Source organism: Chenopodium quinoa, unplaced genomic scaffold (assembly GCF_001683475.1).
Source record: "Chenopodium quinoa cultivar QQ74 unplaced genomic scaffold, ASM168347v1, whole genome shotgun sequence".
Lineage (NCBI taxonomy): Eukaryota > Viridiplantae > Streptophyta > Magnoliopsida > Caryophyllales > Amaranthaceae > Chenopodium > Chenopodium quinoa.
Window position 1 is genome coordinate 406,586 of NW_018744693.1, and position 60,948 is coordinate 467,533.

The following is a 60,948-nucleotide window of genomic DNA, read 5'->3' on the forward strand; positions in this document are numbered from 1 at the left end:
ACCGGTGATTAAGGGCTCGGTATATGTGATACCGGGGCATTTGGACCGAGTATTCAAGACCCAAAGAGGAAACCCAAATTGGCCCGAAGAATTAGAGCCCATTCGTAGTCCAAATAGTGGCCCAAGAGAGCCGCCTGGCCGGGCGAGGGAAGCAAAGGCTTGCGCCCGAAGTCGCGCCCGGCCGGGCGCGAGAAATGTACCTGACGGAAAAAGGCGCGCCCGATCGGGCGCGTGTTATTATTAGATGTTAATTATTCGACGTTTAAGTTTGTTTTAGTTTAGGATTCTTACGGAGTATAAATACTTCTCCGTAAAACGAGTTTAGTACCTTCTTTGACCTTCTTTTTACTCTTTCTTAATTATTTCTTAAATTTTCTCTCTCTACTTAGCTTTTAGATTATTTTCTCTCTCTTATACTTTGTTCTTAACTCTATTCTTAATTTCAGATTTTCTTTGGTAACGATTTCTCTTCTCTTAATCTTAGTTATTTATTTTATTCCTTTGATCATGTTTTGTTTTATTACTTTGATTTGTTTAGTTTTAATTATGTGTGAGTAGTTTTATTTTTAGGGTTTGTGGGGATCCATAAATAATATGAAGGGGTAATTTATTGTTGTTAATTGTCAATGCTAGATTAATTTCCTATTGATTGATTTAATGCTCTGTGACTAGATTTGCGCAGATCTTTTATGCATGAGTTTAACAATATTGAATCGAGATTCGACAGATGAGAATTGATGTTTAGGTCTAGTTTCAATAGACAGGTTAATTTATAAATGGTTAAGTCGAGATTCGAGAGATGCGATTTAATATCGGTAAATCAATTGTGTGATTGTAATACGTAGCGAAAGCCCTTTATGATCTGATTAATGTATGCATTGATGATTGATTATTGTGTTTTACCCTGGAATATTATTTATTGGTGAACCTATGCCCTAGATCCTTTTATTCATTGTTTTCTCCTTATTCTTAATCTTCGTAGTTTAGTTTCATATCCAAATTTACATATTGGTTACTTTATAATTTAGATTACTTTAAATAATTAGGAATAGAAAGACTCGTTTCTCTGTGGATTTGACCCTACTTCCCTATCTACATTAGTTAGAGGATTTAGGAATTACTTTTGATTAGGGGATATGACTTTACCCTGTCACTTACCTTACTGATCTTGATTCGGTGTTGTGTGATGCTATGGCTCACAGTGCTCAATACAACAACTTACAGTGGAGTCATGTGAAGCATGAGGGCAATGAAGTAGCACACAATCTTGGGAAGTTTCTTCCTTCTAATATTGAGCAAATATGGGATCATTGCGTTTCACCTACTGTAATTCCATATGTAATTATGGACGCACTTGCTATTTAATGGAATTTTTGCTCCCCGTCTAAAAACAAAGGCCTAAAAGAAAGACAATAATGGAAATAGAGTGAAGTTTTTTGAGATCTGTTGTCATTCATATTTCCTACAATGTTATAATGGTTACCAATGACACTCTAAAGTTGTTAATTAAATTTTAGATTAGACTTTTTGGCGTAAATGCCAAATTTTTAAGACATACTCTTTTTTAATAATAATAATAAAAAAAAAAATAGATACACATACTCATTAATGGGATCATGGGATACTCATTGATGGGATCATAGGAGTATCATACTTCGTCCATTTATTAATATTGCAACAATTGGACTTTAACACTATTCATCATGCTTATTTGACCATATATTATGATTTATACGTATAATAAAATAGTCATGTGTGGTCAGTGGTGGAGGCACTATAGGTCCTGGTAGGGCACTACCAAAAGAAAGAAAGAAAAAAAAAAGTGAAAATTAGTTAAACATTACATAAATACAATAAAAAGCTAAATGCTAGCTCCGATGTTATTTAGTTGCAATTTTGGAATATTTTATGTCTCACAAATAAAACCCCAAAGTTGCAACTAAAAAAAATTGGAGGTAGTATGAAGTTAAAACTTTGCAGTAGCCTAGTGGTTAAAACCATATCTTTTCTTAAAAAGGTCATGGGTTCAAATTTCTTGCCCAACATCCAATTTTTTATTTTATTTTATTTTATTTTATTTTTTTTTAATAATTTGTAACTCATTTTAAAAAAAATTACTTTTCTAGTTAAGATAATTAATAGACCATTTTCAAGAGACAAAGACTCTAGACTCATCTACTTTAATTGTTAATTATTTGTTTATAATATTTCTTGCCTATTTCTTTTAACATGCACATGCCTAAATTGTTAGTTATAATTGGCATTTTTGTTACGAAAAATCTATTTAGCTTAGTGATTCCAAACTCATAAAAAAATTCTAAATAAATTTTAAATGGGTCCTTGCTTATGGTCTTGAATTGGGGTCTCATTTGATGGGTTGTGGAATAGTAAAGGTTTGTAAATACAATTGTCAAGTAGATTATTTAATGATATCAATAACATTTTCATGATTGTTATGTACTAAGTAGATGTGTCTTGATTAATTTTTTTTTGTTTTTTCAATGGTTTTAGGCTGGGCCGGATTTTCTAATGGTACGGTGCCCTATCATTATAAAAATCCTTGCTCCGCCACTGTCTGTGGTTTTGTTAGATCCTTCTCGTAAAATACTTTCACAATATCAACTTTTTATAATTTTTACTCTTATATAATGATAGATATTTATCATATAAAATATGTTTGGATGCGTAATTTCATCCTTGTTGTAATATTTGTAGAACGGATGAAGTACTTTATAAGAATCATATGATTCTTTGCAGCTTTTAAAATTACTAAATGAAACACAACTTTTACACTAAGGTGGGTGTAAAATAAATATCTATTCCGTTCTTTATTACTTGACCCGCTTTAACTTTTACACTATTTGTCACCCCTCCTTTGATCGTCTTTTCGTGAATAATTTGTAAGAAAAAAACATATTCAGGAGTGATCTTTTTCAATTCCTTTTAATAAATATTATCATAATATACTACATCTGCTTTCTATTACTCGCAACAAACATGAGTTTTGCGAACTCTTAAGCAATAGATCTTAAGCATGATTATTGAAAAATAAGGACATGTACTTAAGTATTAATCTAACCCAAAAAAAAAAACAAATTTAACAAAAATTAAACTAAATAACCCCCACCAGCAGCACCACCAAAACACCCACCAGCAGCACCGAAACCACTCACCACCACCACCACCACAAAACACCGAACCTGTCACCACCACCCACCACCTAGCATAAAACACCGAACCAATCACCACCAAACCGCACAAAATACCGAACCAACCACCAGCAGCCATAGAAAACACCGAACAAACCCACGAACCAACCAACCCACATATCTAGAAAACCCTTGAACACACTAACCTACAAAAACCCAGCAAAACCACAAACCCGCAAACCCTCTATCATCAATTAAAGCTTTAAATAGTCAAATTTAACCATCAAAACACTAGATCTAGAGTTTTTATTGTTAAATTTGACTATAAATCCTTCAAATTTGAGCTTTAGTGGCAATGAGGAAACAACAAAAAAAAAAAAAAAAAAAGGGGAAGAAAACGGAGGCGGCGGCAAGAAGGAACAGCGGTGGACAGTGGTATTGGTTGCCATTGAAGGTGATAGTTGAATGTAGATGTTTAATTACGAAGAAAGAGAGAAAAAATTATGAAGGAAGATGTTGGATGTAGAGGGAAGGGAATGAATTTGGTGGTAAGGGTGAAATTAATTAACCTTGGGGTTTAATGTAATATTGTAATGAGATTAGATATGTAGTTTAATTAGTTTTTTTTTTTTTTTCCTTTAAAAAGTAAGGGTATTTCTGTCATTTCACACAAAAAATTGCTAAAAAAGGAAAAACATCAATTTATTATGAGTGATGCGAAACACTCATTTAAGGCAAATGTTGCGAGTAATATGAAGCAGATGTAGTATAACTTTTATAATTTTTACTTATAGAGAATTAAAGTTATTTATCGTTAAAGTTTTGCATTGAATTGGCAAGCTTGATAAAAGAATTAGGTCAAATAAAAAAACAAAGGAAGTATTGTGTATTAGACGTAAAGTTAGCTTGATATAGTGAGCATATATTCTTATACCACGTAGATCAACCAAAAAAAGTGAACAATTTATAAAATTTATCCTTAATGTCATAACAAGTTATGTTTATGTGAAAATCAGTAAAATTTACTCAAAATTGGTTAAAATTAACCTACAACTAGCCAATCTACAACAAAATTACATCTCAATGTACCCAACCTTTTTGTGAAAAACAATCTTCTAAAAATTTATTTGACAACTTAAAATCTTACAAGGCATTTAGTACGTGGGAAAAGAAATTTGGAAAATAGGGCCAATAATGTTTAATCAAGGTTGAACAATATCCCAAGCAACATTCACCAAAATTCACCACCTAATTCAACAAGGAACCTCGTTGAATAATACGAAGTATCCACCTATGATTTACTCAGGGGTCTTTATAATTAGTGAATTATCATTTTGCACTGATTACTCAGTCTACCACTTCAATTCTTCAAACTCTAGAAATATTTTTTTTGACCCAATTGAATTTAGTAGTTAAAAAGAAGACTTCGATAGTAGAGAGGTTTCTAGAAATTCAGTGAAAACCGGGAAATTGGAGATGGGAGGAAGAACAAACGAGAAGAAAAAGAAAAAGAAAATGAGAGTGAAGGCGACAAAGACATGAAGTCAGAGAAGCAGAGGAGAGATTGATGACCAGGATTTCAAGAGAGAAAAACGTCATGATGACGGCTGTGTACAATGATGATTATTTATTGGCCAGCTGAAGCTTTTACAATGGCTTCAACGGGAATTCAGAGTATGCTGTCAGTGGAGAGTGAGAGTACTAACTTTTAAAAGAAAAAAAAGAAAATAGTAAACAGGAAAAGAAGGGAACTAAACTTCACCATGAGATTGTAATAAGTTGTTCATTATTTCCAAAGTGCATATTATTTTAGAACACTATTCAGTAATCAGTAGTATGCCAAAACTTTGACAACTAAAGGCCTCTTCCTCTTATGTTTTATGAATGTCATCTATAACAGAAATCATATGTGTATATAATACAGAGTACTATCTAACCTGCTGCAGACAGAACTACTGAAGCGATACGCCTTTGAAGTCTTTGTCAGTGAGATTTCGTACTTTCTGATTGACATAGTCATAGAACTTGCGTACAATGAAACCAGGGCATTCTTTACGGTCAGGCACTGGCTTGTGAAGAGGCACAAGATGTATCACACACTCATGCATCACGGAGATAGCAGGGACTTCATCAAGGTGACAACTGTAGAAAAGCTCCCTTGCATCATTCGATTCCCATGTTCCACCTCCCGTTTTCTGGATCTCTTCAGGGCGAAAAAATCGTTGTGCTCTAACCATTAAATCCTCTCCATCAATTTGGAAAATGTCCTAGAGATTAAAAAATAAAAATAAAAATAAAAATAATAAAATTCAATTCTAAAGCATGCAGGCATGCAGCTACTAATTCTACAGTGAACCAAACTGCCAGAGGGGACATGGTCAACATTAACATCTAGCTAACCATATACTCCTTGATATACTAGATATAGAGATAATCCATCAATCAAACAAATACAACATGCAAAGCAATATTGTAGAAATACTAACTTTTTTCCACCAAAACATGGGGAAAATCACTTAGCATTGCAAGGTTATACACTTATACTAGTTAGTTTACACTGAGGCCTTGTTTGGTTACACTTTACTAATGGTGGAAATAGAAATTCATGGGAAGTGAGTATATGGATAGTTGTTTGGTTGACATCTATCATCTATGTGGGAAGTTGAATTTCCTTGGTAAATGGAAATTCCTCCAAAACATGGGAAGTTAATTCCCCCACTTCACCTTGGTCAATCAAAATTCCCTCATGTATTTTTGTATAAAATTACAATTTTACCCTTGCAAAATTGGAAAAGGCGGGATACTTTTTTCACTTTCCCTCCTCTTCTGCTAAAAAGTGGCCCTATTATCTTTTTTCCAATTAACCATAGCAATTTCCCTTCAATTGTAGAAAGAGAAAGAGCTCAACCCTTTGGTTCATCTCCTTCACTCCTTGTAATCAACAGGTAACAACAATTATATTTTTTAAAATTTTTAATTTTTAAATTCCTCTCCTCCTTTTCCTTGTCATAAATACATGCAATTTTATTACTTAAAATGGTGTCTTTTTTTTTTTTTTTTTTAGGTTAAAATGTTACTCACTTGTTAATAATTTGTGATTAATTGGTTTTGCATAGTTATCTCTCCTCTTGTGATATTACCATACAGATGGCCTTGAAATATCAGAATATATAAAGCATAAAGGTAAAAAAAAGAAGGATCTACACATACACATCTACACTTAATTGAATGAAAGTATACCAATAGGCAATAGTCCAACAATAGTGAAACCTCATTGCTAGCAAGGCTTAGAAGCTATAAATGTAATCATGTATTTGGTTTCCCTAGACCCGGCATTCTTTACATTGGTAAGGAGAACACTCAAAGAATGTAAAATACTACCACTACCCCCTTTTGTTTGCCCCAATTTCCTTTATGTTTGTCTCTATGAGTTTGAGACTTTGCCCCGTGCTATAAATGGTACAGGGACCACCAGTTTCCTCTCACATTCACACTACATTGGTCCCACCAAACTTTTTACTCCTCTAATTTCACCCAACCAAGATTTTGAAAAGTAACAAAACCCAATGAGTCTAACAAAAGAGGGATGGAGCGAGAATGCTCCAGTAACTTAATAACAGCCCAAACCCACCTGACATTGCTGCTTGATGATGTGTTAACTGATTTGTCTAAAGTTGAAAAGATAATCCAGCGCATTTTACTTAGAGAAAATGAGATAACATGGATGAGCATAAATAGGGGCACTTTCTCAGAAACATCACACGGCAAAGAACCTACACAAGGTCATTAAGAAACTGCTAGAGTAATTGGCCACTTGAATAAACTTCCAGCAAATATAGTCCAAATCCGTATGACCTTGAAAAACAAATATTTATAGGAAATCCAATGAATTGAAGGCAACCACAAGTCCTACTAGGCTACTACTGAAGTAGAAAACAATAATGGTATTTTACAGCCTTAAAGGTCTCTTATTCATTAACACTTTCTATACCAAGAACATTTATCCTAGTGCTCTCACACAGGATGAGCAACCAAGATTTCCCCCCCCCCCCCCTGTCTAAAACTAATAACATGCTCTGTGCACTATCAAACCAGTTATCATCCTATACAGAAAGAGTTCAATATATATTTGTATCTGAAATGAAAGGTAACATGCCAAAGACCAAGAAACAAGGTATGCCTACCTTTATGATTGTAACAGAAGGCTTGACTTTCCCCTCCTCTGGTGTCACAAGTATACTATCCTCCTGCATACAAAAGCCATTTGTTGATAACACAGTTTTATAAAAAGGGAACAGAGTTGTTCAAACAAAATCCTTCGTTTGGATGTTAGGTTGAAAAGGGGGAAAGAAGAAATAGAAGAAAAAAAACCAAATATTACCCTCTTAGAATGGATTAAATCCTACCAAAGTTATGTAAAATGCAAAGAAACTTGCCTCTGCAAGACTCAATAGGAGTGCGCGTGAAATGCAAAGAAGCCTGTGTTCCTAATCTCTAAAGTCTAAAGGACGAGATCAAAGATGAAAGAGAAAAGATAGAATGATATGCCCTTCACACTGCTATAATTGCTCCTCATGATATAACTTTTCATCTATGCTATTCCGACACTTAATTCCACATACAAAATACTTGCTCTTTACAAATAAAATTCCTTGACAAACATGATTTTCAACCTTAAGATTCAGCACACTATCAATTTATCCCTTGAAACTGAATAATATAGCTTTATATTTCTTCACATCCCTCAACCTCAACAATATCAGCTATCCTTTACAATCTATATTTCCATTACCAAATCTAACTAATTGGGATGTCAATCCTTCACAAATCCATGATATCCCAAATATTGCACTAACAAAGCAGCAATAGAAAAGCAAAAAAGTGGCTGAAATATAGAGAACTACAAGTATAATTTGCAAGTTATGTGTTGAAAGCAGACAGTAAAAAGTAATCATATTTCTGAAAAATCAATTGAATATCCCATTATCCAACCAAAATTCAAGCAATAAACCCTAGATTCTAAACTCAAACAACAAACCCAGATTATAAAATCAAACAATAAACCTAAATAAGGGGGCAAAACAACAATCCAAATAAATAAATTAACCTAAAAGTATGAGAAACGAAAGAAGAACTTACAAGTTGAAAACGATTTCCATCAAATTCAAAAGCCCTATAATGTTTTTTTCTCTGAACCCCATCATCAGAAACCCTAATTACCGCGCCAATTGGCTGAGCACCATCATCGTCTTCGGAATCATCTTGGTCACAGTCACTGTAATTTCTGGATTGTTCATCAATTGTGGGTTCTACGATTTCATTGAGGAGCTTCGTCTTCTTGATTTCAGCACTGTAATTGTCGTCTTCATGCTTCTCTAATGCCTTGCTTGCCACCATTTTCGTTCCCTTTTTCTACAGAAAATAGGGTTTTACCCGCCAAATACTCGGAGGAAGATTATAAGTACGACAAGTACAGGACTTCATCATTTCACTATCTATTTGACAGATCGGCTGTTAAAATAAACCCGACCCGTTAAACCTAACCTGATCGAGTAAATTGACTCGTGACCCGATTATTTAAGACGGGAATTTTGGAATAAATAAATAAAAAGGTAAGATGAAAGGCCGTAGTGAATTGACACTTCTCATAGATTTAACCAGTCCAACTCCACAGGTCGACGCTTGAGAGTAGAGGGGGACGAGTTTCAACTGTAACACCCGGGTTATTTACTTATTGAATTTAATAAATGAGCAAAAAAAATTTGCTCATTTATTAGATGAGCAAAAGTTAATGAGTAAATAACCCGAGTGAATGAACAAAATTTAATGAGTAAATAACCTGGGTGTAACAGTGGCGGAGCCAGAAATTTTAAACCGGGGGGACAATTAGACATTGTATAATTTGAAAAACATCTTGGGGAAAAGTAGTGCTCAAACGAATCGATGACACAAATAGCTATTAAATAGTTAAAGTTTTACAACAAAAAAAATAGTAAAAAAAAAATAAAATCGATGATAAACCAACTCTTGTTCAAGAAATATTTGCTTATTGCACGGGTTCAAAATTGTTGAAGGTTTCGAACATAAGATAGTATAGCTAATCAAATGCAATAACCGTAATTTGAGAGGTTCGTTCATGCAAAATTATACGGAGTACTTCGTATTTAAAGAATTACTTTTGTATACGTACATCTGGGGTCACTTTAATCAAAATTAGGGTCACTTTTACAATTTTTTAGGTAACTTTTATCAATAAAGCATAAATAGTTCGTAACTTTAATTTATGTCAGGGTAACTTTTGTTCATATGAGCAAGGGTGAAGCTACATGGGGGGCGGGTGGAGGCCCGGCCCCATGGACCAATTTCGTGCCCTTTAATCTTAACTATTGGCCCCTATAAGTTTTTCGAATAAATATTATCTCCGTTTCATATTATTTACAATGATTTGACATAAAGTAGAGAGAAAAAATGTCTAATTGTTGCAAATAATATGAAACAGATGTGCTTGTCAAAAAAAAAAAATGAAACAGATGTACTCCCTCCATGCTTTTAATAAGTGTTACAATTTGACCAAACACGCCGAGGCACAAGTTTGACCATAAATTTATGTAATTATATATTAGTAAAATTATAGAAAAGTTGATATTATGAAAGTATATATTTTAACGAATCTAACGATGTATTATACAATGACATTTGATCTTTATATATAGGTAAATTAATCAAATCAAAACCATTATGTGAATAGTGAAAACACTTATTAAAACACGGAGGGAGTAGTAATATTTTTGTTAAAACTTAAGTTGTATTTAACGATTGCCGCAGTGATTTGAATCCCATTGTTTGGGGTTTTAATTAGATCATAGGATCAAGCCCGTTTTCACATTAATTTTTAATTAAAGTTTTAGTCGGCCCCTATACCTTTAAAATCCTGACTTCGCCCCTGCATATAAAGGTAACTTTTGCTCATTTTAGAGTAAGGCCCTGTTTTCTTCACCTTAATTATGCTGAACTGAAATTATTTTTACTGAACTGAACTTAATTTTACTGAACTGAAATTATTTTTACTGAACTTAAATTATTTTTACTGATTTTCTATTATAATTCTTCTTTAAGAAAACTGAATTTTACTGAACTGAACTTTTTTTTACTGAACTGAAATTATTTTTACTTAATATTATTTTTTTAAGGTGAAGAGAACATGGCCTAACTTTATCACGGATGTACAATATATTATTGTACATTCGATTTATTTAAAAGTTTGCTATATTTTAAAACATTTAAATAGATATAATTGTTAAGAAAATATGGAAGGATATATATTGTCTTGCTCATAAAATAATATAAGAATTTTTTTTTTAAAAAAAAAAAAGGGTGAAATGCTACAAAAAGAAACGAGCATTACTCCTCTAAACAGTAAAAACAGCCTCATTCCACTAACCAAGATGACAAACACATCCTCCTCATTCAACCAGTGCTGAATGGGGTCGACAAGGCTCCAAAGGAAATACTTCAACCCCTTCACTATCTTCGTTCATATGTTATGCTATTGCACACAATTAAATTTTTAAGCTATTATTTTTTTAAAGTTGGGGGACAGTTGCCCCCCTTGTACCCTGCTAGCTCTGTCACTAGTGTACAATACACTCGGATGTATATAACAAATTTTATAGAAGAGGGGTAAGAAAATTCCTCTACTTTCAAGCATTTTGTAGTTAATGGAACTTGAACTTGTGACCTCAAAGTCACAAGGTAAATTCCCTATCAAGCTTGGTTATATTGGCAAAATATTACTCCTATGAAAATTTTATACGCATTAGTTCTTGTACTTGAAAAATACACGTCCATAAGACTTGGATAAGATACCATTCAATAATCAAATTAATAATCAATTTCAATTACTTTCTTTCAAAAAATCAATTTCAATTACAATAAATTCATACATTAACGAGACTCATCATCATTGCCAACATTTACAATAGATCTACGTTTAGCATATCGGTGGCCTCCTTCGGCAATCATCTAGATTCGTTAAAAGAAGATAAAGTTGGGAAGACGTATTTAATTGCATCATTAAATTAAGTATACTACTTTTATAAACAAAACCAAATAGTCATCAACTAGCAAAAGTAAAAGCTCTATAATAAAACACGTGTCATTACGAAAGCCTAACTCTGCGGTCTAAATTGGTAGGTGACGTAATTATTATTACACAAATAATTTCTCTAAATTGCTATAAACCACAAAAATATCTATTTTCCACAATTATTTTCTGTTTAAGGACAAAATATATTGGCCTTGTTTGACAAATGGCTGTTGACGGTTGACTGTTGGCTGGTTCACTTGGCTTGTTTGACTAGCTGGAATGTTTGGCTGTTTATAATGACTTTTGAAATTGGCTGTTTAAACTGACTATTTATAAAAGTGTTTGGTAAATTAATTATTGGTTATTGGCTGTTTATTAGATAATTTGTGAGTCAACAAGCCAAAAACCAACAAAAAAAGCTACTCAAAGCAGCTTTTTCATTTTGGCTTAAAAGCCAGCTTTTTCGCTGACTAAAAAGCCAATTACCAAACACATTTTTTGACTGTTTAACCACCTTAAAAAGTCAAAAGTCAAAAGCTAACCAAAAACCCATTAAAAACCAATTATCAAACATGGCCATTGAATAAATAAATAATTAATTACTTAAATAAATATCCTCTCTTTTACATTTCCTCAAGAATCTCGTTCATTTTCTCTCTCCTAAGAATTCTCAAATCTTCCTCCAATTTAGCAGCAAACCAGGTTCCTCTCTCTTACTCCTATCTCTTTGTAAATATAATATATAGTTTTGGATAATTATAAACTTTAGTTTTGGATATTTAGATTGATTACTGGATAATAAATATAATTATTTTCTGTATGTTTTGCTGTAAATATTGCTGGGGTTGAGTGTTCTCAAAGAAAAGGTCAAGAATTTGAGCTACCCATTTCTTGATTTGGGTTTTTTTTAGCTTGATTAAGTTAATGGGTTTTGTGGGTATTTGATTATTTTTGCTATTTAGGGTTGTATGCTGTAATTTAGAGCTTTGATTTGTTTAGCTTCATAAATTTGTTTGAACTTTATTAATTGTTTAGGTTTTATTGGTCAAGAATTGAAATTATAAGGTGAATTGAGCTTAATTTGGTGAATAATCATTACGCATAGATTAGATTTTACAAAGGGTAAGGGAGAAGAGGGGAATTTGTGATTAGTAAGCTGATTAAGTAAGTTCTTGATTGGTGAAGATGGTTGAGGCAATTGCAACTGCATCTCTTCTTGGCTACCAGTACGGCGGCTGGGGTTTGAGGGATGCTAGTTATAGGAGAAAATCTATTGAGAATGCCCGGTTTCCGGTGGCGAGGTTCATAGGGGGAAAGATAGCTCTGAATCAATGTTTATGCAAGAAGAGAGTTGAGAGGGTAGATATGAGGTCAAAGGGATCCATTGTAGCCCTTGCAATGGAGTTGGCGAAAGAGGCTTATGCCTTTAAGGAAAAGGATCGAATACCACGAACTTGGAATGATAGAATTGAAGTTGAGACTGATTTAAAAACAAGAATGTGGCCTCCGAATAATAAGGCTGATAATCCGTCTTTGCATAATCCTTTGCTTCGGCTTGAAAGGATGGGTTGTGGGTGGCTAGGTGCTATATTTGAGTGGGAAGGGGTTATAATTGATGATAATCCTGATCTTGAGAAGCAGGCTTGGCTAGCTCTTTCTGAAGAGGAAGGAAAGACACCTCCCCCGACTTTTCTTCTTAAAAGGATAGAAGGGATGAAAAATGAACAAGCAATTTCTGAAGTCCTCTGCTGGTCTAGAGATTCAGCTGAATTGCGAAGGTTGGCTTCTAGGAAAGAAGAGATATATCAACGATTACAAGGTGGTATATATAGTTTGAGATCTGGGTCTCGGGAATTCGTGGATGTGCTCATGGCATACGAGATTCCAATGGCACTTGTTTCTACCCGTCCAAGAAAAACACTGGAGGCTGCAATTGGAGATATTGAACTTGAAGGGGTGTTTAGTGTGATTGTGGCTGCTGAGGATGTTCATAGGGGTAAGCCTGATCCTGAGATGTTCATATATGCAGCACAAAGTCTGAAGTTTATACCAGAGAGGTGCATTGTCTTTGGGAATTCAAACCTGACTGTGGAGGCAGCCCATGATGCTCGAATGAAGTGTGTTGCTGTTGCTAGCAAGCATCCTGTTTATGAGCTTGGAGCTGCGGATTTGGTTGTCAGACATTTAGACGAGCTTTCAGTTGTGGATCTGAAAAACCTCGCTGCTGTAGAATCGCCTGAATTTCAGGAGCCGGAGTTGGAGATGGAGGAAGAAATCGAGGAAGACAGGCATTCATCCAGGCCAACTGGAGTGGACGATATATTCTGGTAGCACACTCAAAATGTACAGCATGTTGTCATCTATTTGTTGGTAAAAATATTGGTTTCTTATCCTTTTGTATATAAAATTAGGACAAAAAATAGAATTTAGGGGTGGTCTGCATTGGACTACCTTTGTTACCTTGTGTATGTGGATTATGTTCAATATACGAGTTGTTACTTCAATTGCCTATAGTATTCAAGTTTGATCTACTTCATGAATTTGTATTTTTTATTTTCTAAATATATCTTTAGAAGAAACATATTTTTATGTAATGCTTCATCAAACATTCAAACAATAGAAATCTGATAGCTTTGATATACTCTATTCCATTTGTTCCATTGAGTTTCTGAAGCTTTAACTTCATGTCGAAAATTATGATAAATCAACTGCAATGAAGCTTCAATAGCTAAGTGATATAACTTTGACGGTACTAACATTCTCATAGAGTCATAGCTTCATATAGAAATGTCTGTCCTTGTTTTGATGTGAAACATATGTTCGATTATAGGATGATTGTCTATAATATGCTGTCAATATTTATGCCATTTATAAATTTGTTGAAGTACAAGGTATATAGGTAGAAATATGTCAACTGCTCAGAAGATAAACTAGTTGGGAGAGACTGATCCTAGTAGAAGATATGAAGCCAATGAGATTGTTAAAAGTAATAGAAATGCTCAGCTTCAGGTCTTTGCCAGTGATCGACCCGATGCCCAGGAGTATACTTCAGGAGGCAAAGCCCTGCCATTGCTCATATAATTCTGCGGAACTCCACATACATCGGACACATCAATATGCTGGTAGTGATGGCGGCGATTGTTCTGGTAACATTGATTTTGAGCAGCAACTTCATTCTCCTCTTCGCATATAGGTAAACGATCAAAAGATGCATTCATAAAAGTAGCAGCCATAATAACTACAGGACCAGAGGCAATAAGGGCACCCACCACTCCCCCACCTACGACCTGCCCCTGTGGGCCTGCCAAGTAAACTGTTAGACCTGTGAGACCTGGTGGTGCAACTGGTGGTGGAAGTATGGATCCGAGAAGAGAGAGAATCTCAAATCGACCATGGAGAGTTACAATGGCATTAGGGCCTTGTGATGAAGGGTGCCTTAGAGTAACATTGGTTACATACCCTGTACCACTTAGTATGCAAACTCCTTTCTGCTTCTTCCTAGCAAAAGTGATCAGGCTTTCATTGACATCACAACCCGAGCTTACCTCCATAGCATGTGCACATAGTGTGTTAGGGCTCTCCCTCGTGATGATAATTGGCGGTTTAGGCTTGTTCTTGGACCCAGCAGGCCTGCCACGAGGCCTCCGGATGGGCTCTCCGTCAGCTGGTTGGGCTGTCAGGGGCACCGCTTTTGGTACCTTCGAAGGGATGAGGAGTCCTCTTGAATCCATCCCTGGTTTCTGGTGGCTTTGGTCTTTGACACCATTTGATTCAACTGCATGTACAGTCATGTCGATGCTTCCTGCCATGCAGATGATTTTGAACTCTGCTATAAAGGTATTACAACAAAGTAAAATGGATGATCTGGAGAAGTTTAATGTTGGGGGGTTTAAGTACAGAAATTATGGGATAAATTAAGCAATAGGAAACTCGAAAAAACCGAAAAGAATGATCAAAGATTAGGAGAGAATTAAGTTTCACCAAACTTGTAGATTGTCTTTTTTATATCTTGGTTATACCTGCAAGAGATTCTCATGTCAATTGTGTTTTCTCATTAACTTAACTTTTTTTACGTTTAGTTGGTACCACCATAAATCACATAGTACGCCTATAATATCACAATATCAGTCCAAATACTTCATGTAGCATCACCAAAATCATTGTAACAACTGTATTGTGGTCTGTTCAATCTGCTAGTAATTAATTATAATTCCATATCATTACAGTACAAAAGTGATTTCTGTGAGTCTGTGACATATCTAAAAGGGATTAAAGAGTGAATCTGTAGATGAATATTAAAAATGCAGAGTGCAGATGGATTCACAAAGAAATTTCAGACTGTAGTGTGGGCTGTTCGAAAATGAATATTACTCGTGTGGGCTCGATTGTGACTGTGTTTCAGATAATCAAACATCTGAAGGATTCCAGTTCTTGGTGTATTTGATGCTACTGTCAACTTTCTCTGTTAAGACAAATCACAATACTCCGTAACATATAGTTGTGATTGATGAATTTGAGCATCATAGACCTTTGTTGCTTTGAACACATTTAGCTGATGCCATTTGTAAGGCTCTATCGCGGCTGCCTGGATCAAAGTGAGTCTGTTTAAAGGGCTTGTTGGGAAAATACAAGTTTGATTACTAGGTTTAGAACTTTAGATACTGCCATTGGTAAGGTTGCTTTGAACATGCACCTACTCGAGCACATGGCATCACCATATGTATCAGCTCATATTGTGTTTGGGCGCACACTGACTGCTCCATGGAGCTGGGTATTTGGGTGTATGATAATTGATAAGTCGTATAAGCTTGGAATGAGTCAATGAACCTAGTCCTCAATTGAACATGTCTTAGTTCCTTCATTGATTTGTTTTACACTTCTAAATGACAACTCTTATCGTTTTGAGAAGTTTTATCGTTTGACTTTTTGAGCACATGAACTTTTCTTCTACGACTCTACGTCCTCCATGATGTAAGCCTATATCTTAGTTTTGGACTATGACCTGAGTAATTTACGAGTAGTATTATCATAGACGCAAATGGCATGTAATATTACACAAATGAGTTTTTACTTCAAAGGATCAAATTTGATGGTGGCATTTTAATTAAATCAACAATGATTTATTAATGTTGGCTTTAAATATTACATATATACAAAATTAATCCTAATTTTTAATAAATATACTTAGTTCTATTCAACATTCAAGCCAAAACTAAAGTTTATCTTGAAATTTTATCAACAATTCGGACATCGCCCGGACACAAAACTAGATGTAACCTCATTGTAGTTTACTGGACCTGGCAAATGAGTCATTCTGGTTGGGTCTGCCCGATCTGGGTCGGGTTATTTTCGGGTTATGTCATTTTGGGTTAGCTAACATTCGGGTTGGGTATGGGTCAAGTCGATTCGAGTTTTAGGTATGACTCGGGTTGGGTATCGGGTCAAGTTCAGGTCGGGTCAATTTTGGGTCGGATATGTTCGGGTTGGGTCAATTTCAGGTCATTTATGTTCGGGTTGTTTCATTTGTGGATCAAGCTCAAATCAATAATTTTATACGAAGTATATATTTTGTTATGTTATAATAAAAACTACGAAGTACTATTTAGTTTATGAGCTTAGCTATGGTTGAAGATGAACAATTTGAGTTAATTTTGGCACAAGAAATTTTTAGTTCAATTGTAAGGTAATTTTAGTTCGGGACATTTCGAGTATTGGGTCTTTTCGGGTATTGGGTCTGTTTGGGTCAACAAACACTTTAGGTCAATTTCGGATCGGGTCAGTTTAGGTGTCAAGTCAATATAGGGTCAACTTTATTTTTGGGTCGAGTCGGGTCAATTTCGAATTTCAGATTACTTTCAAGTCAATGTTTTTGGGTCAATTTCAAATCATAAATCGGGTATTCGGGTCGGGTTACAGATCAGGATTGTCATTTCTATCGTTTAGACAAGAGAGTGTAGTGTGAAAATCGTCATTGAATAATATTTGTACAAATGTGACCTTCTCCCGTGTCCACTCTCAATCGTTCATGTAAATTCTTAAATGGACCTGGTTCACACTAATTTATTGTATACCACTAACATTAGAGAAAGTATGGTTGTTTTATTAACAAAAAAAAGGGTCACTATAATTTTAAAAAGGTCACTATGTTGAAATAAAAATCATTTTGGTAATATATAGGCCTAAATGGTTATTTTTGTAATGAAATATTTTATGTACTGATCAATATGAATAATAAAGGCCACTATGCTAAAATTAGGGTAATAACGTCGTATTTCAAGTTCACAATATTATTAAACGTTGTAGTAGTTTTAATAAAAGTTACTATGTTAAAAATAAGGTTACTATGTTAAAAATAATGGTCATTATATTCAAAATAATGTCAGTCGCGTGTGTATAGATCTCGGGTCCACAATAATATTATAGTAGACCGGGTCCACGCAAGTGTTTTTGAATCGTTCATCGCTGGCTTTACAAATTTATATTCGACTTATTTCTTTCTCTCTCTCTATCCACCTTCCTTCCTTCCTCTGTCATTACACTACTTGAAAATAAAAAAGAACCTTAGGCTACTTTATTCTTATTCTCATCGCCTGAAATCTCATCAATATCCCAAGTAATTTCTCAACCCATGTTTTTTTTTTAAATTTATATTGCTTAATTATATTAAATTATGTATTGGAAAATGAACATTTTATTTATTTTCATGTGACTTCCACAAAATATAATAGAAAAATCCGTTTTTTTTTTTTTTCATGTAAAGCTCAATGCTTTGGGATTTTGGGTCTTGATTTTACGTAGTTTGATTGCATATGGGTTTGATTCTGTTGAATTCTTATAGTTAAGAAAATGTTTGTGAATGTTCTGGATTTTAATAGATGATATAGCTGAATTGGGTGTAATTTAGAGACTAAGCAATGAATCTAGTCGTTTTTTGGGGACAAATTGCTGTTAGAAAAATGGGTATTGTGTTTTTTGGGGAATTTTTTGATTTTAAATTAATGGAATCCTCAAATTCTGTACTTTGGTGGGACCAAGTGTGATTTACATTGTCATGTGCAAGATGAAGGATATCATAATTTTTTAAAATAATTTTTAGCTTCTTTAAGATTTGAGTGTGATAATCAATTTGTCATAAAAGCCACTTGAAATAGTTCAATACTATATCTTGTATATGCTGAAGGGGTGGAACTACTTAAGCTCTGCTTTGGTGTTGGGCAAGTGTATTATTGGTTGCTTTGGAAGGTATTAGTCAGGAAAGAACGGGTGGCTCCGGACACTACCTGGTTGCGAGTCAGTCCGTGAGGTGGCTAACCCGGCATGATATTTTAAAGGGTCATACAACCGGACTAGGCGGTAATAATTTGTGGTAGTGGTTTTGAGTTTATAAAATTATAAGTAATTGAGGAAAATCGCGAGAAAATGTTCATAATAAATTGATAATGACACTCCATTTCTAAGTATGTGCTTTTTTTTAAAAGGTGGTGATGGAAGTTCGTTATGAAAAAACTAAAAAATATATGGGTGATAGATTTTAACATGGACATTGGCATGAGACATTCTTTGTAAAAGCAGCTACAATGTTCTCTTACGGTCTTACCACCATTTATTTCCGCTTACGAAGTGTGTCGTTAGTGTAATGTTAGCCTTTGTATGGTACATCTGTTGCTGTAGTTGTTTGTACTGGAGTCTTTGGTTTAGGAAGTTTCTGCTTTTAGAATTGAAGTTGCACTTGTCATTGCTTTAGAGGCCTTGTTAGAGTTTTGAGCTATATTTGATGAGATGCTGTTTTCTAACTTTTGTAGGGGGATATCATGGCACTTGTTTATCAGGGAGCTGTGCCATTGTCTATGCATACTGAGACAGTCCGATGTGAAGCTGTAAGCAAGGAGATTAGTAGCAATCTGTCTTTTCTTTCCAGTAATTCTGTTAAGAAAACTAATCCTTTGTGCTTAGACACGACGAAAAGAGAACGGTCACGCGGGTTTCGCACCATTGTTGCTGCTAGTCCTCCTACAGAAGATCCTATAGTAGCTGCGGAGCCGCTCACTAGAGAAGATCTTGTGCTATACCTTATGTCTGGATGCAAACCTAAAGAGAATTGGAGGTGGGTTTTTAGTTATTTGCTCCAATTGGAATTTGGGAACTTCTACTAATTTGTACTAGAACTGTACTGCTTTTGTTTCCCAAATACCATATTTTGAGGTTTCTAGTTATTTGCTCCAATTTGCATTTGTGAACTTTCATACTGCCTCCAAAATTTCATGTGAACATTAAAACAAATGCATATTACATCTGTTGAACGCGATCTTAAGTATTATACTATTATGCGAGTCATTCTAGCATTTTCCATAATTTTTTTTATATATAAAAAAGAGAAACGAAATAGAGATTATGATTACAGGTTATACATGTATGTGGTTATTCGTCCGACACTTTACAGTTATGCCTTACAGTCACAATTTTTAATTTGCTTTATTCTTTTTTACCAATAAACTTTATTTTCTCAGCTTCTTCTTTTTTTTCCTTTTCTTCTTGTAAAGTGTCAATTTCAGTCCATTTCCATGCATAACTACGTGAGTTATACAATGATTTGGTGCTGTGATAGCGCAATTTTTACTACAAAGTTTTTTGTAATGCATGTATTTTTGTAAAAAGGTGCAGCTCCTGTAATTCATTCTTTAGCCTCATCTTTGAGATTTCTTTCTCCCATTTTGATTTATACTGTTGTGTTCATCATTGTGCGGGGAAGAAACAAACTGGGTCATTGTTAAATAAAAATTCTCTTGTATTGTAAATTATTGCTTTGGTCATAAATGACCTTATGATTATTCTTTATGAGAGTGTTTGCACTAAATTATCATCAGAGGCAACTTTTTTGTGTTTGTGATTAACATTTGCTCTGCATGGACTTTTCTATGTTTACACTGGTGCCACTGCCAACCATGGATGGGGGTTGCAATCAAGTTGCCTTTACATTATTGACTCAACTTATTTCAAATGTTTTATAAGAGCTTTATATAGCTCCAAATCTCTAACAGACCCTGGGAGGAGGTGAGAGGGTTGGGGGCTGCCTTCTTGGGTGAAGCTTGGCTTATATAAAGTCTATTTGTTTTTTGACATGTATGATTTAATAAAGTTAAATATTCAATTTTTTTTTCTCTTTTCTGCATTTGATGCTTAAAAATGGAAATGTTTGTACCTGCAGGATAGGCACAGAACATGAGAAGTTTGGTTTTGAAATCGACACTTTACGGCCCATGAAATATGAACAGATAGCTGAGTTGCTTAATGGTATTGCTGAGAGATTTGACTGGGATAAAGTGATGGAAGGTGACTATATAATTGGTTTGAAGCAGGTAAACTTTTTGTCTGCTTGATGCTGATTATGTGCTATTCTTTATTTATTTTCCTGTCTCTTTTGTATGATACAAAGAGGAGGCCCTTGCTGAGGTGTGTTTTGGCCTTTTGGGTGGTCTATGGGTCTTGCCACTACAAATGTATGATGTGCAAAACTATCCATAAGTATTCAGACATCACATGCACACATAATGTAATGGCGGTGAAGAAAAGGGCTTGCAAAGATTCAATTGACTAGAGTGGATACAGTTTGATTTTTGATATCGATTTACAAGCTAATTGACTATAAGAAACGACTAAAAATATATTGTTATGCAAAGAATTGTTACGCTTTGATTTGACTGGTGGTGTCAATTAGAAAATTGATGGTCTGAGCTATCACCTATTCAATCATGAGGTTATTGGTTTTTCTGCACCCCAATGACCCGAATCTCCCTTTCTTCTTATCTCTAACCACCACCACCCCTTGCCCTCCCAAAAGAATCCCCCCCCCCCCCCCACACACACTTTATTGCCAGTGTACATGTTTTCTTGTAAGGGTTTCTACTATTGATTATTTATCCATTTATAAGAGTTACAAGACTTACAACTCCGTCTTTGAGTTATGACCCTAATAGAGCTGTTTGGATCTTGTTATCTGCGGCTGGAGCTTTTGAACATAGTGTGTTTGATATTGTCAGGGGAAGCAAAGCATATCATTGGAACCTGGAGGTCAATTTGAACTTAGTGGTGCTCCTCTTGAAACATTGCATCAAACTTGTGCAGAAGTTAATTCACACCTGTATCAGGTTAGTTTACATGACAGTTGTGTGTACCTTTCATAGTGATTGGGAAATTTCTTATCTTGCCTGTGACTTATAGAAGTATTTGCTGATGTCAATTATCCTCAAGGTACTACAATGCTTTCTTATTCACCAAACTGTTTTCATCTGATACACTTTGGATCCTGTCATGACTCATGATTAAATATATTGTACAATGTCATTACGGTTGTCAAAAGAGGGAGCATGACTATTTGTCTTTGTTTTGTATCGACAATGGCACGATCACTTTTAACATGTTCCCAAGATGTTGCCATAAGTTTTACTCTTATCTGATAAGAGTACTTTATGGATTATTAGATACAGGGAGGAATAGAGGATATTATGTGAATAAATAAGAAGTTGATTATTTTTTTTTATATCCTTTTTTTTTAAAATTTTTTATATCTATATAATACTAATGTCAGCTATAAGGTGAAGTATTAGAATATTAGTTCTCTGAATTCCCTTATAATAAAGTGGAGCCTACGAAGAGCTGATGAAATTGTTGGGTCTTCACTCTTCAGAGGACCTTTTCTTGCTGCTTGGGCTAGACACTTCTAGTGATCTTTTCAGAACAATATATTATCATAGTCTGTGTATTGAATTTATGATAAGAGATTTTGACAGTTGGTAAGGATAGATGAATCATGGCCTAATTTCTGTCTTCTGCTGCTTTTTTCCTCTCTTAAGTTTATTCGTCTAGGGTCTGTTACAATTCTTGATGTGAAATGAAGCAATCAGTGCATTTAGAATCTTGTGGAAGACAGGTGACAGTGTGACACTGTTTCCTCTATGCCCTTTTTGATTGAGAACTATATCTATGGTATACTAATTGCTTTCATAAATGGCAATATGATCAGGTTCTTGATATTATAACACTCCTGGCAGGTCAAAGCTGTTGCGGAAGAAATGGGGATTGGATTTCTTGGGATTGGATTTCAGCCCAAATGGAGAATTCAGGACATCCCCATAATGCCCAAGGTAATTCTGTGAATTATTTTCAGCAAAAGCAGCAAATAGATATCATGTTCTTTCTAAACTAGCAATCATGCTATGTTTATATGTTCTGTGCAGTATGCACTTTCCCTTCTTTCTTTGTTTCTGTATTTTTTCCTTCCTTTATTTAGGCCTTTATCTTTCCAACCATCTCAGTGTTTTGTATTTGCTTTTCCATTGGTCTTTTATGACCACACTTAATGATTTTTAATGTTAAGTGCTTGCACCCTGACAGTTTGTCCTTGTTCACATTTGATAATTATTTGCAGCCTCACATATCAATATCATTTTTACAACTTGTTTCCCTAATTTCTGATGCCTCATGTCTGTATATTCACGCTTCTGTTTTTCTACTTCTGTTATGAACTATTGACTGTTTTTTTGCAATCAGGGAAGATATGAGATTATGAGGAACTACATGCCCAAAGTTGGCACACTTGGACTTGATATGATGTTCAGGACATGCACTGTTCAGGTATTTGTTGCATCTTCATATCTTCTTTTTTTCTTGAATTTGTAAATGTTCATTTACCCAAAAGTTGTTTTGGGGTTGTTGGGATGTTAGAGTTGAAGAGAAGAACATATACTATTGTACATTTTCCCAATAGAAGGCTGTATAATCATTCACACTATTACTACAGCAGTACAACCTCTCACATTATTACCATCCATCAACTCATCCTATTTTGTCACTTTGAATCAATGCAATATTAATTGTTCTTAAAGATAAGAATGAAAGTTCTACATACATTAAAAAAAGGTAAAGCCAAGAGATCTACAGAAAGGGCTGATGTGATCAATGCATTAACTGATAGATCATTGATATGTGATGGAAGTTTAAAAGCTACTTGTTGAGCATTGGAGAGTAAGAGTTTTGTTGAGCATTGGAGAGTATTAGTTATTTATTATCGACATTTCAACTTTCTGAACTGTGTTAGGTGGTTTTTGCCTTTTCAGGTGAACTTGGATTTTTGTACTGAAGCTGACATGATCAGAAAATTTCGTGCTGGTCTAGCATTACAACCTGTGAGTAAAATCTTGAAGTTATATTTTTGAGATATCGTCGGATTTCTCATCCTGTTACCTGATTATTTAAATAATGGAACAGATAGCAACAGCACTATTTGCAAATTCACCTTTCAAGGAAGGAAAGCCCAATGGTTATCTCAGTATGAGAAGGTTTTTTAGATGTTCCTTATAGATCTGAGCTGATTTTTTTTTTTTTTTTTTTTTATTTTTTTTTTGGTGTCAGTCTATTTTTTTTTTTACTTTTTCCCTCTGGTTTATGTTTTTATCAGCCATATTTGGTCGGATACTGATAATAATCGTACTGGGATGCTTCCTTTTGTCTTTGACGACTCTTTCGGGTGAGTAGTGTGCCAGCATAATGTTTTTGTAATTGACATTCATTTGTGGATGCTGTGATATCTGTAGACTCATATGAACCTGTCATAGGAGCATAATATTGGGATAATATACCCACTTTTAATTTACCACTGCGCAAGTTGTGTATGCATTTGTGTAGTGAAATGGCTGGTAGAATCCATTGCATAGTAAAGGCAAAAGGACAAAGTAGTGTTTACAAAGTGCTCTACAGCTCTACTTCTTTTTCTTTTTTCTTTTTTTTTCTTTTTTTTTTTGGGATAGAAAGCTCTTGTACTAGTAACTTGTTTTTTGATAAAAGAGATAGCTTGAGGATAAAGTACTTTGTAAATAATTACTCATAGAAGATTTACATATACCCATAGTGAAAATCAGAAGAAAAAAAAAATCTAATGGCATTGAAAATGAGGGGAAAGGATCTGTAGTTCTTTTTTTAAAAAGTTTCCTCCTGTGGTTTCTGGATTATAAAGTTAGTGATTCGTGTTATTTATGCAGGTTTGAGCAGTATGTGGATTATGCCCTCAATGTTCCCATGTACTTTGTGTATCGGAACAACAAGTATGTTGACTGCAGTGGATTGTCCTTCCGGGTAAACCTCTGCCCTTTTATGATTGACTGCATTATCACTTCAATGTTTATGGTCTTTTTGTTCTGAGGTGAGTTGGGGGTGAGGGGTGTAGATGTTGCAAGCTTGGGCTAAGAGGGAATTGGTTTGTCCTTTTTATTTTTTTTAATTTTTTTTTATAATAATCTTCTTCTCTTGTAAGATGGCTGTGCAACGATATAAACCTCGGGCAATTTTTCCTCAAATTATTATTGGTTGTATAATAAGTTTTCTTATCTTTTGTATCATATTATATAGGACTTTTTGGAAGGGAAGCTCCCAGTTCTCCCAGGCGAGTTGCCGACACTAAATGACTGGGAAAATCATCTGACTACTATATTTCCAGAGGTCTGTCACTTGCATTCAAGAAAATTTTGTTTTCTGACACTTCTTGTGGTAAATTTTATTTTATTTTTTTATGTCATATACACAGTCTTTTGCGTTATTATCTTGGTTCATGTTTTCAGGTAAGGCTGAAGAGGTATTTAGAGATGAGAGGTGCTGATGGAGGACCGTGGAGGCGATTGTGTGCATTACCTGCATTTTGGGTATGTTGCATCTTGCACAATTGATTTTACTTATGAAAACCTACTTCCATATATTGCTGATAGCTGATACACTGATCCTATTTCCTAATATTCACGACGTGACTACCACTCCCCTCCCTGTCCCACTTGTATACATGCAATAACAACTTAAAATACCCACAGAAAAGTCTGGCATGTTTTTTCTTCTCATAAGCAAGTATAGGTATGAAGATAAAGCTTTAATTTTTGACCTACCAAAAGATAGATAAATAAGTATAGTTATTTTTTGAAAGGAGGGGGGGGGGGTGGGCAGATAATCTGGGAGGGGGCTTTTCTAATGTGCTTCTTTATACCTGGGATGTAATTTTGCTGGCATTTGGTGATGCCTATGAAAGCTGACCGGGAATTGGAAAGCAAAGGCTGTTGGGACTTGGTAGTTTGATGGTGGATGAGATTATGATAAAAGTAAATTGTCATATATGACTTGGAGATAACTGCAAGAAGTTGTGAGAGAGGAAGAGAGTTGTATGCTAAGTATTGGGGGCACTGTTGAGTGTTGACTATTAATGCTGACAATATGACACCAACCGCTGGGAGGATTGTGACTCCGAAACAAGATCTAGTTGTCTAATAGAAACTGACTGATATCATAATAGTAATAGGCTGGAGCTCAGAGCATGTGTGTGATAAGTGCTATCAGCCTATCACTGACCAAAGTTTTTTTTTTTTTTTTTTTTTTTTTTTTTTTTATTTATTAAATAGCAATTTCCCTCAAGCAAAGAATATTTCCGAAGTATATACATGCCTATATTCATTCTTCAGATACATTTAAGTTATAGAATTTTTCTTTGGTAATACAACAACAAAAACTGATGTGGTCATCATCAATTAACCAGCAGCACAGCATGAAATCTAGATCTATTTCACTCATCTTTGAACTTGCCATTATTAGTTGAGGAGTTGTTTCTGAAAGACATTTGAGACCTCTACAAAAATTATTCTAATAGTGGTAAGAGAATACAACATGAAAGAGCAATGGTGAGAAGACATTTCCCCATTTAAAAGCAATAACAAGAAGAAAGAAAGGGTATTAACACATGGCTCGAGGATGGGGGTGGAGGATGCAAACGTAGATCCTTAAGTACTGGAAGTTGCTAACAAGGGTCATGTGCTTAATGTGCTCCAGCCAAGTTAGATGACTTAGATCTATCATGATCACACTAACTAGTTTAATCAAGCTCTGTGCTTCTCTAAATAACATCTCCTGACATTTCATTCATCATACATATATATGTAAAATGCTGTAACAATAGTATAGTGTTTCAAAATTTGAATTGACTTTAGGAGTTTAGGTACTGATTTGCATGTTTTACCTGATATCTATACGACTATAAGTATGTGATGTATATTGTGGTATATGCTTTTAATCAAATGCGTATGGTAGGTGTTGGTTCTATTTGGAGGTGTTATTGCATACAGTCTTTCATGATGACAAAACCATTATAATATACTAGTTTTGTACCCGTGCGATGCCCGGATTGTTTATTGAATTTTAAGATAAATTTTTAATCTATATGTCAAATTTTAAAACATATCATTGATACAAAATTAGTTAGGGATTGATGTGTTTTTTGTGATGATTTAAACTATATAGTAGGCATGTAATGACTAATAATAATAACATTGGTGAAAAACATTTTTTGACCCGTAACCTGAAATAATAACCCTGTCCGAAATGACTCGTGGCCCGACCCGATTGACAGGTCTACACATAGTAATAAAATTATATTAGATTGTAAAGTATATTGTTTTAATTGATTAGAATATACTACCTCCGGTCCAATTTACTTGCAACAAAGGAATATTTTATGTCTCACAAATAATACCCCTTTGTTGCGAGTAAATTGGACCGGAGGTAGTATTATAAATAATGGATGTGGTGCATTTTGAGCTAATTCCTTTGCTCCAAAAAAATACAAAAAATAAATTTATATGATAATTTATGAGAGTTATAATTTTTTTTAATAAAATTATAATTTAATTTGTACATATGAAATATTGATACTTTATCGAAAATAAAAATCTAAATTAATAATTTTATCCTAAAATCTATCCAAATTTGATTGAAAATATAATTCTAAATTTACTTTTTTATCCTACAAATTGAATTCTATACAACTCTATCCTACGTGGCGTGACACTTGGCGAAAAGTTGGAACGCCAAGTGTCGCTATCTCGTTGCCTGGCTAAAAGTTTAGTTTTATATATTAGTTATATGATTGTTTGAGATACCAGCTGTAATGAATTTAACATCTATCAATGTCAGGTGGGTATATTATACGATGAGGATTCCTTACAAAGTGTCTTAGACATGACATATGATTGGACAAACGAAGAAAGGGAGATGCTGAGAAACAAGGTACTGCCTTTACCATCAATATCTATTCTTTAACATAGCATCAGGGATCATCATAATAGCCTACTAGGAGGCTAGAAGGCTAGAAATTCTACTTTAGGTCGCTTAACCATGTATCAGCTAATGAGTACAGTTTCCTATCCTGTCTTGTGATTCCTCAATTCCTCAGTCATAATTGAAGTTTCTGGGACTTATGGTTGAAATGATGGGGATAAAGTACGCAGAGAGTGGCTGCCTTCTACTGGGAAACATACCTACTTTTCTTTTAATATACTGGGGCTCTTGAACATTATCTATGTATGATGGGTTGATTTTGACTTTAAGTTTTTAGGAGTTGAATGTGAAAAGTTTTTCCAAATTATGTGTATCATTAGATGGAGAGTCTTAGCTCTGACCTCTGAATTTACTGATTAGGTACCGAAATTTGGGCTTAAGACTCCGTTTCGCGATGGATATGTGAAACATATTGCGGAGGATGTTTTGAAATTGGCAAAGGTAAGCTGGCTACATTTTTTGTTTTTTTAGGCACACCATTAACTACTACTTTTTAAAAGTGTTACAATTTGACTTTTTTCACTATTTACATAATGGTTTTGATTTGATTATTTTACTCATTAAAAAAAAACAAATGTTATTGTATAATACATTGTTGGATTCGTCATAATATATACAAGTACTTTCATAATATCAATTTTCCAATAATTTACTAACTTTTATTTTGATAAATTAATAGTCAAAGTCGTGTCTCGGCATGCGTATTTAGTCAAACTGTAACACTTAAAATAACAGAGGGAGTACTATAAATTTTCTTATATAACTTTATGAACTTCTTTTCCTCAGGATGGTTTAGAAAAGAGGGGCTTCAAGGAGACTGGATTCTTAAATGAAGTGGCTGAAGTGGTCAGAACAGGTATTTTAGTTGAGAATAAAACTCAAGTTAATATGTATATCTATTGCTATGCTAAATTTGTAACATTTTTCTAATTTTTTAGCTAATCACATTTAGAACCTCAAATTCATTTAAAAAATATGTGTTCAAAATATTTAATATGACTATAGTCTTATCTTGTATACTTGCGCATTAATCTAATTGCAATAGACGCTGTTATCTTGATCAACCTTTTGTCCGATTTTATTTGCTGATTGTGGGATGTGTTGCAGGTGTGACCCCAGCTGAGAGGCTCTTAGAGATGTACCATGGAAAGTGGGGACAAAATGTGGATCCTGTATTTGAGGAGCTGCTTTATTAAGGTACGGAGTAACTTCTGTCTTTGCGGATAGGGTAGATAGTTTAAGATTTTACTTTATTGCCTGGAACTGAAGTTGATTCCAGTGTCTTCCCTTGTATGTTTGGAAAGTGATATAAGCTTAGAGAATAAGAAATAATTCCTGTCCTTCCGTGCCATTGGCCTCTAAGAAATACATTCCATAATCATTATTCGTCTTTCTTGCTGTCCTTTAAATATATGTTTCTCGAGGTACCATGTATAAGCAGTCCATCAATTGCTCTTAGTCTTGAATGATTAAATCAAGTTAGTACTATATGGAGTATATTTTACCTGATATTGTAAGCTTTGATTTGCTATGCTTGGACAGGAGCTGACATTCTTTAACGAAGTACTGAAGTATTTTTCAGCATCTGGCTTGCCCTACCGGTAAAGGATATTATGGACATTCTTCGGTCACTTTTTGATGAATAAAGGCTTATATAAACACTCCAGCAAATTAAAGTGCAACTCTGATTCTCTGCCCTTATAAGAATTTTGAGTATATAGTTCTCAATTTTTGTTCATCGGGCAATAAGTTTTTAGGATTATTGTAGGTCTGATCTAAGTTGCTAACGGAGCCAGCTCCATTGCAAACAATTTAGCATGATGATTTACAGATTTACCATAACAAGATTTTGCCAAGCTTTGTTACTCGTGCATGGTCGTCCTAACTTTCTAATGCAAGTCTTCTAACGAATGTTACATGTTAGCTGTATTTTGCACTGTCAGCTAAATTTGCTTCATCCATTGATATCTCATTAAACTCTTTTGGATAAAAACTTGTTCTTCATACCTCGAATGAACTACAATAAAGCTTCAACCTTTCTTTTCTGTGTAAGCACGTCGGTTTTAGAGTTTAGAGAACTGCCAGCCTCATTCTATTTTCAAATGCAGTAGAGATTAGAGGCCAATGGCAGTGTAAAAGACTAAGGTTGCTATTCTTGCTAACTGTCAAGGTTAATACTCCCTCCGTTTCGAATTACTCGCAACAATTTCCTTTTTGGGCCGTTACACATTACTTGTAACAATTTTTTTTTCCATTTTTAGTAAGTTTTTTAGGGTAAAATGACAACTTTACCCTTACTTTTATTTCTAACTCTAATTAATTTAAACACTACACTTACATTCTAATCTAATTATCATAACCTAAACATAATCTAACCATTCCCACCAAAAACTAATCATATTCCATCTACATTCATCTGATTTCTCTCATCTCCTCAACTACCCCATTGAATGTTCTTCATTCAATTGCCCTCGATCATGCTGCCCAAAACTCTTATTTTCTGGAGAATTCTCCAGATTCTCTTCTTAAACCCTAGAGTTCCTCCTTCATTTTTCTTTTTCTCTCCTCTTCGTTCTCTACTCTCTCTCCTCCATTTTCTCTCTGAAACCCTAAATTTGAGTCCCTGCATTTTCTGGAAAAATGAGTTCCCAAAAAAACAAGAAACCATGTGTAAAACCTTCTAAGAACGATGATCAATCGACTATGTACATTGCTAGGCGTGGATCTGGAGTGCTCAAGCCTGTGCGGAGGTGTTCATCTTCGTTTTCGAGGTATTCTGGTGGGAAAATAGGGGCTAAGTTGCTTTTTTCGTCCAGCGACGAAGATGAGTCGGTGGTTGTTGCAGATCCACCACCCCCCTTGGCTGTTGTCGCGGCGCCTGTCCCAGATCTGAAGGTTTCCACTAAGGAAACTGTCGACGAGGTGGGTGGGGGGAAAGAGTCCCCTGAAATTGTTGCTGGAAAGAAGGAGGAGACGCCTCCGGCTGCTGAGGAAAAGGAGGGGTCTCCTAGGGGGCTGAAACGCCGCTCTGTCTGGCTCGATGACTACAGCGACTGGGATCCATGTTACATGGCCTATCTCAGGAAGCATTACCCTAATGACTTCCCCCCTGATCTCTGAATTTGCAGCGTAATTGTAATACCCCGTATTTTTATGTATTTTTATAAAATATTTAAGTATTAATAAAATGTATTGTCAAGGGCTCAAGTATTTTAATTAAATACTCTAAAGGGTTAAAGTATTTTAAATATAAAGTTTTATAAAAGTAAAATATGTTTTGGGCCAAACATTTATCAATTATTGGGCAATGTAAATTATTCCTACATACTCTTATTGGAATAACCCATTTCAAAACCTATAACTTAAGCCCTATCCCATAACTCAAGCCCACATTTTTATAAGCCCAAATTTAACCCTACACTCTCTACTCTATAAATACCCCATGAATCCCCAAAAATTTCCCACACAAAAAGGTTAGTCTTATTTTCTCTCTCCTTTATTTTATTAATTTGTGTAATTATAATTATTGATTTATGGGTTTTGATTTTATTGTTTGAAATTAATTTAATTAGTATCAAATTGTATTTTGATGATTGAACTTTATAATTTTCAGATTTTGTAAATTTTATAACCTAGGGTTTTTAATTATTGAAAATCATGATTTTAGGGTTTTTATGAATAATTGATTTAGGGCTTTTATAGTAAAAATGTTTTGAAATTTTGGTGATTATAACTACTTATTAGTTTAACTTAATTCCAGATTATTTTGAACACGTAAATTCATGTTTTAATTATTAGATTTCCGTTCGTTAATATTAATCTCGTTTTAATCCCAATCAGGTTCTAAACTCCTCCGATTTTGATAAAAAAAAAAGTAGTGTTTTTCGAGTGAAAACAACGTTTTAAAGAAGTTTCACTACCTATGGTAATGTGTACCACCCTCTCGTGGCCAAATTCAGCCTCTAAATACGATTTTCGAGCAGTTTTTGATTTTTAACGAAGTTTTTTTTTATGCTTTAAATTTTATCTTTGAGTTTAAAAGGGGTAAGAGATAATTTAATGTTTCTATGGATAATTTAAGTATAAAGATGTATTTTGATGAAGTTTTAAAGGATTTTTGATTAGTTTAAAATGTTGGAATTTTATTTAAAGTAGTATAATTGTGATTTTTAATAAAAGGGTGTGATTATCCATTAAAAAGGAGTTTAATTAGGGGTTTTTAAATAATTTTCAGATTATTATAAGTTATTTAAAGTGAGTTTAAGTTGCTGGAAATTGTGTATACAAGGGTAATTAATATAGTATTATTGTCCCTTTATGTAGGAGACTTGGTTCGAGAATTGTTGTAGAGTACTCGGTTATTTTAAAAGCTTATTTGAGGTACGTACGCGTACTTAGCATATTTTGGTGATGTAGAATCATGCTAGGTTTGATTTCAATTAATTACAAGTAGTATCATACTAAGGTTTATGTATGGAATTGTCAATTTATGATGTTTGTGGTTGAATTGGGAAGCATGAATTATTTGTGATGGTTATAGATTGGAAGATTATATTTTGGGCATGTGTTTGAACCACATTTTTATTTATGGCATGTTAGAAGGCATGATTAATTAAACTACATGTTTAATTACGTTTGGAATATTGAAAAGGAATTTTATTATGGTTCAAATAATTTTTATTGATGCTTTAAGCATGAGGAAGGAGCTATATAAGTGTGTCTATGTACACAAGGAATAAATTGTATGTTGGTGCCTTTGTGCACTTAAGGTGTTTTTAACAACGAGGGATAGGATTTTTGGCGCATTATGCGTTTAAGGTGTCTTTGACACTGAGGTAGAATTAAAAAGGGTTCAACAATAAATAATATGTGGTCACTAATTATTCAAGAATTAAATTGGTATGTTTGTTTGATTGAATAATTATTGTTGATTGACTTATTATGCTTTGAGAGTCATCACCAAGTCTAATAATATGTAAATAACGTAAAGTGAAAGAGATTACGCACCAAAACTCTTGGAACGCATATACCTTGAGTATGAACAATGGGGGGAGTTATGGGGTTTTATATTTAACCATAAATTCTAATGGAGTACAGGACACTGTATAATCCTTTTTTATTATTTATTATTATGCGCAGGAATTCCGCCACCTTTGAGTGGTTTTGTCGCTGGCACGGTTAGCTCCCGTGTCAGTTAACCTCAAATTTATTTGGGGGAGGTTAGGAGGTGGAAACCCGTTCGATGCGTAATCAATGCAAAATGAATTAATTAGTGTCTAGTCATTGTGTTTTGTTGATTGGTGTGTGCGCTTGTGAACAGGTGCATTGAGGTAAGGGTGTGTTGATAGGTGAAAGCATGTTAGTGTGTTTATTTACGCTTATGTACCCAGCTTTGTTGATTGTGTGTGTTTGTGTGTTTGACCATGTCTTTACTTTGGCCCTACGACGACCCATTTTATAATGGCGAGTAGTGGGGACAAGTAGAGAGGAGGTTTTCAGGTGATGAAGCATATTCATGATGGACATGAGTGAAGAGCGAATCATGCTTAGTTTCCATAGGACTATGATGTGATTTATTGCTTTATTGATTATATTATTATTATGCTTGTGAGACTAATGCAAAGGTTTTCACGTTTCATTTGGTTTTGTTAAGGGCCTAAAATGGTTCCAAGTTGTAGGTTGTTTTTGTTTGACTTTACTTTCGTTTGGTTTAATTTGTTTTGGATGGTTTTAAGGATAGTCTTCCGCTGTGTGTCTTTGATAATTGCCTTAGCCGTTTTCACGGTGGTGGTAATATCTTAGATATTCCTATTTAAATTTTTAAACAGGGAAAAATAGGTATTTTAAAAGAAAGGAATTTCTAGGGTGTTACAGTAACTATCACTAAACCCTAGTTTTCTTAATTTTTTTTTAAATTGTGGTTTGATATTGAGTCCTTGTTGATAAATTATGTTGGGTTGTGTATGAGTATTGTGGGCTTATTAGTTGTTGATGCATATCCTGGGTTGTCTGTTGTGTATGATTAGTCTGGGTTGTCTGTTGTGTATGATTAGTCTAGGTTGTCTACTGTGATTATTTCCTGCTGCTGCTATGGTGTTGCTTGTGCATGTTTATGGTATGTTGCTGCTATGATGTTGCTTGTGAGTATAAGGGTATGAGGATGTTGAATTTGGTTTAATTACTTATTATGATGTATGGATGATGTGCATGTTTATGGTGGATGTTGTAATGTATGGATGATGATGAGCATGTTGTTGTTATCTAAGCCTTTGGAATACTCTTACTGTGGTTGTGTTTGTTTTGCTACCATGGAGTCCCACCATGTTCACAGTTGTGTTCTGACTGCATACTAGAGGCATACAGTGACCACTAATGCACTGCATACTTCAGGCATAGAGTCCTTGATGTCCCAAGTGTTGTGTGTGAATGATTCCCCCCCCTGTTTTGTATTGGTTTTTTGTTGTTCCAAGTGATGAAGGGACTCTTCTGACACTGACCTCAGCTTAAAGGATGCTCCAACATTTTCTTCCAGATTTTGTTGTTGAGGTGCCTTTGTTTGGATGGTTTTTTGTGTTAATATAACATCCCATCTGATGGACTCATTTGATTGTTATCATGTCCTACCTCTAGGATAATGTGTGGTCATAATTGTCTGTATTCATTGTCAAAAAAGTTGTCATGTTTACATAATTCCTAATACATGTACATGTGCTTGTCATGACTGCCTTACTAAGTTGCCTATGCTATTTCTCAAAATACACATAACCATTACAAAAACAAACAAAAAACCTAGTTTTAGTCTAAATGGTTATATGTGGCAGTCCATGATCTTCAGTGTGCTTCTTTGTTGCATATTCATTCACAAAACACTTCTGGCTTGCATCTTCAAAATGTTGTCCCCTTGCATATTCTTCTTCAAAATGTTGTTTGGATGCTTCATTGTCAATCAGTATCCACTTCCATGTCATGTGTGTCTGGTTGAGCCCCTGTTGTAGGAACAAACAGTGTATTCAGGTACTCCACTGTTTCTGCTATAAGTTCCTTGTTTACCTTGAGTATGTCCTCTAATGTTCCTTCCCTTGCTTGCCTTGCCTTTCTTATGTGGAGTGGATTGAAGTTATTCCCTCCCTTTTTCTCTAGTATTTTTATCATTCAAGATTGGAGAGTGATCCAAGTGTACCTGTTTAGGGTTGGATAAAAAATCTGAAATGCCTCACCCACTTTCTCAATAAGCTCATCCACATTAGTTGGAAAGACTGATATTGTATGGACTGTATGACCTTAAATAAACCAAGGTCCAAAACATTGAGGTCTGGGGATTGGGCAGGTTGAAAAACAAACTTAATGTTAAAACCATTAGCTTGTGTGGCTGCCAAAAAATCAGCATATGTGGGCACTTGATGGGGCCTTGCATTGTCCCACTGAATTACTATGTTCTTTGATAACTGTTGTGGCCATTGAGCATGAATTGTTGGAATTATCTTGTTCATGATCATATCTCTGATTGCTTCTCTGTTGACATTTTGAATGACTTTTGTTTCCAGTGTGCCTGCCTCTCTGTTTTTGCTTTTTTTCTTTGCTCTTTCATACTTCACAAAAGGGAAAAGTCCATACTTCCCTGAGTGAAGTAGAGTCCCATCCTCATCATAAAGAGGCTTACCAATCATACCCATGAACATGGTCTTCAATTTGAACCTCTTTGATTGTTGTGCTCTGTAAGGTACCTCTTCATTAGGTGTTAGGTAAAAGGTCCTTGTCTCTGGGTTCAAGTAGAACCACTTTTCATCAATGTGAATATGATGTTGCAAGTCCATAAATGATGGGTCCCCTTCACTTGGTACTGGATTGATATGTTGCAACACCCATTTTAACCTTGCAACTTTGTGATTATCACTTAAAGCTGGGTGATTAGTTGTTGTGACTGCCCTTAATCTGCCTTTTTTCTTTAATCTGTGTATGACCACATGATTGACTTTCAGTGCTGCACCATAGCTTCTGTTAGTAGTCCTCTTGTAAAGTGGCACAGACATAAGCCACTCATCAGAGTATTCCTTAGGCTTGGGACCAGTCTTGCCTAACTTTTTGCTCCTGACATCTACTACATCACCTAATTGAATGTGTTTCTTTATTTCTTGGAACCATCTGCCTGTTGTTGATCTATGTACTCCATGTTTTCTTGCCAAAGAGGACAGCATGCCACATGGAAGAGAGTCCCCTTCCATGTGTATCAGTATATCATCAACTATTTGCCTCTTTTCATTGATGTTGAGTTCTCTGTTCTGCCTTGCATTATGTTCCTCTTGGTTCTGACCCTCTGCCTCTGCATCTGATTCCCCTGTTTCTGTCTCTTGCTGAGTACTTGCTTCACTGCTGCCTGAAATTGTTTCTGTACTGTTGGATTCATGACCCAATTCTGTACTATATTGCATTTCTCTGTCTTGCTCCATGAGCAGTTGGCTGATGTTGTAAAAGTCATCAATATCATCTTCCATGAGTCCCCTTTTTTTTTCAGATGTGTAGGTGATGAAGTGGAGCTGTTCTGCCTTTTTTTGGGAGCTTACAATGGAGCCTAATTCTGTACAAAGAACTAATGCTGCTACTAACTCAGCAATTAGGAATTAGGACTAATTTTAATGGCTGACTTTTGATGTAATTTGCAAACAATGGTTTCTTTTGGTCTGTAATTAAACTTTGAATTATGATTTCCCTCCCCCCCCCCCCACCCAAATCCGAAACAGTGTTAATGTTGAATGAAAAATGAATGGAAAAGGTAATCCCCCTTTATATAAGGGGCTTTTGGTATTAAAAAAAAATGTCAAAAAAATTTGAGAGTGATTTCAAGTGTTTTCAAAATTTTCATGAAAATATTGGAGGGAAATCAATTGGAGGGGAAATTATAACCCCTCCAATTTGCTGCCAGCCAAAAAGAGAGGGAAAAAGGTAAGCAAAAAAAAAAAAAAAAATCAGTCACATGGGTCTCCATAAAATTGGGGACCACAAAAGTTCCCTCTCTTTTTAACTCATCTAATTACATAACCTTCCCATTTAATCCACTCCCTAAAAACTTTCGCCTAGGAGTCCGCAGTTCCTCCCTTTGTTGCGAGTAACTCGTAACGGAGGGAGTATAAAATTGTTCGATTGTTACTAGACTAATATTTGAAGCAGTGCAATACTGCAATGCACGTTTGGTTCAATCTTTTTGTTGTGACAATATAGTTTTTTTTTTGGGCGGGTTATAATAGTTAATATGTTTTGAAATATATATACAATAAGATAAACCTAACATCCTACTTATTGATAATCGAGTAAAACTGTTACCAATATTATGAACCGGAGGGAATAACAATGGTTGAATATTTGAATGTACTGGAGGGAATAAGAATGGTTGAATATTTGAATATACAAAAAAAATTATTGAGCATAGTTTCATAACATATAAAATAAGACATATTTAAAATTATAAAGTTAAAGTTGTTTTTATAATAACTCTTGCAAACTCTTAAATGGACTTGGTCCACACAAATTTATTGTGGACCGCTAATATTAGAGACTACGTTTGTTTTCTTCCTTTCACCTTTTCTTCGTTTGAGGAATTAGAGAAAGATGTTGTTGCGTTGCCGAAGCGAATTTAGGCGTTCGGTAAGACTCAGGATATTGGTGCTCGTGCAGCTACTCACATCTTCAGCAGGATCGAGTTCATTATAGCTAGAGGGGTGGGGTCCAGATTGTATCTCGACTCCCCACCAATTTTTTGTAAATTGATTGACTTTGTAGGTTTTTTTTAATAATAATAATAAAGTCACTATATGAAAAAATGTTACTATGTTGAAATAAAAGTCATTGTGATATTATAAAGGATATTATTTTATTTTTTTAGTGAAATTTTTTTATATACTGGTCAATATAAATAACAAAGGTTACCATATTAAAATTGTTGGGGATTTTGTGTTTAACAAGGGTCACAAAGAAAGCAAACAAAATAAACCGGTAAAATCTTCGAGGCGTGAACGGGATCACTTTCCCAAAAGTATAATTCCGACCCTATACTACAACCGGGTTTCATGGAAATTTACTTAGGAGATACAACGAAGAACAATTGCAATCACAAGTAGGATGATTACAATTCAATGTAGATAAGTGTATGTGATTTGTGATGATGATAAATATAGAGTTTGCAAAATATTTCAAAGAAAATAAACTGCATATTTTCTTCCAGTTTTCGTATGAGAAATACAAAACCACTTTTTTTAATTAGTTTCTGCTTTTCATCATATGCTCACATTACATATATATAGAAGCAATTTTTATCAAGCAAAAAGTCACAAAGTGACTGCCAAAAGTTACAAAAGTAACTGACAAAACAACTAAACCAAGCAAATAGCTTATGAAGAAATACGAAGTAACTGCCGAAAAACTGACAGCAAGTTCTCACATTTCTTCTCCGTTCTCGCGCCCGATCGGGCGGTGATGGCCCTGACCGGGCGGCAGACCTTTGTCCCAGAAGCACCCCCTAGCGCCCGATCGGGCGACCACCACCTAGACCGGGCGGCAGACCGGGCGGCTAAAGGCTGTTTTGTTTGCTTCCTCTTTACTGAGTTTGTTCCCTCTATACCAAGGTTATTTGCTTCTAATTACTTGCTATACTTAATTAAACACCTTCACCTATTAATACCTTCACCTATAATTAAGCAAAGCAATCATGAAAATTGTCACATACTCTAAATTACTCAACAAAAATTAGGGTCATGTTTAACATAATTCGTATTTCAGGTTCACAATAATATTAAATGTCACATGAGTTTAAATAATAAAGGTTAATATGTTAAAAATAAGGTTACTAGGTTAAGATTAGGGTCATTTTGTTCCATATAATGCCTACTGTGATGCGTATATACCTTGGGTTCACAATAATATTATTGTGTATCAGGTCCACGCAAGATTTTTTTATCAACTCTATCTCAAATTATTTTTTACGCATCATCGTTTTTTATCCACCCCAAATTAATCACTTGTTTCTGGGAAAAAACTTCAAGTAAATTTGTAATATACCACCTAAAAAAAAATCTATTAATAACTAATACTAAAACAAAACGTTGTTGATATCATCAATCCTCCCTTTATTCTTTGTGCCGCTTCCTCTAAAAAAATTCCCACCAATTTAATGTATGATGTCACTATTGATTTTTTTAATTATTACTTTTTTAAAAAAAAAAATCTACAATTTATGGAATCATTGCTTTACTGATTTTATGAATAATACCAATCTTTGATTTCCTCTTTCATTTTATTATGTGTAAACTAATTACGAATTTACGGTTTCAATCATTTTGTCATGATTGTTATGGTATGGGACCATGGGTGAGAGGCAATGGGAGAGTGATGAGTATAATGATGTTCATGTACAATATGATTGTGGAGGTTCAAAAATACCATAACAATGTCAAGATTGTACCATCACCACTTTCCCTCTTTATAAATTATAGTGTAATTAATGATATTGATTTGCATTTAGGTTATTACTAGCATTAATTGGCTTAGTGGTTAATGATGTTGATAGTTCATTGTTTAAAGAGTTGAATTCCATTTCTTTTCATTGAATCTATAGTGGTAAAATTCATGATATAAAATATTGACAAGTTATGTATGATTGATATGGCGTCATGTCATTGTCAATATAAAAGTCCACATGCCACTATTTTACAAAATGCAACTCTTAAAGCTAGAGGTGGGTGATACCATGTCTCTAAATGAATGATGTAAATGACTCTTGACGTTCCACCAAGAAGTGTTACAATCAAAATCAAATAATGGTTACCTACTATGTATATATAATCAAACTCTGATTATATACCAGTTAATTCAAATAGTGCTATAAAAATAAGGATATAAAACATCGTAATTAGTAAAGTATCGTATCTCTCGATTTAAGGAAACAAAACAAACCTTTATTTAAGCATTGATATGAAATATATTAATTATAGTACAACTATTAATTTGCATGTTACATGTTACAAAAAATAATAGACAAAAACAGAGCAAAGGCTAAATGTTCGGAGATCAATGAGTTGTATTACTCCAAAATCTCTCGCATATTTTGTCATTTGACATGGCCTTCTAACATGCTCACATGAAATTGATATCTTTGTCATTTTTTTTCCACCCTACAAAACTCCCAACTTTCAAGCACTTTTATTTCCATCAAAACTTCATTTTTTGCCCACATTTTTATTCATTGTAACACCCTCTCCTTATTCTAAAACATCATCCTAATAACATTATGAGAGAAATCCTCCACATCCAAGCCGGGCAATGTGGTAACCAAATCGGCGCGCAGTTTTGGGAGGTGGTTTGTAATGAGCACGGTATTGATACAACCGGGCTATACATTGGTGATTCTCCACTCCAAGTTGAACGATCCGATGTTTATTTTAATGAGGTGAGAGGTGGACGATATGTTCCTAGGGCGATCATGATAGACCTCGAGCCAGGCACCATGGACTCCCTTAAATCTAGTCCTTATGGACAGATTTTTAGGCCTGATAACTTTGTTTTCGCGCAAAATGGTGCTGGGAATAACTGGGCTAAGGGTCATTACACCGAAGGTGCTGAATTAATCGATACTGTCCTTGATGTTGTTCGTAAAGAAACCGAGAATTCTGATTCTTTACAAGGTACACAAAATGTATAGTTTTTTTTTCATTTCATAATCACACTTATCTTTGATATACTTGTATATGATCAGTAAAATATTAGGATCAGAATATTATTATTGATCAATAATTCAATATATTCCTAATAATGTGACAAGATCTGAGAAAGTTTATTTATGTAGATTATGCATCTTTTGGTACGATGCAATATTAATTAACTATCTATATCTTTCTTGACAAAACTGTGATCGTTGAATATGTCATTATTGTCATCTTTTGGTACTTGACCAAATCCAAATTGTACCTAAGCTATGTAACATGATATTAGCCCGGCTCAATATCAATCTAATGTGACCAAAAAAATTATGTTACTCTAATATGTCCCATCCCGAACATATGATAACCAACCTGAATTCGAACTAAACGACTCATCACCTTGTTATGAGACATATGCTAATGCTACCCAAGTCTATAGCAAGCATCTAGATACGTGAGACTTAAAAATATTTCTAAATTCATCACTACATATAATTTTGTCATATGATGGATTTTTATGTTGAATAATCTCCTGACTTGCGATTACTTGAATCGATTGGTAGGATTCCAGTTATGCCATTCTTTGGGAGGAGGAACTGGATCAGGGATGGGAACGCTGCTAATATCGAAGATTAAAGAGGAGTATCCTGATCGTATGCTGATGACCTTCTCTGTGTTTCCATCTCCAAAGGTGTCAGACACGGTGGTGGAGCCTTACAATGCCACGCTTTCTGTACACCAGCTTGTAGAGAATGCTGATGAGTGCATGGTACTTGACAATGAAGCCCTCTATGACATTTGCTTCCGCACTCTCAAACTCTCCAACCCTCGATGTATGTTGCTATAACGCTTGCATTCTTTGTTTCTGCTTAATTTTCTGCTGCTATCATCTTTACGTTTCCACCCTACAGTACTTATGCAGTTAAGCGAGTTGATTGAATACTTGTTAAAATGATCCACCTTTAACATAAGTTTTGCAAACATGCAGTTGGCGACCTGAATCACCTGATCTCAGCAACAATGAGTGGCATAACATGCTGCCTGCGATTTCCTGGTCAACTGAACTCCGACCTTAGAAAGCTTGCAGTGAACCTGATACCCTTCCCTCGTCTCCACTTCTTCATGGTCGGATTTGCACCCTTGACCTCCATCAACTCTCGGCAGTACACAACCCTGTCCATCCCCGAGCTCACCCAACAAATGTGGGATTCCAAGAACATGATGTGTGCAGCAGACCCACGTCATGGGCGATACCTCACTGCATCAGCAATGTTCCGAGGGAAGATGAGCACAAAAGAAGTTGACCAGCAAATGACCAATGTTCAGAGCAAGAATTCATCCTACTTTGTAGAGTGGATCCCCAACAACGTGAAGTCTAGTGTCTGTGACATCCCACCAACAGGGCTTGCTATGTCTTCGACTTTCATAGGGAACTCAACCTCCATTCAAGAGATGTTCCGAAGGGTATCAGAGCAGTTTACCGTCATGTTTAGGAGGAAGGCTTTCTTGCATTGGTACACCGGCGAAGGCATGGATGAGATGGAGTTCACTGAGGCTGAGAGTAATATGAATGATTTGGTGTCTGAATATCAGCAGTATCAGGAAGCTGGAGTGGAGTATGAGGAAGAATATGAAGAGGAGGATGCTTGAAAATTAGCCAAAAAATTAATTTGAGAGGATTCCTTTTTACATTAAGGAAGAGAAATGAATAGAATTTAATCTCTTTCAATTTCAAAAGGTGGCAAGAGGGGGAATTCTTTTTTTGTACAAGGAACTTATTCATTTTATTCTCTTATTTGGATGAAACTAATTTAATTTTTATAATACACAATAAGGTTTAAATCCAAGAATAGTATATATAATACTTTCTGAAAGGGAAATTGAAGTGAAATATATTGAAAAAAAAAAATGAATTTCAAGGAAAGGTACTACCACTAAGCCCAATGTACAAGGCGCAACCAAGGTGTATCATTAAAGTGAGGCGCATATAATAAACAATAATTTATTTATTTTTTTGTGCGCCTCACCGAAATCGCTTTGCCTACACCAAAAAAGGCGCACGAACGATGAACCTATCGTCTTGCGCCTCAATGCACGCTTTTTTTTAAAAAAAAATGGTATTAAAGAAAATGGTATCACTAATTCAGTCTTTTGAAATCCTATACATCCATATACTTGTATCTAACTAGCCAGAACATAGCCCAAAAACAGCACCAAACAATTCTACTACCTCTGTTTCATGTTTTTTGCAACTTTGAAATATTTTATCTCTCTCAAATAATGGCCAAAGTTGCAACAAACATGAAATGGAGGTAGTAAAACAATTCGCTGCACCAATCAGAAACCCTAACTAAAATGCATAAGATGTGATGAAACCCTAACTAAAATTAATCTAGCAGCCTAAAACATCACCATTACAATTTAGTTACAATGATATCATATACAATCAACACTCTTAAAAACAATCAGAAACTACGCATTAACAAGAGCATTATTGTGTCCAGTCTAAACCAGGATAATAAGATCAAATGGCATGTCAAAAATGGTATAAATCAACACAAACAAGTCTAAAAACATAGGATTTATCAATCATCTTAAGACAAAGCAGCAGCAAAATTCAACTGTACAAAACATTCTTCATCATCTGATTTCTATGTAAAAACGAATCCCTCTATAGAAATGAAAGTTACACCCATCAACTCACTAAAGCAAACTGTTCACCCAAATTAACCTGTAGTTCTATCAAAGAATGATGATTATAAAATAAAAAAGACTGCTTTGAAGATCCTTGAATAACTCCATGTACATCAGTGCTATAGCAGCAATATGAAAAATGAAGAACGATTACCCATAAAGCCACTATCAGCCACCACTCCTTTTGTTTTCAAGGGATGATCCGTCTTTCAGAGCAAGCTGCGCTTCATTCTCTTTTCCAAGAGCAAATAATGCAGCAGCCTGTAGATAAGAAGCAATATGCCACACCGGAGATATAACTTGTGCTTGTGATGCATCATCAAGTGCTTCTTGTGGCATGTCACTCATGAGATAACACAGACTACGACGAGCAAAAGCTGTTGGTGACAGCATGGTTCCACCATCAATGAACTGGAACAAAGCGAATTGGATGAAATTTGTCAGCATAATTCCGCCTTGATTTCTCAACCAGAACTTTTAATACGAAAAAGACTACTGCCAATAATTTAATTTAGGTTATCAAACTAATCTAGTTTAGTCTGTCAATTTAGCAAAATATGTAATGAATAATGAGTAAACTCTTCCTTAGGACTACTCAGTATCATTTTATGGTTCAAAATCATATACTAATAGACAAGACTATATCCCTTGATAATTTTTCCCTATTTTTGGTGAGATGTCCCAAAGTGAACTTTCCAGTTTACCATCTCTGCATGTACACATTGTACAGTTTAAGTAAAATTCTTTAATCTATCTATCAAATAAATTCTTTTTTGCTCCAACACCATTTTCTCTTAATTTTGTTTAAATCTCTAATCACATTAACATTAATCACATTTAATGATGATCTTTTTTTTTTTTGGGTGCGTCTCCAACAACTTTTTCTCTCTACTTTACAATGCTCACACCCACTTTTTTATCCAACTTTGACTATTATCCTTAATATATGTGCTAAAATTAAATGAGATATCTAGCAAGGGACAAAGAAAGCTATAATTATAAAAGACAAGGTTCAACAACACTCTTCAAATGTGGCTTATCATTTGAACCGGACTTCAAACTAAAAATCCATTTAATATTGCTGATAAGTATTTTTTTCAAGCACCTAACTGATAAATTATTATTAACCACCCCCCCCCCCTTCTCTTCATCCAGCTATTTTATTCAAATTGTCACTTGCCCCTAAATTGAACAAATGGAATGTATATGTGTAATTAACTCTGCCTTCCCCTCTGAAAAATTATAGAATTTGGTAAGACCAGTAGGACAAGAAACATGCTAGAAAGTACAAGCCGCTGAAGATCGTGGGTTAATTGGCCAGATTAGTAGATAACAAAGCTATGCAAACATTTAAGGCTAGTGAGAGACAAGTACATTGAATTCTGACCAACAAAGAATGACAACTAGAAATTAAAGGAACCAGATTACTAGAAATCTAGAATTTATTCTTTTTCCATAAATTTTACAAAACTGTAAATAAAAAGAGACTAGCAAGTAGCAACCCCCAACAGGACATCAGCCCACCCAAATAAAAAGAACGAACACAAAAAATACAGGCAGAAAAAATAACAAAAGTAGCATTTATCTATACAAGAACATACTTGGCTGTAGCATTCTATCGCTGTCTTGAAGTCCTTTTGCCTAAAGGCAGCATCACCCTTTTTCTTAGAGGTCAGTGTATCCTGCATTTGACTGGTCCACATCTGAAACGAAAGCTGCCATATGCAATTACACGATGAGTTTCACTTAGCCATACTATTAATTGTTACGCAAAATTGTCAATCAAGAGCAATAACATGGTGAATTGGCAGGGAATACATCAGTAACCACAGAAAACATACATTGCTAAGGTTCAAGGAAAGCGCCACTAACACCTTTTCTCGGCCTTGTGGTGATGACAGCCTTATGGTTATTCTAGTCAATTTAAATGTAGGGGACAAAAAACGCTCTTTACAAATTTTACAATGTAACTGGACAAGGAGATTTTCCGTGAAGGGAAGGAGAGAAAGGGAAGGTCAGAAAAGCAAACACGAAGATCCAATTTATTTCCCTAATTCATAACCAAATCCCTCACAAATTAGAAAGATTTGGAAAACCTTCTTTCACCCTCTTTCACGTTGTCCAAATAACAGCATAATATTTTCCCTCGTTTCTCACTTCTTCACTCTTCTCTCGTTCCCTTTAAGACCTTGCTTGGATTGGGTATTATATTAAGGGGGTAATAAAAGTCAAACTTGATAAAACATAAGTACTTAGAGGTGGTGTTGTAGGAGGCATGGTGTTTACATATGAAATAAGGTAATTGTGCCATGAGGAAAAGAGAGAGATGGAAGAATTAATACCCTCATAATGAGGGTAATAGTTACCCACCCTCCCCGTAGTGTAACTATTACCCCTAAAATGAGGGTAATAGTTCCTTTTTCTTCACCTCATGCCACACCATCACCACATAATTTTCCTTACAATCACACCATCACTATCTTCTCCTTCCCTATTTTCACTTTCATTTTGCTTAGTTTGACTTTTATTACCCTACTTGGCTGGACGGAATTAGGAAGGATATAAAGTTTTTGGATTTGCATGAGGATGAAGCATTGGATCGTAAGGGATGGAGGAGGATCTTTGTCGATGATTACACGGATTAATCAAGTTTGGTTTATGTAGCCGACCCCACTTATGGGATTAAGGCTTTGATGATTGATTGATTGATAAACTTTTATTACCCTAGTAATACATCTCCCCCAATCCAAGCATGTCCTATGATTTATTTTTTATCCAAACACATCTTTTTAGAAATATTGAATAAAAAATAACGAAAGGATGTGACTTGTGTCAAGTGCTCAATTTCGAGAGGTCATATGTTATCATTGTATTACTTCTGTCAATGCTTCATAGAAGTTACAATACATTAAGCACTACAAACAAATACTCCATCCAAAAAAGGTTAGTCACACTGGCATTGAAAGTAACAAGGGATCATAATTAGTTACACTGCTTCTAATCAAAGCTTGCATTAATCGCACAACAACCATTCACGCATGATTTTAAGGCAACTTAACCATATTTTAGGTTGGCTAAATTTTGGGTTAAAATTAAATAGCCCCAATAATGCATGACATGTAAATACAAAATGTTTAGGTACAAACCTCAGTAGCAGTTCCCTCATCATCTTTATACCCAATACTTTCTAATATTTCATGTATGGCAGTCAAATCTTTTCTGGAGCAAGCTTCTCCAAGAGGAGAGAGAGTTACATCTGCTGCACCATGAGGTATGTCCATTAACTCATGTGATGGAACCTGCAGAGGAACAACAGATCATTCATATATCCCATATTAACAAACTCCACATCTTAAAAAAAGGTTCGATGTAGACAAATAATTTCAAGCACAAAAGCAAGGTATTTGAATCATCTATATCAAACATTGATATCGACATGAGACCAGCTCTATCAACAAGTGTGGTATCATAAACTCAACTGTAATTACTTTAAGCAATTCAGCAGTCTTGGTCACACCTTTAAATTGAATAAACACTGCATTTAAAAAAGTTTATATGAAAGACTTTGACAACCTTTTTGGAATAAAGGAATAAAAATACTCCATATTGAGCTTGTGCTTAACTTTTTGAGACTAGACCATCTTTACGAACAAACTCGAGAATCCACTCAGGTTCTAGACAGGCATGTCACAAATGCCTTGTGCCAGTGGGCCACTAGCACTGAGAATCTTAAAAAAAAGAATCCCAAATCTCCACTAGTAAATCTCACACTCCGCACAGTCCTCAATCAACACAAAACTTGAAACATTAGAGTGAAAGCTAAGATTTGCAAACAAATCAGTGAGGTTCAGTGGCATATTGCAAACCAAAAAAAGTAAAAAAAAAAAAAGAAAAGAAAAAAAGTGTCTCCTCCTGAGATCACAGAAACTTGTCATTTACATGGGTAAATGGTAATTAAATATTTCCATAATAATCCATTTGTTTTCTTAGCGAATAGCAGTGTAACCTAAAAGTCTAAAACTCTGGTTCCCCCTACGAACGGCATATTGAGAACGTGCATATCAGACCGAGTGCACATGGTATGGTGGAACACTATTGGGCTAATAACACATGGAATAATTATGTAGAAAATTGTGTATCACGTATCCTTTCGCGTATTAAAGAATACTGCAGATTAGGTATTACTGGCGAATAGGCATATAGATGATTTCAGAGAGAAGTGGAAAAGAGAACTTGAAGTCGTTACAAATCCAAAAGTCGCCACTACCTTAGGGGGAAAAAAACAAAACAAAAAAAACTTAAAAGTAATAATCCGTCGTACTCATAGTACTTAGCAGCACTAAATTTGATTTTTTCCATTATTCAGTACATTATTTGCTGGGCTAGTTTGAATCTTAAATATTCAGTGACAAACAAGGATAAAGTTGCATGTTCCATATCCTCCTTTTGGAGATGTGGTTGCTTAAAATACAAGATATCAAGCCAAGGGAGAGAGGAAATAGGAAAATAAAAGTCTGATCAGCCGGTCAGCCCCTTGAAGCAAGAATAAGATATTCCAGTTCCCAGGATTTATTCCTATTTTATTGCCACTAAAGCATAACACCATAACCCCTAAGAAACATTACCAAAACATCTCATTCAGTACCCTTAGCAATTCATCAGTCAAAGTACCAATTACCCAAAGGGACGGCACTTAGTATTTTGGTTCTTACGTACTCTTCAGAGATAAGTTTACAACTGATTGAGATAATTTTATCGGTAGCTAAATGCATAAAGGGTCTTAACATATTAACTAAATAAGAACCATATGCAGGGTACATTTAAGACAGTCAAACATGTGTGAAATGAAATGTGAAGTATTGCTTGTGTTTAAAATGGCTTATATAATCCAACAAATACAGGCTTTTTTGAAGCTTTGCTGAACATAATCTCAAGAATCCAAAAAACACTGCATAAAGAAACGGCTACAGACAAAATCAAGGATTATAAAATCCACAATGATAACGAGAGAGTAACTGCAAACCTCTGTTTCCTTCTGAAGAGGAATCAAGGCAGCAACAAGTGATTTTGGATTTGGCCGCTCACGTGGCTCATATTGCAAACACCTCGAAGCCAAACGTACTAGCTCAGTCCCATCATCATTAGAGAACTGGCCTTCCAAACAAGAATCCATCAACGTTTGAATGTTTCTGTCACGAATCAGGTCAAGAGCCTGAAAAATATCAAGCAATGTTCAGACAAGCTACCATATTAGTACAGAACACCACTAGAAAAGTTACATTTCCGAAACAGAAATTACAGCCAAAAATTAATAGAGCATCCTATAAATCTAACATTGCCCCAACACATGTATTTTGATGTCACACACAAGAAGAAAATGCCCCTCGTGAATGACATTTCCAGCATCCCCCCTCCCCGGAAGGAAAAGAAAAGGAAGAATATGTTGGCAGCAATGAGGGCATAGAGCTAGGCAGCTAGCAAGGGGCTAGTCTGATACTGGAAGATCATAACTCTCCCTCTAGTGGCATATGTAGTCTTACTTTCTTGGTCTTATACCTAATTGTTAGTGGATGAGAAAGGAAAAAAAAGGTATGGTTTGACAAATGACAAGAGAAGAATTATGTTGAATTTAAACCTATACATATTGTTGAGTCAGTTCAAGGTAATACTGCAGTTCAACATTATTATTTCCATTGGCTGATCTAAGCAGTTGGTTCATAAAAACAAGTTCTCATACAGGAAGCTCTTATATAAATAGAAATCTGGCCAGTTTGCACGCGTCTTTATTGTCTAAGTCATATTCCTTTCTATCTACAAACAATTATCATCCATCAATACTTGAATTATATAGAAAGATTTAAGTATATATTGAAACAAATAAGCACTTTCTGCATGCTCATAGTCTGTTCGAATGACTATCAGCAAGAAACATAGTCTTAACACATTGATGTTTGTAGCAAGATATCATATTCACCAAGGAGCGTTGATTTCACCTTGAATTGGAATTTCACACTTTTTTGCCTTATCTTAATTAAATTAAATTGGACCATACAGAAATAAGAATATTCAACAAAAACAGAAAATAACAGTGAAACAAAAGGCTTACATGGCTTGGAGGGATATGCTTTCCACTTAACAGATCAAGCAAAAGGGTCCCAAAACTATAAATCACACTCTCTGGAGTCACTCTACCTATAAAAAGCAGCAAGTGCAAAGTCATTGCAAGTACATACAGCAAGTTAATCATTCCATGATAATCAATAAAGTGCAAAGCAGATACGTAAACAGAAACCTGGAATACTGGAGGTTATATTTTATTACATGTATTGCTTTTTATCTGAATCATTAAAATTGTGATTTCCCACAAAAAGATTTGGCATTTTAGTATTATCTGATAACATTTCTTGCCCTAATAGAAGGGAAGAAAGGGGAAAAAATATAAATGAACACTATGTGAGATAATCTGGTTGTATGCATTCCTCAAAAAAGGAAAAAATAGACACTAATTTTAAAGACACGACAGAAGCATCACTTTCTGTTGAAGTATTGAAGGCCCTATTCCTAGAAAAAATGACCCATTTTACACACAAATTCTACAAGAACGCTAAGTTTACAACACTAACCCAAAGAACAACATCAATTATGCACCATTATTTACCAATATCATAATAATGGAGATTATTGTCCTTAAATGACGACCACTTACCAGTCCTCAAATACTCAGGTGGAGTAAAGGCCAAATTTGTACTGTAGCTTTTTCCATCTCTACTATTTTTCATCAAGCCAAAGCAGGAAAGTCTAGGATCACCTTCCTACAAAAGGGATCAAGAACAAATATCCTTTAACACCAAAATGAGAGATCTTAGAGATCACCATAACCATGCATATTATTGTAGCTCTCCTTTGGTGTTAAAATAATCCTTTGGAGATAATGACAGAATAGAGTAATTTGCTTTTAAGCTCCAACCTCCTTTCTCTGCTCACAATTGATTTTACAACCTAACAAAGTAAGCAATTTTATACAACAAAGCATGTAATCCAATTATTAAGTTGCACCAAAACGATAAAAACAGAAACCCGATGCTAATCTTGTATAGTGATGCCTAATTTGGTAGTATGTGTTTTAGTACAAGTTAGCAATTCGCTGTCTAATTAATTAAATTGGGCCAAAATTTACTAATTGTTGGCAATACCCCGAGAGGTAGATTTTGTAACATTAGAAATACAAGCTAAGAGACATACACGATGCGTGCAATATAAAAATCTATCATGCTCTTTTTTTTCTTTTTTTTAAACGTTATCCTCCTTATTCTAATTATAAAAAAATAAATAAAAAATAAAAATAAATAAAAATAAAAATAAAAATAAAAACCATATATATGTGTGTGTGTGTGTTATTAAAAAAAATGTTGATGAAGTCATGGAGGCTAAACAATACTTCCTCTGTCCTTTTTACTTGACTCGCTTTGACTTTTACACTATTTATCATCTCTCCTTTGATTGTCCCAACAAGTAATATTATAACATATAACTTTTATATTTTTTACTTATGGAGAATTAAAGTTATTGATCATTTAAGTTTTACATTGGCAAGCTTGATAGGTCAAGTTAAAAAGAACGAAGGAAGTATTTATTTTTACCTCACCAAACACTCAAACTATAGTTTTCCATTTACACAGATTTTTAACAGCAAATAATAACTCCCACACCTAACATTTACGGCCACATAGCTAACCCTACAGTTACATTTTGCTACATTTGTCGCATCAAATTTCCAGTTGTTTCCCCTCAAATTAAGTTAGGGGATAGCTTCTATAGGAAGAGTCGGCCAATTAGGGATTTTATTAAGCTTCTAACGAGAACAACTTTGAAGATACAAATTTTCTGCCATTAGGGTTATAAATTGGGAATTTTTATAGTTAGAAATAATTTTCAAAATTGACCCCTATTATCCATTCACTTTATACTGCATTACTGCACAAAATGGATAGTAGTTGTAATATTGTTGAGATGAAATATACCCTTACTCTTCTAGCCCCAAGTGAATATACCAAGTGAAGAATGAGTTAATGATTTGAGTGGGCCAAAAAGATACTTGCTTAGTGAAAATGAGGAGTTGATAATCTTGAGTTCTTATAAAGGGAAGAATGAACAAAAAAATGGCTATGTGTATAAGACTGTCATGTGAGTTGTTGTCATCGCTTCATCATGGTTGATAAGTACTCCATGTCTGGATTAGAGTAATGAGTTTTTTTAAGAAGGAACAAATGAAAGATGGACAAAACAAGAATGGGAAGAGGAGAGAGTGGAACATGGTATGAAATATGAAACGAGGAAAGTTATTTAGAAAAAGAAAACAGTATGTGGAGTTGTGGACCCCACCAAACAGATTCATAGACAATCCGTCATAAATCATAAGTTTTCATGTTTTGGTACTTAAAAGGTAGTAAATCAAACTTTATTCCAGAAGGTAATAAATTCTAAACGTGCGCTTTCAACAAACCCGCCACTTCAGCATTACCCAACAAAACTGCACAAGTCTAACGATATCGTATCCAACTTTCATACTCAGTATTATAGTAACAGCTAATTTTGGGAAGATTATATATCAACTGCATGTAGTCCTTAAGATTCTCAATGATTAATCTTTTTGTATGCTGAAAATAATGGTTTTCACAGGGCTCCATGGATGGTGTTAATTTCTGACTTTTACTGACTAAAGATTGAGAATAGGAATTGCCAAACATATTATTTATTGACCAAATAATGAGCAATGAGAGAAGTAAAATACGAGAATTAAAAACCTTATTTTGAGGGAGATCAAGACCAGAAAGGTACCTCATCAAACAAAACTCTATACGCATTGAGATCATGGTACAGAGTACGCCCCTTATTGGTACAGTATTCTAGGGCCTGTGCAAGATACAGTGCCACTCGTAACCGCATTGCCCATTTCATAGGATGAGCATCCCCTACGTCAATAACCATATATTAGAAAAGCAAACACTAAACAGTACCTGTGACGCAAAAATGAACGCCAAGAACTAGTATTAACAGACCACTAAAACGATTTTAATCCAACAAGTATCCTGCTGAGGAAATTAAGATCTAGATATATGCAGACTTATCCCATACTATTCAAAGAAAAGAAATCACTACAATCTGGAAAACCGTATTACTGACTGAAAGTACCATGAGTCCAGATTTCAAAGGGAAATGAAGCATTTGAGCAGATCAGCAGAATTCTCACAAATCAACGAAATAGACAACTTCAGCCTAATACATAGGAGAATATACAAAGAAAACCAAACAGCTTTGTTTGAGTGATTGGCTAGTTTTCTTCTCATCATTGATTGAGATTGCTTGGCATGAAGTTGCATCCAGATAAACAAAAATGAAAATAATTAACTCTATATATGTGTAAAACAAAACTCACAATGGAACAGATGCTTAGCTAGTGTTTCATTTGGCATGAATTCTGCAACAAGTAATCTCTCATCACCCTCATGGCAACAACCAAGCAAATTGGCCAATCTGTTGCTTCGCAGCTGACCAACTGCTTTTGCTTCTTCCTGAGTTGAAAAACAGATGAGAGAGATTTAAGATTTTGAAGAGTTGAGTAAGATGCATTTTAAAATAAAAAAAAATACAAAAAACCTTCAGGTGCATCAACAGAATAGCATGCAGGACAATTTACACATGAACATCAACCCTTATTATTCGAGCGCCAGCCCACAATATAAAACATAGTCAAGACCTTAAAAAAAAAAATTATGCGCCCTTATGAAGTTAAGATCAGATTATGAAGACATTATCCATTCGCCCAGTGGAGTAAAAATCAGGAATCTTTATTCTAAAAGGATAAATGCTACATTTCCGTTGAACACCAACTGCTAGTGAGTGCATTGACGTCATAACTTTAAACCTTTTAAATCACATAAAATGGAAAATGGGAGGACTAGGCTAGCAAATGCAATTCTAAATCAGATAACAGAATATAGTCAATTTGTAACAAAGGTAAGCTTAATCCGAAAGATAACAAACACTAGAACCTACATAAGATAAATGGACCTATTGCCTAGGGAAATTAAGAACTATATTCCATACCAAGAACTGCCGAGCATCAGGCCAAGCAGACCTGTTGAAACGTTTTACCGCAATCCGCTTTTGGTTGTCTAGCTTCCCTTTGTATACAATGTTGGGAGCCTTCTCTCCATGTTCTGAAACTATATTCTCAACTGCAAAGCCAGATGTTGCCGTCTTAAGTTGTTCAATGCTGAACTCGCGAAATGTAGGTGTGTCATCAAACTCGCCCTTCTGCTCATTCTCTGATAGACAAAGGAGAAAATGTGATGATATGATATAACCATCCTATTGCAATTCAATACCAGTCTATAACTACCATATATTCCCTATGATCCAAGATTGTAGTCGTTTAAGCAATTTTCATAGATATTAATTGCATTGGAATTGTAAAGTGGAATTACATTGATATTATAAAATGGCCATGCTTGTGAAGTGATATTAACAAGTATGCTAGAAAGACTTATAATTTGGATATAAAAAAATAAAAAGAACTAGCAAAAACCACTAATATATTGAATTCGAGGGAGTATTTTCCTCACAACATATATAAGAAACATTAAGAATTAACCAAGTACCTGTCTCAGGTTCTGGTTTCTTCCCATCATGCCCTGGTTCCCAGCAACACGTCGATAGTTTCGAGCAATTACAACCCATTACAACCCAACAAGATCAAATGCAGGCTATGACTCACTTCAACAATTCAACCCAAACAACACAGCTTATATACACATATAAGCCACTTGTCGAAACTCGAAATCAGCCAACAATTTCAGTCACAACAATCCCATGAGGCAATGAGGAACACCCTAGCAATATCAATGCTCACACCAATAATTAATTTCTGCAAGCAACAAGATAAAAACTGAATTAACTTCACACAAAACCACAAGCATCAACACACACACAAAATGAGTTTTTTTCATGTAAACTTTATACACAACCTAGAAGCTTATTAAATACATAAAAATATAAATGTAACATTCATAAAATACCAACGGAATACATGAAACTTCATAATTAAAACGCCCCAAAAATAGGGAAGCAGAGATCACGAGATACATTCCATTTCACACTGTATAACAACTAATTAGTCAAGTGATAATCATGAGTCAAAACAAATTATTTCTCAAAAGCAGAGTCATAAACATAAATTAATTAACCCATCAATCAACAATTCAAGTTTAAATTTATGCAAAATCATCAACATAAGAAATTAAAAAATTCATTAAACATTACCATAAAATCACAACTCAGTCAAACAATTCTGACCCAAATCAAAACCCATAAAACCCAAATATTTGAATGCAAAATTCGAATTTGAACATAGAAAAACTTCAAAAAATGCTTATTTAACAACATACCCAGTTCAATTCAATGGAAGATTGATCAAAAAAATTGAGCAAAAATGAAAATTGAAAGTAAATGAAAAGTGGGTTCTCCTTTTTTTAGGGGGTGGAAAGCTAAGGATGTGCTTTTAAATTTTTAATGGAGTTGTGTATATATGCTGTATAGAAGCAATAATATATGGGATTTTTGGTAATTTAAGATTTGGGTTAAATTATTGAAGATTTGGGTATTTATTAATTTTACACAAGAGTAATGTCAATTGGATTGTTATTTTTATTTTTCTTACCACTTCTATTTTCTTTCAACTTTTCTTCTTCTAAAAGTCTACACGTACCAAATATTTTCCTAAATTTCCACCGACATGTAAAACCCACCACTTATTACAATTTTATTATTACAACGAAAAGGTGTGAGACCAACAATCATCATGTTGTCTCAAAGACCAAAATTTACTATGTAGTTATCTTGTATAGTGGATGCAATAAAAGATAAATCGATAAAGTATCGAGTAAATATTAATGCAGGTTTGTTAATTACTCTAAAAAAACAGTAAATGTATCTTACTGTTGTAAAATAAACTATAAAAAAGGTTGATTGAGAAAGAAAAAAGTTGAATTATATGAAGTAAGTAATTACAAGGTTCTTTCTATACCAGTTTTGATAGTTTGGGGAATTTACGAGCTTTAGGGCTAAAGTAAGAGTTGAAGCAACGGGGACCAGAATATGCGGCGATGTGTGAAATGAAAACTGAAGATTTAAAATGGATAAAGAAGCGGGATTCTTGGCTTTACAAATTAATGAAGCGCACGTATGTGTGGGCTTACTACGTACATTAAATCATTGTCATGACGTACAGAGAAACATATAACGAAAATTACTAAATTGCTATATAGTAATAGATAAGGAAATCGGGCAATAGTTTCGTGTTAACAAGGGTGTCAAGTAATCTAATATGAGTAGAGTAGAGTAGAGGTTGTTGAAGATCCTCCTCTAAAATATAGATAAAACTGACCATTTCTGACACGACACGACCCGACCAAAACCGTCACGACACAAACACTAAATTACTAAGAGAAAATACAATGTTGGCACAACACAAATCAACTTGAACACATCCCATTGTCAAAACAGTCAAATTATGCAATTATAAATCCTACATTTTACGTAATTTTTTTATATAAATTTTGTATACAACACGAAATAAACACTAGACCAAATACAAACTCAACGTGACATGACTTTGCAAAAATAAAAAAAAAATTATTTTTGGGACTATTTCTCATTTTCATAAAAAATAACAATTAAAAAACTATACATTTGTAAAAACATCATTTACCCAGTATAGATATAAATACAAGGAAAATATCAAAATAGTTTCCCACAAATAATTATAGTTTGGGTTATGCTCTGGCATTTGCTGGGTTACGACTTTTTTTTTTATGTTTATTTGCATGGAAATTGTTTTGGTGCATTAAATGTCTTAATTATATTTTTATATACTGCATATCATGCTTTAATAGTGCATATGAGCATGAGAATGACGAACCGTTCAAAAGAAAAAGTAAAAAAAAATGATGATGATTAAAAAGGACAATTTGTGAGGATTAGAATGATGATGTTGTCTATTTAAAACTCCTTTTTGATTATGTTAGACTTCTAATACTAGAGATCTATTCACTTCTGCTTAATTTCAGTTCAGTTCAGCTCCAATCAGCTCAGTTCAGTTCAGTTTCAATCAGCTCAGTTTAGTTCAGCTCCTAATTTCATTCTCTCGTAAAATATTTATTTCAACTCTATTTAGTTCAGCTCAGCTTCAATCAGTTAAGTTCAGTTCAATTCAGCTCCAATCAGTTCAGTTTAATTCAGCTCATTTCAGTAAATGTGAACAAGCCCTAAGTAAACGTAGCCCGCATTTTTAATTTTGACCCTTCCACAAATACAAAGTATGTCACTTGCTTTTCAAATTTTGTAGGTAATATATGTGTTAAATTACATATAAAAAAATAAATTATAAGTGTATTTTGTTTTAGGAGTACATTTAAAGTTTAACTGGAAATAGAAAAATAAAATAAAAAAGTAACCACAAACAGTGGTCCTACAAAAGTGGGTCAAGTTTAAGTAATAATACTTCACTGAAAAAAGTAGGAAGAATTTCATAAAACGGCTATAAACGAAAAGTGGGAAAATTTTCATAGAACAAACGAGGTACAACATACTTGTATAAGTTCTTTCATGATTATTAGCCTTGTGATAAGTATTTGAACTCTTAGGGCATGTTCTCTTGATTCTCTTCCGCTCATTTTCAGTTCAGTTCAGTTCAGTTCAGTTTATTTCTTAATTTTCTTATCTCATAAAATATTCAGTTCAGTTTAGTTCAGCTCCAATAAGTTCAGTTAAGGTTCAGCTCAGTTCAGTTAATCAGAACATGCCCTTAGAATGCTAGAAAATTCCTATGAGTATATGTATATTCGAAAAACTTCTAATTTATTCTCTATATATTATTGAATTACATTCCACTTGTTACTTACACTAGTCTCTATCTAAAAGACTATACACCGATTTAAATGCAATTTTTTTGTTTAAAGGAAGTAACGGTTTAACGTTAGACGGCACATGTCAATTGGTCAATGTCACCATAACAAATAATGTGCATGTAGCACAAATTGGGTAGTGCTTTGCAAGTGTCACCTGATGTATGATAGTATAATTCAAAGTACAACAAAGAGGACATGTAAAGCATGTGATATCTTGAATGTACATTACTGACTCATTTTAATTATTTGGAGGCCTAAAATACATTGTATATATTTAATAATCTATAAATAAATCATGTATCATACGAAGTATACATTAAACTTTTGAGGGTAAGGATTTCCCTTACCCTTTTCGTCCAGGGCCATATGAGAGGATGTGCAAGACTGTAAGGTGGGCCTTAGCACAAGGCCCACAAACTAAAAGGGCCTCCAATTAAATTGTATTTGTACATTACTCTCAATTTCCCTATAGTTTTTGCCCAATTTGAGTTTTCACAGTCTCCAAAACGCGTATTAATATAAAACACGTATGTATATACATAGGGTTGAGATCCAATGAAAAGTTTCTCAAAATGAGAAAAATGAAAAGGGTTAAATGTGAATAATTTATTTTGACCTGCCACTTTTTATTTTCAAGTTTATAAGAAAACTAAAATTTATGCACATTATGCACAAAAAATATGCACATTGAATTTCGATCAATTCTAAAAAAAAAAAGGAAACGGTGGGAGTAATAATCTAATAATTCATACTAATTGGGTGAGGGATGACTCAAGTGGTAAGAGTTCCCCTTCCAATTTCAAAAGATTTTGAGATCGATTCTCATCACTACTTCGACTGCCCCTTGTGGCTCTCTAATCACACCACAAATAATTTTTTAATTTTAATTTTTTTGGCCAAAGTTTCTTAGAGAAGTTTTTTTGATACAAACTACTTGATATTAAGTATAATTCAATAATATTTTACTTCTTATTTGATAAGTATATTCCATTTGTACACATTCAAACAAAGATATTACGAGTATTTTTTATACAATATTATGCAATAATAGTTTTCTATCTATAACTTTGTAATGTAATTCATACTTATATTTATTAGTCATGCATATAGTGTTCCTTAGTTTGATAACTAGGTTAGATCCAGTGCCATGCACGGTGACCTATATATTATTGATTGATAAGTATTGTAATAATTTATTAATCGAGGAATAATAAAAATAGGTGATAGGTTGATTTGTATTTGCATGAGCTTCTAATCTAATCTATTCTATTAACTAAGACTAAAACAAAACATGTTGATGTCATCGGTTTCAAAAATTTCTTATGTGTCAATTCCTCATTAAAAAATTTCCCTCCAAATTTATATATGATGTCATCATTTTTTATTTTTTATTATGTTTTGCCTATTCATTTTACTTGCTATAAACTAGGACCAAGTACATATGAAAAGAAAAAATCTAAAACTTGACTTTGAGTGTTTGACATCAATATTATAATGTTGTGTTTCCACTCTAAACATATAACCTTATTGGATGATGCAATATTAAATATATTTTGAATAACCATTATTTTAATAATATAGTAAATATTACTATGATGTAACATTAAATTATAACCGACCATTTAAAAAAATGATGTACATGTTTTCTTATGAATATTCATATAACATGTACTAAAGAAATATGAAAAAATACTTATCACCATCGTGCAACGTGCGGGTACTAATCTAGTACACAACTAAAACAAAAGTAGGCAAAAAATCCAAGCAATCTTTTTTCTTGTTGAAAAATAGGTTATACATAGTAAATTATTTTAAGAATATATTTTTGGATTTGAAGTTGCCAAAACTTTTTTAAAAAGATTTGTGAAATCTTTTATATTAATTATAATAGATACTACATTAATATGGAATATGTATACAAAAATAAATTATTTTTATAAATAATTTATTTCCTTAATAAGTAGTTTTTTTTAAATAAAAAAGAAAAGAAAAATAACTAAAGACACACTAGCAATGACACCAGGGGATGACACGTGTCATTGCTGGTGTGTCTTTTTTATTTTTTTTATTTTTATTTTTTGGTGTTCTACTCGGTTCACCCTTTGGGTTAATCAGGATTCGGGGATTAGTTCTGGGTGGTTAGGTTTCAGTCCCCTCCCAATTGTTGTTGCGAGGGATCGAACACAGGTCCTCCCTACCAAGTGTATTCCCAATCACCACTACACCAACATCCAATTGGTCTGTTGTGTCTTTTAGTATATAGTACTAGGGGCCTGTTCCGATTGACTGAACTCAGCTGAACTGAACTTATTAATTAGTGATTTTTAACTACGGATTAGTGATCTTTGATTATTTATTGATTATTTATTACTATACATATGTGTATATACAAATGTACATATTAAAATATTTACGAAAAATATATTATATAATTATAAAATTTATGGAAAATATGTTAAAAACTTGAAACCTCTAAACATTTTAAACACATATTGATTATTATTATTATTATTATTATTATTATTATTGTTGTTGTTGTTGTTGTTGTTGTTGTTGTTGTTGTTGTTGTTATTATTATTATTATTTATTGATGATTATTACTATTATTTTTGATTATTATTATTAGTATCATTATTTCAATTATTATTATTATTATTATTATTATTATTATTTATTGATTATTATTATTATTATTATTATTATTATTATTTATTACTTATTGATTATTATTATTATTATTATTATTATTATTATTATTGTTAATATTATTATTATTATTGTTGTTGTTGTTGTTGTTGTTGTTGTTGTTGTTGTTGTTGTTGTTGTTGTTGTTGTTGTTGTTGTTGTTGTTGTCGTTGTTGTTGTCGTCGTCGTCGTCGTTGTAATAAGAGCTTAAAAGAATGAAATTTGGCTTTATATCATTAGCAATATCATTAGACATAAATTAAGAGCTGAACTGAACTGAACTGAATTTCAACGGAAGAGAACAGGCCCAGGTTAGATCCCGTGTCATGCATGGTTTTTCAATCATTGTCACGGAGTATCAATTTTATTTTTTTTTATTTTTTTTATTTTTATTTTATCTCAAATCAAGCTAGTTAGATTTTTTTTTCTTTTTTTCATACATATTATATTGCTTTATTTTATTTTGAACCTTAATGACATATTTTTTTAAAAAAATTTCAAATATGATAATTTTTCATTCACAAAACTATGTTAAATTGAAAAATATATATTCATGATTTTTTTTACTATAAATAATCATTATACATTAAAAAAAAAGTAATTACTAATATAGGAATATATTTATATAAAGATATGGTTAGATATTTAAGCTTATAAATATATTATTCTACAATTTTTTTCCTATGTAAATATTTTGCGTATGTTTTCTATCAATTGTTAAATAGTTTTAATTTTTAAAAAAAAATATACTAAGGACACACCATAAGATGACATGTGTCATTGTTGGTGTGTCTTTTAGTATATTGTTATTGAATTGATGATTGAACCTTAATGACATTTTTTTTTAAAATTTCAAATATGATAATTTTTCATTCACAAAACTATGTTAAATTGAAAAATATATATTCATGATTTTTTTTACTATAAATAATCATTATACATTAAAAAAAAAGTAATTACTAATATAGGAATATATTTATATAAAGATATGGTTAGATATTTAAGCTTATAAATATATTATTCTACAATTTTTTCCCATGTAAATATTTTGTGTATATTTTCTATCCATTGTTAAATAGTTTTAATTTTTTTAAAAAAAATATACTAAGGACACACCATAAGATGACATGTGTCATTGTTGTTGTGTCTTTTAGTATATTGTTATTGATTGATTGATTTTTTTTTCTTTTTTTGTAATTACAGAACTTTCATCCTATTTTGCAATTAGGTATTATTTTTTATAATTAAATAACAGTGTTAAACTAATGATAAGTATTAAGAATTGAAAATTACCGTGCATGGCACGAGACTTTTATTTTTCAATATTATTTTTATCAGTGCGTTTCTGGTGCGGCTGGCCGCACCATGCGACAGGGTACCAAATCAGCAAATGACAAAGTAACCCCCAGACAAAGTAACCCCAAGACAAAAGTAACCCCTAATTGACTTAGTAACCCCTGACCAATTAACCCCCGACTGATCTAGTAACCCGTGACCTAGTAACCCCAAGTAACCCATAACTGACATAGTAACCCCAAGTA

General features: G+C 34.0%; 7 protein-coding genes across 10 annotated transcripts; 3 read left to right on the forward strand and 4 right to left on the reverse strand.

The window, feature by feature from the left end:
* Positions 1–4,913: 4,913 nt before the first annotated feature.
* LOC110702429 lies at positions 4,914–8,634 on the reverse strand. The gene is made up of 3 exons (XM_021880131.1): positions 8,289–8,634; positions 7,334–7,396; positions 4,914–5,416 (listed from the first exon to the last, which is right to left on the reverse strand). The coding sequence occupies exons 1-3, from the start codon at positions 8,544–8,546 to the stop codon at positions 5,102–5,104; spliced, it is 636 nt and encodes a 211-aa protein (XP_021735823.1). The 5' UTR covers positions 8,547–8,634; the 3' UTR covers positions 4,914–5,101.
* Positions 8,635–11,837: 3,203 nt separating this feature from the next.
* Positions 11,838–13,834, forward strand: LOC110702430 (5-amino-6-(5-phospho-D-ribitylamino)uracil phosphatase, chloroplastic-like). 2 transcript variants are annotated; one of them, XM_021880132.1, is made up of 2 exons: positions 11,838–11,937; positions 12,271–13,834. In XM_021880132.1, exon 2 carries the CDS (start codon positions 12,421–12,423, stop codon positions 13,564–13,566), a length of 1,146 nt encoding a protein of 381 aa, XP_021735824.1. In that variant the 5' UTR covers positions 11,838–11,937; positions 12,271–12,420; the 3' UTR covers positions 13,567–13,834. The 2 variants fall into 2 exon arrangements, with proteins under 2 accessions (XP_021735824.1, XP_021735825.1); XM_021880133.1 differs by having other exon boundaries at positions 12,421–13,834.
* Positions 13,835–14,082: 248 nt separating this feature from the next.
* Positions 14,083–16,001, reverse strand: LOC110702431 (AT-hook motif nuclear-localized protein 16-like). Its single transcript, XM_021880134.1, has one exon. It carries the CDS (start codon positions 15,042–15,044, stop codon positions 14,241–14,243), a length of 804 nt encoding a protein of 267 aa, XP_021735826.1. The 5' UTR covers positions 15,045–16,001; the 3' UTR covers positions 14,083–14,240.
* A 1,695-nt stretch (positions 16,002–17,696) lies between these two features.
* On the forward strand, positions 17,697–29,298 carry LOC110702432 (glutamate--cysteine ligase, chloroplastic-like). Of its 2 annotated transcripts, none has more exons than XM_021880135.1 (17): positions 17,697–17,848; positions 19,038–19,339; positions 20,441–20,591; positions 21,273–21,380; positions 22,284–22,376; positions 22,783–22,866; positions 23,349–23,417; positions 23,500–23,570; positions 23,690–23,758; positions 24,270–24,363; positions 24,637–24,726; positions 24,846–24,926; positions 27,232–27,324; positions 27,736–27,816; positions 28,162–28,231; positions 28,483–28,572; positions 28,918–29,298. In XM_021880135.1, exons 2-16 carry the CDS (start codon positions 19,047–19,049, stop codon positions 28,569–28,571), a joined length of 1,536 nt encoding a protein of 511 aa, XP_021735827.1. In that variant the 5' UTR covers positions 17,697–17,848; positions 19,038–19,046; the 3' UTR covers position 28,572; positions 28,918–29,298. The 2 variants fall into 2 exon arrangements, with proteins under 2 accessions (XP_021735827.1, XP_021735828.1); XM_021880136.1 differs by lacking the exon at positions 17,697–17,848 and adding an exon at positions 18,339–18,588.
* A 4,877-nt stretch (positions 29,299–34,175) lies between these two features.
* LOC110702271 lies at positions 34,176–35,867 on the reverse strand. Its single transcript, XM_021879977.1, has 2 exons — positions 34,656–35,867; positions 34,176–34,361 (listed from the first exon to the last, which is right to left on the reverse strand). Exons 1-2 carry the CDS (start codon positions 35,865–35,867, stop codon positions 34,176–34,178), a joined length of 1,398 nt encoding a protein of 465 aa, XP_021735669.1.
* Positions 35,868–38,948: 3,081 nt separating this feature from the next.
* On the forward strand, positions 38,949–42,019 carry LOC110702434 (tubulin beta-3 chain-like). The gene is made up of 3 exons (XM_021880139.1): positions 38,949–40,046; positions 40,625–40,894; positions 41,050–42,019. The coding sequence occupies exons 1-3, from the start codon at positions 39,653–39,655 to the stop codon at positions 41,709–41,711; spliced, it is 1,326 nt and encodes a 441-aa protein (XP_021735831.1). The 5' UTR covers positions 38,949–39,652; the 3' UTR covers positions 41,712–42,019.
* A 558-nt stretch (positions 42,020–42,577) lies between these two features.
* On the reverse strand, positions 42,578–54,425 carry LOC110702433 (probable serine/threonine-protein kinase At5g41260). 2 transcript variants are annotated; one of them, XM_021880138.1, is made up of 11 exons: positions 54,203–54,425; positions 53,417–53,647; positions 52,863–53,083; positions 52,192–52,327; positions 51,594–51,727; positions 49,462–49,567; positions 48,862–48,947; positions 47,779–47,967; positions 45,902–46,054; positions 44,357–44,470; positions 42,578–43,166 (listed from the first exon to the last, which is right to left on the reverse strand). In XM_021880138.1, the coding sequence occupies exons 2-11, from the start codon at positions 53,493–53,495 to the stop codon at positions 42,924–42,926; spliced, it is 1,461 nt and encodes a 486-aa protein (XP_021735830.1). In that variant the 5' UTR covers positions 53,496–53,647; positions 54,203–54,425; the 3' UTR covers positions 42,578–42,923. The 2 variants fall into 2 exon arrangements, with proteins under 2 accessions (XP_021735830.1, XP_021735829.1); XM_021880137.1 differs by having other exon boundaries at positions 53,417–53,682.
* Positions 54,426–60,948: the final 6,523 nt, after the last annotated feature.

Coding starts and splice junctions, on each gene's coding strand:
- LOC110702429 (XM_021880131.1), bottom strand. CDS start 8,546: ATGGTGGCAAGCAAGGCATTAGAGAAGCATGAAGACGACAATTACAGT. Junction 7,397..8,288: donor ATGGAAATCGTTTTCAACTT/GTAAGTTCTTCT, acceptor TTTTGTATGCAG/GAGGATAGTATACTTGTGAC. Junction 5,417..7,333: donor CTTCTGTTACAATCATAAAG/GTAGGCATACCT, acceptor TTTAATCTCTAG/GACATTTTCCAAATTGATGG.
- LOC110702430 (XM_021880132.1), top strand. CDS start 12,421: ATGGTTGAGGCAATTGCAACTGCATCTCTTCTTGGCTACCAGTACGGC.
- LOC110702431 (XM_021880134.1), bottom strand. CDS start 15,044: ATGGCAGGAAGCATCGACATGACTGTACATGCAGTTGAATCAAATGGT.
- LOC110702432 (XM_021880135.1), top strand. CDS start 19,047: ATGGCACTTGTTTATCAGGGAGCTGTGCCATTGTCTATGCATACTGAG. Junction 23,759..24,269: donor GTCTTTGACGACTCTTTCGG/GTGAGTAGTGTG, acceptor TTATTTATGCAG/GTTTGAGCAGTATGTGGATT. Junction 24,727..24,845: donor TGACTACTATATTTCCAGAG/GTCTGTCACTTG, acceptor TCATGTTTTCAG/GTAAGGCTGAAGAGGTATTT.
- LOC110702271 (XM_021879977.1), bottom strand. CDS start 35,867: ATGGAAGATGATATTGATGACTTTTACAACATCAGCCAACTGCTCATG. Junction 34,362..34,655: donor TGGACCTTGGTTTATTTAAG/GTCATACAGTCC, acceptor TTCCTACAACAG/GGGCTCAACCAGACACACAT.
- LOC110702434 (XM_021880139.1), top strand. CDS start 39,653: ATGAGAGAAATCCTCCACATCCAAGCCGGGCAATGTGGTAACCAAATC. Junction 40,047..40,624: donor GAATTCTGATTCTTTACAAG/GTACACAAAATG, acceptor ATCGATTGGTAG/GATTCCAGTTATGCCATTCT. Junction 40,895..41,049: donor CAAACTCTCCAACCCTCGAT/GTATGTTGCTAT, acceptor GCAAACATGCAG/TTGGCGACCTGAATCACCTG.
- LOC110702433 (XM_021880138.1), bottom strand. CDS start 53,495: ATGGGTTGTAATTGCTCGAAACTATCGACGTGTTGCTGGGAACCAGGG. Junction 53,084..53,416: donor GAAACCAGAACCTGAGACAG/GTACTTGGTTAA, acceptor TTTGTCTATCAG/AGAATGAGCAGAAGGGCGAG. Junction 47,968..48,861: donor AGCATATCCCTCCAAGCCAT/GTAAGCCTTTTG, acceptor GATATTTTTCAG/GCTCTTGACCTGATTCGTGA.